Source organism: Triturus cristatus, chromosome 6 (assembly GCF_964204655.1).
Source record: "Triturus cristatus chromosome 6, aTriCri1.1, whole genome shotgun sequence".
NCBI classification, from domain to species: Eukaryota; Metazoa; Chordata; class Amphibia; order Caudata; family Salamandridae; genus Triturus; species Triturus cristatus.
In genome coordinates, this window is record NC_140589.1 from 794,647,222 (window position 1) to 794,719,310 (window position 72,089).

Here is a 72,089-nt window from a genome sequence, read left to right on the forward strand (position 1 = left end):
AAATATTCCTCTAAAATCAGCCGAACTACGAATTCCGATTTACTCACCTGTTATCAGAAGAGAACCCAGGGCTGCATCTTTTAGTCCAGCACTGACCCTGAAAAGTAAGTCTAAGCGTACTTACCAGTAACTTGTATTTCCTTACATAGGAATCCACTGTGTGGTTTTCACCAGAAAAGTTTCTAAGTGTCTATTTTCACAAACTAAAAATATTCCTAAAAAATCGTCTGTATGACTTAAACACATTCTTTCAACTGTTTACAGGAGATTGGCCAGTGCTGGATCCAGGATCCACTACTGAGTAAGAAAAAGTAACTATAATACTACTTACCTGCTAAGTGAATTTTCTGCCATAGGATAACATTGGTGATTCTATGTGAAAATTATTCCTTAGAAATAACTACTGTAACCAAAATGTTTTTACTCAACTGTTTACAGGAGATGTCCAAGGACTGAATCTAGGATCCAGACCTGTGGTTAGAAAAGTAATCCATAAAGTAACTAATTACATTTGACTAGAAATTCACATTGAGCTCAATGTTGCATTGTTTTGCCCATTGCAACAACTGTAACTATTGTACTTAAAAGTATATTGCCTATTTGCAAAGTATTTAACCCCTTGTGTGCCCCGCCCTTTCCACGCCCTGTGCCGGGCGTTGAATTAGCGGGCGGGGTTCATGACGAGATAGTCTCGTCATGGGCACAGCGCAACCGCGGCCCATGACGAGACCATCTCGTCATGGGCACTCAAGGGGTTAAACTAAAGCAATTCATTCTGAGAAAGTATATTTTGTATTGTAATGTGTAATGTAATTATAATGTAATAAAAAAAAATACATCTAAAAATAAGTGATGCCATTTGAGATGTCATCAGTGATGTCACTGACCATGTCATGAATGATGTAATATGTGACATCATCAGCAGTGGATTTCGGGTGCGCGAGATGTAGTTAGTACAGCTAACTATATCGGAGGAATTTCAATGGTTTTGTTCGAGTGAAATGTCCAGCTAACCATAGCACCCCTAAAACCTATGGTTTTTTCAGTGAATTTCTAAGTTTTTTTAAATGCTAATTCCTAACTATATCAGGCCTAAAACCTATGGTTTTTTCAGTGAATACATATATATATAAAACAGCAACGCCTCACACTTTCCAATTTGCCGCAGAAGAGAGGAGCTCAGACCACAACTTCGTGCTGTAAGTTTCTTTATTATCTGCTCAACAAACCACAGCCATGACGCGTTTTGGGTCCGTAGGCCCTTGATCACGTGACGCGATACACAGTTGGTGCTGAGCTTTTAAACCAATATATATATATATATATATATATATATATATATATATATATATATATATATATATATATATATATATATATATATATATATATATATATTATTTTTTTTACCTTGTAGATGCTGTCTCCTTTGAAGTCTCCTCACTTCATTTTATTTTTTCTCTCCTATTTTATTGTAGGATGGATGTTTATACAAGATTGATGGTTTTATTTTGTTTTTCCTATTTGTTTTTATCTGGTTACTTGCTGTACCATGTTTTATAGATCTTTGTATCCGAAATAAATATTTTTATATGATACAATTTATTCATATTACAAACAAACAAATGAATGATCAGCATATTTGCGTACAAAAAGAGCAGAGCAATGCATTAAAGTTCCACCACATAGATTGAATTAGGGCTTAAAGATGAATTGTCAAACAATATTATTCCAGTAAGTTTTCTGGAGAATGGACTACTTTTGTTGGTGCTAGAGACAATTAAGGTATTAGTCTAAAACAAAACAGCTAAAATCAAGTTGGAAAACGACAGATAATTGTGCTGCAATTGTCCTTTAGGTGTTGTTCGGCCAGTATTTGGGCTGTGTAAGTGACTAAAGGTGGCTATTGACTGTTTTAACCATTTTGTTGTTGCCTGGTCATATTGACAGTGTGGAACCTAATTTAGTACCCAGAAATGTAACAGCGGAAGAGATGTTTGCCGAAAAACACTTACCTTTAGTTCAACAATGAAAGAGTAGCCATGAGCATTTGGTTGTGAATTTAGCCTCAGGGAATTCTTTCACTTTCACATTCAAAGATTTGTCAAGCAAGAGCAAGAGCAGAGGTTGTGTGTCACCCACACATTGATGAATAGAAACATATTTCCACTAAAAGAGGGCACTCACTCTCTGAAATAAATGGTTGAAAGTTTGGGTACTAGGATTGAACTTGGCATGACTTGGCATAAAACCTTTCCCACAGATGTCATTTCCAATCTTAACCAGCTGATAACAGTTTGATGGAAATGATGGATTCTAGGTTACTACATGTTCTCATAAACCCAGTATTTAGTGGCCAGTTGTGTTGCACTCTACTGAGAGGTTAAGAAGGATGTGGCAGTAGCATATTCCGTCATACAAGTGTGAGAGCAAAACCATATCCCAAAAGGTAGACACCTTAATATTTACCTTATATGGTTGTCAAACAGAATAATGTTCACATCAAGGAACCATCCTTACCATAAAATTAGTAGAGTAGGCAGTTTGTTAAGAAATGGAAAAAAACTTAATAACTTAGATCTAGATAAATGAAAAGCTAAATTGGATTATTAAATCAATTCAGAATTAAGAAGTACAGAATTACTGTCACAAAGGCTTTCAAAATCCAGAGTTATTCAGAGTATGTAAAAACCAGAAGTCCATGTCTCAAATGCACAGCACAATTAGGAGAAATCGAACAACACCCCCTTCTGTCTATTTTCAAAATGTAGGGGTTTTATATAATTTTTTTGCATGATAAATTAGTTAAACAACAAATCCTCACGGTGTGAGCGAAAGTGACAATTCTTTGACAAATTATAACACAAGAACAATACACGTCATTACCTTAACACCTAAGCACCATCAGAATTCTTAAGAAATTATTCAACACCCTGTATGCTTATATCATCCAGAGATGTTTGAACAAATATGAAACATTAAACAATAAGACTTTCAGCGAATTAATAAAGCTAGTGTTCACAGCGGAAGGTCCTAGACAAATGTTACAAGTCATAGGGAACAGGGAAACGTTAATCAAAGCAAAATAACAGTGTAAATAAACTACTAGATGTCAGTTTGACTGTGCTCTTGGGAGCCTGTGGAGAGAGAATGTGCTCAGGGGAGACATGAGTGAGTGACAGAGATAGCATCCATCTTGTCTAAAAAGGTGGCTTGCATAGGGAATGTGGCATAACTAAACACATTATTAAGCACACTTCTGCACATCATAGTAAAATGTTTTCAATTGTAAATATGTTAATTCATTCTATGTATGTGCAATCATGTGCGAAGATGCATATTACATGCTATTATTGATGTGCAAAATATAAACTCAGAAAACTCTTCTACACAAAATGTAGTGTATGTTGTTAATTGATTCGTGGTGCATCTTTTATTTGATTTTCCAAACCATGGTAAGTTAGATACATGTCTGAATTTGGAGAGCAACTATTGGCAGATGTTTGTTTTGCTCAGAACAGGTTTTATTTGGCAAGTATTCAGCAAATTTGGCAAACGTCCTTTGGCAAGACATTGATTGCATCACGTTTCTTAAAAACGAAGGACCCAGGAGCTTTTTTAACCAAATCCTGCACATATACTCCCAACTACGAAATGAAAAAATGTCAATGGTCAGTTCCTATTTGTGAAGGAGTGTTCAGGTCTGTTACGGATTGCCCTCACGCACCCCGAAGGATGTCATGCTTCATCATTGGGCCTTGATCCTCGTCGGGCCGGTGCTGCAATGCCCGACGGGCACCCGCCAAGGGGCTCTTTAGCGGAGATCTTTTTTTTTGATGAAGCTGTAGGATGTGTGAGGGTATGTGGACAGGGTAGTGTGGTGAGTGCGCTGTGTAATTTAAAATAGGCCTAATACTGCCCTTGGCAATAATTTTATTATGGGGGTGCACTAACCTAGCTAAAAAATGTATGATCCCTGCCTGGAAGTAATGGTCCTGCAGGGTTTTATCTGGTGCAAGAGGTCGACATGTGTCTTGCCTAAAAAGCCCCTAGCCAGTCTGGTGGCAATTTATCAGGACCGTTATGTAAAAAAGAGAAAGTGATCTTGACTCTTACACTACTGCAATGCTGGTTCTGAACATCACGGTGTAACCAGTGTTGCTGTTTTTCACCAGGTCATTTGGCCTTGAGTTCTGTGACCCCTGTACTTTGAGGTCGATGAAGATGGGGGGTGTCAACAGAGCACTGCTTTGCTCGTGCCGTAGGGTGGCGTGGCAACTAGCAATCGTCCTACCCTTGCTCTGGTCCCCAGTTGACAACCCCCGTCTTCATCGACCTCAAAGTACAGGGGTCACAGAACTTGCGGTAGTGTGAGAGTCCCGGTAAGCTGGTTGGTTCCTTGCATTTTCAAGAAAGAATGCTTATAATCCACAGAGCTAAATGACCCTATTAGTTGGTAAGAGTGTTGTTGCTTCAAAGTCTTTTGACAAATGTAAACTTTAATAAAACACCTGCGAATCAATGTCTAAAACAATATTATTGCTATTAGTGTGCCTTCTAGAATATGAGTGTAATGCTCAGTTTTCAATTTTTTTATTTATTTTTGTTGGACACTAGTGACAGACTTCACTCACACAGGAAATATGTCCAGGATTGTGAATATGATAGAGTCCAGATGTAGGTGTGCTTTTTGCATTGGGTGCAGAAGGTCTCCACATCAATTAACAGCTGGGCCCTGGGGTCACAATTTACCACACTTAAAATGAGTTCTCAAAGTCCGCTGTCAATGAGTATAATAGAAGAGTATTAAAGAATGTTCTTGTTGCAGTACTATTTGTTGACAGCTGTAGATCCGGGGAAAGATATTTTCCTTCAAAGCATATCCTCTGAGTAAATCGACTTGGATTACCCGAGAGATTGTTGGTTGTTTTTGGATGGACTAAGTCAGAGTTAATATTGTATAGCATATTTTATTTGTAGACAACGGTATATAGAGACTTTTCAGATTCCACCCTATTCTGATCTGAGTAGGCAAACTGAGTAAAACATCCAATTGTATACCTGAAATTTCAATAATTGAGCTATATGCAAGTGTTTCAATTGACTACAGATAATTTCTTGCAGTATATTTGGCATATCTCGTTGTCACTCTGATGTAGTAAATCCCATCTGCCAAAGTTTAAATAAGACCTATAGTCTTTGATGTCCACAACCTCTTTGAAGGAGGATGAAAAGAAGAGCTTAACTATTTTCCTAAGGTGGCTGTTATTATCTCTTTAGTGCCTGTTGTTGCTACATACATGTCTGCCAAATGACACTATTGAAGGGTGAATCTGTATCAGTATCATTAAGGATTTGGCTGGCTGCAATTCCAGAATCAAGTTACTGCTATGCCTGATTAAAAAAACATATGTATATATATATATATATATATATATAGATATATATATTCACTGAAAAAACCATAGGTTTCACACACGTTATAGTTACGAATTAGCATTTAAAAAACCTTGCAAATTCACTTAAAAAACCATAGGTTTCACACATGTTATAGTTAGCTGGACATTTCACTCGTAAAATACCAATGAAATTCCCCCGTTATAGTTACTGCAGGCAACTATAACTCACGTGACCGCAATCCTCCGCTGATGACGTCAGATATTACATCACTGTATTTAGACACTTATTTACCCATGTCTTCTTCCATTAATCTTCAGCTATACATATATTACAAATATTTATTTTTCAGAAAGACATATGTCATCAGTGATGTAATATCTGACGTCATCAGCAGAGGATTGCGGTTGCGTGAGTTATAGTTGCCTGCAGTAACTATAACGGGGGAATTTCATTGTTTTTTTACGAGTGAAATGTCCAGCTAACTATAACATGTGTGAAACCTATGGTTTTTTAAGTGAATTTGCAAGGTTTTTTAAATGCTAATTCGTAACTATAACGTGTGTGAAACCTATGGTTTTTTCAGTGAATTTGTACGGTCTTTTAAATGCTAAGTTATGTTTTTATAATTTTTTTTTTTTCAGGTTTTTCACTGTGCGCACACCGTGCGCGCTCTGTAGGCGCGCGGTGCGCTTCGCGCACTGAGCTCCCACGGTCCGCAGTGCTCGCAGGGTGCGCGCACCTCGTGATTTTAAAAAAAAAACAAATTGTTTTTTTATCCCTTGGGGGTCCTTCTGTGACCCCCTGACCAAGGCTAGGGAGTCAGGAACTGTCCACTCTGCCCCCTTTTCACGTTCTCCACCTTTGTTTTTCACCCCCTCAGACTGCGAAAGACAAAATGGCGGCCGACACTTCCTGGTTTCGACCGATTCGAATGTTTACCGACATCTAACAACCAATCAGAATTGCGCTCGTGCACGGCAGGGTGCACGCACAGTGCGCGCACAGTGCGCGCGTATAGATATTGATATGCTTTTAAATGCTATTTTCTCAGGAAATACTGAACAGATTTACACCAGACCTGCAAAAGGCACTTCCTTGACCTTATGGCTACCTCTCTGCCAAATTTCAAGTAATTCTGTTCAGCCGTTCGGGCTGTAGCTGTGTCTGAAGGTCCTATGGAAAAATGCATGGGGAAAATGTGTTTTGGGACCCCCCTTTTTCTCGGCCCCCGCTTGACGAATCACCCCAAGACTTTCAGGGTAGGAGCTGAACAGAGAGCCCCATTAGTTTTGAAAATTTCGCGAGGATTCGTCAACCGGCGCCAAAGTTATTCAAAATAGAATTTTGAGATTTCCTATGGAAACTAGGTTGTAACTATAACTATCTACTGGCGACCACCAGTAGATAATATATATATATATATATATATATATATATATATATATATATATATATATATATAAAACTATCTACAGGCGGTCGCCAGTAGATAGTTATAGTTAGGACCTATTTTCCATAGGAAATCCGCAACATTCTATTTGGAATAACGTTGGCGCCGGTTGACGAATCCTCGCGAAATTTTCCAAACTTTTGGCCAGCTCCGCTCCGCTCCTACCCTGAAAGTTTTGCAGTAATCCGTCAAGCGGGGGCTGAGAAAAAAGGGGGGTCCCAAAACGCGTTTTCCCCATTCAATTTCCCATAGGATCTGTTGTCGCAGCTACAGCCTGAACCACTGAACGGAATGACACCAAATTTGGCAAAGAGGTAGTCCTCAGTTCGGAATCGTGCCTTTTGCATATATGGTGTGAATCTGTTCAGTAGTTCCTGAGAAAATTAAGGTAAAAAAGTTAGTGATATCTATGGCCGGGGAGGATCCACGGACCCTACCCGCACCGTAACCGCACTCTCCCGAACCGAGAGCGCACCCTCCCGATCGCGCGCTGAATGCTAATTGGCTGTCGAGTGTCTCTCTACATTCGAAACCAGGAACTGTTGGCGGACATTTTCTACCTCGGTAGAAGCCAGGCTGAAGATGGAAGGGGAATAAGTGTGTAAAACATATAAAGGGGGCAGAGTGGAAATACTCTGACCCTCTAGAGGTGCTTAGGGGGTCCCAGAAGGACCCCCTGGGGCCCCCTTTTTAAAAAAAAAAAACACGGGGAAATGCGCGCACGGTGCGTGCATCCTATCGTGTTGGATGCACGGATTCTCTCGCGGTGGGTGCGCGGATCCACGGAAACGTTTTTTGAAAAACGACAAGAAATCATTGGTTGTATGACAACTCTCTACACTGAAAGGTAGGGTGTATATTTCTGTTTTTTAAAGGTATGATTGTTATTGGTTAACAAAAACAGATTGTAAGGAACATTATATATGATAAGCTGATATGTTGAAAAGTCAAGCACACTTTCTGTCTTGTGTAGGAACATTGTGTGCTGAACTTGTGACCTGTGAGCTCAGTGCAGTGTTCCATGACCTGTTTCTATGGTAACAGGCAGAAGGCAGATTGGGGGAAGGGTTGAAATGTATTTCAGTTGGAAAGGGTTGAAATGTTTAACCAATAGAAATGAGTGTTTGCTTTTGAGTTTATGTGCGAAGGATTGTGATTTGATGTTTACATGTATATGTGTGGAAAATGAAAGGGAAACTTTTTCATTCTTTGCTTTTGCTGAGAGGTGCACAGTGCAGAGATTCTGTAAAAGAAAATATGGTGAGTGATTGATATACTTCTTAATCTACATAATAACTTGAAAGATTAGTTATTTAATTGTGAGGGGATGTATGTAGACTATTTTGATTTTAATCAGACTAATGTATTTTTCCTGCTAAAGTGTAGGGAGTACTTTTTTTCTCTACAATGTGTGTGCATGTAGAAACCATTCTGTGATAAGCATTTGTGTTTTTCATGTGTTTGTAAACAGATAACTGTGCAGTTTTTATATTTTGGTAGAATTAGAAACCAGTCATTGTTTATGAATTTGTGAAATGAGTTATGTTATGTTTCTATACTAAAATGTAGTACTACTTCTAGATGAAGAAATGTGTTTTGGTATAGTGCAAGGGATAGTGTTGTTTGTCTAGAATCACACAGTGAGTCTATGTGCATTTGGGAACCATTGTGAGAGAAGCATTTGGTAACATTGTGTATTTGCTGACAGATAACTGTTTTTATTTGTCATGTTGTGAAGTTTTAGTAGCATTAGAAGACAGTTATGGCTTATGATTTGATTAAATGAGTCAGGCTTTGACAGAAAAGTGCAGTCCTGAAATATGTAGATTGTGTGCAGTTCCTTTACCAGTTGCACTGTAGTGAATGAGTTTTGGTAAACTCCTAGGGATAGTGGTGCATGTCTAGAATCACAGTGTGAGTTAGTGTGTATTTGGGATCAGTGTGAGAGAAGCATTTGGTGATATCATGTATTTGCTTACAGATAACTTTTTTAAAACCTGTCATGTTGTGAAGTTTTAGTAGCATTAGAATCCAGACTTTGGTTATGCGTTGATTAAATGAGTCATGCTTTGACACTGATGTGCTATACTTAAATATGTAGATTGTGTTCAGTACCATTAACTCTTCTAGACTAGTGAATGAGTTTTGGTAAACTCCTAGGATAGTGTTGATTGTCTAAAATCACACTGTGAGTCTGTGTGCATTTGGGTAAGGATTGTGAGAGAAGCATTTGGTAATATCGTGTATTTGCTGACAGATAACTGTTTTAAAACCGGTCATGTTGTCAAGTTTTAGTAGCATTAGAAGCCAGTCTTTGTTTATGCTTTGATTAAATGAGTCAGGCTTTGACACAAAAGTGCAGTCCTGAAATATGTAGATTGTGTGCAGTTCCCTTACCACTTGTACTGTAGTGAATGAGTTTTGGTAAACTCATAGGGATAGTGGTGCTTGTCTAGAATCACACTGTGAGTTAGTGTGTATTTGGTATCAGTGTGAGAGAATCATTTGATAACATCATGTATTTGCTAACAGATAACTGTTTTAAAATCTGCCATGTTGTGAAGTTTTAGTAGCATTAGAATCCAGTCTTTGCTTATATGTTGATTAAATGAGTCATGCTTTGACACTGATGTGCTGTACTTAAATATGTAGATTGTGTGCAGTCCCCTTACCCCTTCCACAGTAGTGAATGAGTTTTGGTAAAGTCCTAGGATAGTGTTGATTGTCTAAAATCACACTGTGAGTCTGTGTGCATTTGGGTAAGGATTGTGAGAGAAGCATTTGGTAACATCGTGTATTTACTGACAGATAACTGTTTTAAAACCTGTCTTGTTGTCAAATTTTAGTAGCATTAGAAGCCATTCTTTGCTTATGCGTTGAATAAATTAATCAGGCATTGACATTAAAGTATAGTCGTGAAATATTTAGATTGTGTGCAGTTCCTTTACCACTTCCACTGTAGTGAATGAGTTTTGGTAAACTCCTAGGGATAGTGTTGTTTGTCTAGAATCACACTGTGAGTCTGTGTGCATTTGGGAACCACTGTGAGAGAAGTGTTTGGTAACATCGTGTATTTGCTGACAGATTAGTGTTGTAAAACATGTCATGTTGTCAAGTTTTAGTAGCATTAGAAGACAGTTATGGCTTATGATTTCATTATATGAGTCAGGGATTGACAATAAAATGCAGTTGTGAAATATGTAGATTGTGTGTAGTTCCCTTACCACTTGCACTGTAGTGGATGAGTTTTGGTAAACTCATAGGGATAGTGGTGCTTGTCTAGAATCACACTGTGAGTTAGTGTGTATTTGGGATCACTGTGAGAGAAGCATTTGGTAACATCATGTATTTGCTGACAGATAACTGTTTTAAAACCTGTCATGTTGTGAAGTTTTAGTAGGATTAGAATCCAGTCTTTGCTTATGCGTGGATTAAATGAGTCATGCTTTGACACTGATGTGGTGTACTTAAATATGTAGATTGTGTGCAGTACCATTAACTCTTCCAGAGTAGTGAATGAGTTTTGGTAAACTCCTAGGATAGTGTTGCTTGTCTAAAATCACACTGTGAGTCTGTGTGCATTTGGGTAAGGATTGTGAGAGAAGCATTTGGTAACATCGTGTATTTGCTGACATATACCTGTTTTAAAATCGGTCATGTTGTGAAGTTTTAGTAGCATTAGAAGCCAGTCTTTGCTTATGCTTTGATTATATGAGTCGGGCTTTGACATAAAAGTGCAGTCCTGAAATATGAAGATTGTGTGCAGTTCGCTTACCACTTCCACAGTAGTGAATGAGTTTTGGTAAACACCTAGGTATAGTGGTTGTTGGATAGAATTACACTGTGAGTCTGTGTGCATTTGAGAACCACTGTGAGAGAAGCATTTGGTAAGATCGTGTATTTGCTGACAGATAACTAATTTAAAACTTCTCATGTTGTCAAGTTTTAGTAGCATTAGAAGCTAGTCTTTGCTTATGCATTGATAAAATAAGTCAGGGTTTGACACTAAGGTGCAGTACCATTTACTATTCTGTTCACTGTGGCAGAACTGAAAATTTAAAAGTTTTACCTAAGCACTGTCCTAGAAGTAGTCTGATTATTTAGTAGTTTCTAAGTACCAAATAGACTGCTTCAAATGTCTATGCAGTATGCATGTAGTGTTCTAACATACTATACACTTGTCTTTTACACCTTCAATTCCCTAGTCAGTATCCATACACTTCCAGGAAACATCCTGTCACTTCCTTTGCAGTCCTCTAGAGACCCATTCAACAGCATGTACTAATCCATTCACTGTGCCAAAACCCAAACACTTATAAATTCACGAAGACACTCTCTTTCCAGTACTCATTGATTCAGTCACTGCCTAAGTATTCATGCACTGAGCCATGTCTTAGCACATGGACTTCTTCAAAACCCTATCCACTATGCATGCAGTCCTCTAAGCACCTACACACTTGTCTTTCACACCTTCAATTCCCCAGTCAGTATCCATACACTTCCAGCAAACACCCTGTCACTCCCCTTGCACTCCTCTAGTGACCTTATTAAGCATCATGTACTAATCCATTCACTGCGCCAAACCCTTATAAATTCACCCAGGCACTCTCCTTGCAGTACTCTAATCATTCAGTCAGTACCCAAGTACTCATCCAGTGACCCAGGCCTTAGTATATGGACTGCTTCAAACCCTTGTCCACTATGCATGCAGTCCTCTAAAAACCTATACAATTGTCTTTCTCACCTTCAATTCCCTAGTCAGTATCCATACACTTCCAGGAAATACCCTGTCACTCCCTTTGCAGTCCTCTAGTGACCCATTCAGCATCATGTACTAATCCATTCACTGTGCTAAAACCCAAACACTTATAAATTCACCAAGATACTATCTTTGCAGTACTCTAATCATTCAGTCAGTGCCTAAGTATTCATACACTGAGCCAGACCTTAGCACATGGACTGCTTCAAACCCCTATGCACTATGCATGCAGTCTTCTAACCACCTAGACACTTGTCTTTCACACTTTCAATTTCCTAGTCAGTTTCCATACAGTCCAGCACTTGTGACTGCCTTAGCACACCTCTAGTGACCCATTCAGTACCAAGTACTAATCCATTCCCTGTGCGAAAAGCCTAGCACTTATAAATTCACCTAGGCACTCTCCTTGCTGTACTCTAATCATTCAGTCAGTACCCAAGTAGTCATGCAGTGAGCCAGGCCTTAGCACATGGACTGTTTTAAATGCCTATGCAGTATGGATGCAGTTCTCTAATAACCTACACAGTTGTGTTTCACACCTTCAATTCCCTAGTTAGTATTCATACTCTTCTAGCAAACACCCTGTCACTCACTCAGTGTGTCTCCTTATAGTACTGTAATCATTTAGTCAGTTAGCATGTAGTCTTTTAGTGAGGTAGGCTTTAGGGCATGAACTGCTTCAAAGTAGTATGCACTATGCATGTAGTGTTTTAACGATCGTCACACTTGTGGTTCAGGCTATAGTTTTTTAGTCAGTTTTTATATAAAATGGGTTTGTACAGTAATGGAATAGTATAAATTTGAAAGTTATTAATATACATTTATTTGTGATTCTTTTTTACAGATACAGAACAGGAGTGTTTCTCATCTGTTTGCACTCTTCTCGTGCAAGATTGTTTGGATGAAGGGTCCTTAGGTGGTTCATCATACTTGCTGTGCCGCACGAGTATTTTTTGTTAGGATCCCCTCGTAACAGAACTCTTTGGCAAATCTTGCGAATGAAGAAGGTGGCATTGGTCTTTGTTTGCCCCTTGGAAAAAGTTAAAAATGTCTTCACCACTGAAGAAAAACGTTGTGAGCGTGGTGCCTTGTGCAAAAAAATTTCCTCAGATTCAGTAAATATTTTAAAGCGGCAACATTTACAGTTTTTGTAAGTTAAACTTATAAAATTTTGTTAGCTGTATACATTTCATATATCTGGGATTTGTTTCTTGTGGTATTTTGTTGAGCATACCATGTTGGTTTTTGTTAACAATCTTTCTGATTTTCCAGGTCTGTCGTCGACATCCGTGGTTCCCACAGGAGTGTTCCGCCTCGTTGTTTTGTATTATTGTTGTTACATTTTGTTTATTAGTTTATTGTTTATATTTATGTTAATAAAAAAAAAGTTTGAAAATAGTTTATCGTTTATATATTTATTATTATAAAAAAGAAAGTTTGAAAAAAAAATTAATAATGTTTTTGGTGGTTCTCCTAACTGCTGTGTGACTCTTTCTTGTTCTTATTACTGTTATTTGATGGAGTCCACCATGGTGTTAAATTTTGGGGCACTTATCGCTAGAATACTGGTGATATCTGCAGTTTGCACCAACTTCTGAATAGTGTGTTAGATTTATCTCAACTTTACTTCCGTTAAAGTGCTGATAATGAAATGGAGAGTAGCCGTTCCCGTGCAAAAAGACACAAGGTGCACCTTTGCGATTTATTATAAATACTAAAATCCTGTATTGTATTGCACTGAGGTATTGGCTGCACTTACAGTGTACACACAAAATCTATTAAGAAATCTCATTGTATTTATATTGATTGGAAATAGTGCGTCAGGTGCTGGATCTTGACGAGATACACTGCTCAGTTCGTATATTGTTGTGCACATGAAAAAAATCACATCACAACTTTCACACCAATTGCAATGTGAAACAAATTCTGGCGATAAGACACGTTAGCACCAGGGATTTTACACCTGCTTTCTGCTGGTGTTAAGCAGGACAACTACCTGCACCATGAAAGGGAACACAGCCAAGAGCCACACCAGAACACCCACAGGTGCCATAGAGTCAATGAGCATGATACAGGGATACCCATGAGGGCCAGAAGACTCATCTCAACAACTCCAGGACCGCCAATGCCCCCCAAACCCACATCTTAGTAAGTGTGTCCCTGTGGTCATTACTTAGCATGATAGGCACGAGCCCTGCAACATCACAGTGTGCTGTCACCTCAGCGTTGGCAGTGAGCCTGGATGTGTAGCTACGTACGCATCCTCCTGCATGCACAACTGGTGTGTGCTGGTCTGTCGTTCACAGGTCAGTGCAGGGGTGTGCCTATCCAGCAAGGGGAACGGGTTGTCTCGGACATGTCCGTGTACAGGAAGTGCGATAAGTGTGTCTCTGTGTTCTGGTGTGGCCTGTTGCAAGAGCCACAGCAGTCGATGTTGTAAAGTGACATGCACCACCTCCAAACGGCACTGTGATGTTGTAGTTGGAATGTAGCAGGACGTGCGCAAATAGGCATTACAATGGCGTGCCGTATGAGTGCACGAGATACAACAGCTCACCGTACAAAAGTGTGGGGGCTTGTGGGAGGGAGGAGCAGCCGTTTGGCAACATAACACACAGTGAACTCGACCATGTGCCACATGCTGGGCATCTCATCCATGATGACCACGGTCGCAGACATCCCACAACACCAACGACTGGCCTTTGTACACATTCTGTATGAATGCAGCGTGGTTTTCACTTCTATGCTCGTTCAGTGGTGTGATGTTGGCAGGTTGTGTGACTTGTGCTCCTTGTTGGTGTGTTTCATTTTGGTCATTGTTAGTCTATATGTGTGTTGTACTTAATTGTGCATATGTGCCATTCTGCCCATCTCCCCCCTCCCCCCACTCCCTGTTTCTTCCTTTTCCTAGTGCTGGTGTGTCTATAATTTTGTTGCTGCACACATAAATACATGTAAAGAATAAATTAGAATAGTTCCTTGATTCTTTTAGGTTTGAAAACTTCTCTATTGGTGTCTTTTTAATTTTCCATATGAACCGTTTTTTTAATATTCAACATCACATAGAAGTCAGAAGTGCAACGTATTCTATCAACACATTTTCTAGAACATTCTACAACATGTGCAGGTTAAAAGTTCATCAATTTTTTAAAACTTAACGATATTTTTTTGCAACATTTTGTTGAACATTTAACGACACGTGCAGGTTAAAAGTTGACAATTGTTTTAAGTTCGAACAGTGCCTTCCAAATGCAAGTAGCAGGTGTGGTTGAGCTGAGCAAATTTTATCCTATGATATGCACTCAACGTTGAAACTGCTTTTTCTTAACCAATCACAAAGATGCTTTTCCACAAAACTAATGTGCACCCTACTTTTAAAAAAGAATGCTTTTCATGATATCTTCAGAGATAAGTTATAGATAGGAATTAGCATTTAAAAAACCTTTGAAATTCACTGAAAAAACCATAGGTTTCATGCACGTTATAGTTAGGAATTGGCATTTAAAAAACCTTTGAAATTCACTGAAAAAACCATAGGTTTCAGGGGCGTTATAGTTAGGAATTGGCATTTAAAAAACCTTAGAAATTCACTGAAAAAAAACATAGGTTTCAGGGGTGTTATAGTTAGCTGGACATTTCCCTCGTACAGAACCCTAGAAATTCCCCTGTTATAGTTAGTTCAACTAACTATAACTCGCGCCCCCGCAATGCACTGCTGATGGCGTCACATATTACATCACTCATGACATGGTCAGTGACATCAATGATGACATCACTGATGACATCTCAAATGACATCACTGATGACATCACTGATGACGTCATCCATGTGAAAAATTAGTGCATCTTCTCACACCCTAATATAACCTTTGATACACCAACTCAAAATATCAGAGGGCCATTTTGACAACCATAGATACTCCAATACCAATAACTACTCACCCACTCATTGACTTTTAAGTCTACATACATCTCCACTCACTCACCTGTACAGTCACTCATACTTACAGTCACTCTGTGCATTTATTCACCTATATAGACACTCACACACCGCCAATCATCCATTGAGGTACTGACACATCTAGTCAGTCATGCAAATAATTAATCACAGTAAAATTGACTCACCTATACAGTTAAAAACACTCAAGTTCACTTACTCATAAAAATACTAACACATTCTGTGTCTTCCTGCAGAAAAACAAACAGCACATGACACAGATATCCTTGCACTATGGCGCATACAGCCACTCCCAAAATCACACACTCTCACATATAGATAGTTATATACTCTTACACACATATACACTGCGTTTCACATATGTAGTTACTGACACATGTACAACTGAGATATACATTCAATCACTAACACACCCATACATGCACTCACCCAACCATACAGTCCATCACAGATGCACTCTTAAAAACATGCACCCACTGAATCACCCACTCACACATCTAGTCACAGAGTTACACACACCCTACCCACACAAACACTCAGGCACCCATACAGATACTCAGACAACCAATCAATAACCCATATAGACACTCATATAGCTATTCACAAAACCATGCAGCCACTTATACACCAACACACAGACACATACAGACATTCACACAGTTTAGTCACTAGTCTGCAGTAAGATACATTTAATGACTCACTTATAGACTCAGTTACGCACCTAGAAAATCATCCATTCACACACTTGTACACCCACTTATTTTTCAACAAGCCTTTCCCTATATATATTAAACATAATAAAACTGTTCAGAAACACATACTAAATGGATGATGTCATTAGTGATGTCATCAGTGATGTCATTTGAGATGTCATCAGTGATGTCATCAGTGATGTCACTGACCATGTCATGAGTGATGTAATATGTTACGTCATCAGCAGTGCATTGCGGGGGCGCGAGTTATAGTTAGCTGAACTAACTATAACAGGGGAATTTCTAGGGTTTTGTACAAGGGAAATGTCCAGCTAACTATAACACCCCTGAAACCTATGGTTTTTTTCAGTGAATATATATATATATATATATATATATATATATATATATATATATATATATATATATATTACCTACTGGCGGTCGCCAGTAGGTAGTTATAGTTAGGACCCCTTTTCCATAGGAAATCCGCAACATTCTATTTTGAATAACTTTGGCGCCGGTCGATGAATCCTCGCGAATTTCTCAAAATAGGTGGGGCGCTACGCTCCGCTCCTACCCTGAAAGTCTCGGGGGGATTCGTCAAGCGGGGGCTGAGATAAAAGGGGGGTCCCAAAACGCGTTTTTCCCATGCATTTTTCCATAGGACCTTTAGACAGAGCTACAGCCCGAACGGCTGAACAGAATTACTAGAAATTTGGCAGAGAGGTAGTCCCTAGGTCAAGGAAGTGCCTTTTGTAGGTTTGGTGTAAATCTGTTCAGTAGATTCTGAGAAAATAGCCTTTAAATCAATATATATATCTGAGCCCGCTTACGGTACGCTTACCGTACGCTTACCGTACGCGTACGGTGGCGTGCGCGAGCGCGATTCTGATTGGCTCTTAGATCTTAGTAAACATTCGAATCGGCCGAAACCAGGAAGCGGCGTCCGCCATTTTGTCTCTCGCACTGAGTGTTATTTATCAAACATGATGCCCAAAAACATGTTACGGGGCTGTTTTGACAACCCCCTCCCACATAGTCATGTTGAGGGAGTCCCCAAACATCCCCCAAGAGCAAAAACGGTATTTTTTTTTTTTCGGCAATTTCGCCGAGTACGCTTACCGTACGCTTACCGTAAGCCTACGGTAAAAAAATAAAAAAATAAAAAACACTATCCACACTTACCCCACCCCCTGTGCTTTTGGTGGCCGTAGGTGACCTAGAACATATTGGGCAAATTAAGTTGCGTGAATTGTACCAGTAACGTCTGGGAACCCCCCTGAAGATTGATACGTCTGGGATTTTTGTCAGACCAAGCAGGATGTGTATAATTATACTGCCCTAAGTTATTGAATTCTTAAGCAAATGGAAGCTGAATTTTAAGAGCTCACATTTCTTATCTATATAACTCTAGAATTCAACCGATACACTAGCACGGATATAAACTGTACCCTAGATTGTATCAAGGATTTAATTACTTGGTGAGATGCTCAGCTTTCTAATTGTCCTGATGATGACCATGTACTTGTGACAAAGGTCGAAACGCCGTCGACGCATTTGTGGCCACAATTCATAGAGGACACATTGTTCTGTGTGTTGAAGTTCCAGTGTTGTTTTGGAACTCCGACTTTTATGTAAATCTCTGTTTGTGTACGCCATTTTTGTCTGGTTTTATATGTTTATTGAATTGATTATTTGTACCAGCTTGTATGTCTGAGCAGTATATTTTATTTAAGAATATTTTATGCTGATAATTAAAGTTGTTTTTTGTATAAGGGCCTTATTTTCCATTTTTCTATCCATTTTTATAATTTGTTTGGTTTTTCATTACTTTTAGGAATACGGTATAATTTGTATGGTTATGTGTTGATCATATATATTTTTATATGTTGATTATTTTGTAAACACTGTGAACCATTGTTAGGATACATTACCAAATGTACATGGCTTATTAAAGCTGAAAAAAAACAAAATTTTGGCAACATGAAATTATAAAATCGATATAAAAAAAATACTATCCACATTGACCCCACCCCCTGTGCTTTTGGTGGCCGAAGGCCACCAAATGTACAGGGCTTATTAAAGTTGATAAAAACCGTGCACGGAACGAACTGCGTTAAGTGGGCGCGCACGCCTCGAATGGCGTAAAGTAACTTAGCATTTAAAAAACCGTACAAATTCACTGAAAAAACCATAGGTTTCACACACGTTATAGTTAGGAATTAGCATTTAAAAAACCTTGCAAATTCACTGAAAAAACCATAGGTTTCACACATGTTATAGTTAGCGGAAATTTTACTGATAAAAAACCAATGAAATTGCCCCGTTATAGTTAGTGCTGGCAACTATAACTCACGCGACCGCAATCTTCTGCTGATGACATATGTGTCTTTATAAAAAAAAATATTTGTAATATATGTATAGCTAAAAATGTATGGAAGAAGACATGGGCAAATAAGTGTCTAAATACAGTATTAGCATCAGCAGAGGATTGCGGTCGCGTGAGTTATAGTTGCCAGCACTAACTATAACGGGGCAATTTCATTGGTTTTTTATCAGTAAAATTTCCGCTAACTATAACATGTGTGAAACCTATGGTTTTTTCAGTGAATTTGCAAGGTTTTTTAAATGCTAATTCCTAACTATAACGTGTGTGAAACCTATGGTTTTTCAGTGAATATATATATATATATATATATATATATATATTCTAGATCTGCTCACCTCAAATGTCTGTTTTTCTATCAAAATCTTTAAGCATAGGATTAGCACAGTGCCATCCACGCCGAGATAGAAAAGGACAAAGTCTTTTGCCATTTGTACAGCAAAGTCTTTAAGCATAGGACTAGCACAGTGCTGCCCTTGCCGAGCTGTAAAATGACAAAAGCCAATTACCACTCCAGGCACAGTATTACAGCTTTGAATTGGTAAAATACCAATCAAGCCAACCTGAAATGAGTAAAAGCAACCCCTGACACAGTGTTTCGCTCTAATTAGAGCTCTTCAGAGACACTGTGCCTGGAGTGGTAATTGGCTTTTGTCATTTTACAGCTCGGCAAGGGCAGTCCTATGCTTAAAGACTTTGCTGTACAAATGGCCAAAGACTTTGTCCTTTTCTATCTCGGCGTGGATGGCACTGTGCTAATCCTATGCTTAAAGATTTTGATAGAAAAACAGACATTTGAGGTGAGCAGATCTAGAGTGTCGCTGGTGTTGAGAGTGCTCCATACAGGAGCTGCTTTCCACCTAAACTTGAGAACTACCCAGAGTTCTCTGCTTCTTTTTTGCATAATTTATTCGTCACTCTATGCCTGAAAGGGTATTTCTTTGACTTATACTGGGTGCTCCCTTGTGTCTGGACAAAGCTATACCTCTCTGAAGAGCTCTAATTAGAGCGAAACACTGTGTCAGGGGTTGCTTTTACTCATTTCAGGTTAGCTTGATTGGTATTTTACCAATTCAAAGCTGTAATACTGTGCCTGGAGTGGTAATTGGCTTTTGTCATTTTACAGCTAGGCAAGGGCAGCACTGTGCTAGTCCTATGCTTAAAGACTTTGCTGTACAAATGGCAAAAGACTTTGTTCTTTTCTATCTCGGCGTGGATGGCACTGTGCTAATCCTATGCTTAAAGATTTTGATAGAAAAACAGACATTTGAGGTGAGCAGATCTAGAGTGTCGCTGGTGTTGAGAGTGCTCTATACAGGAACTGCTTTCCACCTAAACTTGAGAACTACCCAGAGTTCTCTGCTTCTTTTTTGCATAATTTATTCGTCACTCTATGCCTGAAAGGGTATTTCTTTGACTTATACTGGGTGCTCCCTTGTGTCTGGACAAAGCTATACCTCTCTGAAGAGCTTTAATTAGAGCGAAACACTGTGTCAGGGGTTGCTTTTACTCATTTCAGGTTGGCTTGATTGGTATTTTACCAATTCAAAGCTGTAATACTGTGCCTGGAGTGGTAATTGGCTTTTGTCACTTTACAGCTCGGCAAGGGCAGCACTGTGCTAGTCCTATGCTTAAAGACTTTGCTGCACAAATGGCAATAGACTTTGTCCTTTTCTATCTCGGCGTGGATGGCACTGTGCTAATCCTATGCTTAAAGATTTTGATAGAAAAACAGACATTTGAGGTGAGCAGATCTAGAGTGTCGCTGGTGTTGAGAGTGCTCCATACAGGAGCTGCTTTCCACCTAAACTTGAGAACTACCCAGAGTTCTCTGCTTCTTTTTTGCATTTTATATATATATATATATATTAATATATATATATCTATATATATATATATATATATATACACACAATCCAACACTGGTAAAATAAAGAAAACAGCATGCTGTGGACCATAGATACTTTGCAAAAGGTGATTTATTCACAGAGGTGGCTCTGACACACTCTACGCGTTTCGGGGAAGAACCCTTTGTTCACAAGTGGTTATGTCAGCGTTTACTTCAGTTTAAGTAAACAAGTCAGGTGATTGATGAACATATCAAATGGACTTCCGAGTTAGAGTCACTCAGAACATTACAACTTTTATGTCCAATCTGAGAAATTGCTACTTTGTTACATTTCAAGTGAAAGTATCAAAATAAACTGACTGCAGTGCGGAAAGAATAAAAGAAGTCAAATAAATTAAAAAGATGATAATCTTGCTAAAGCATGTTCAAATGTCAGCCACATGTTCAATATTTCGAAACTTTATAGATCACATACCAAGGGGCATATTATCAAGAAACAGCGTTAAAATTATCGCCGCTTTAGCTGCAGAAAACTGCCGCTAAAGCGCCGATAATGGGCTTGACAATATGCCTTTGAGAATTTCAATAGAAGCCCATGTTCTGGTGTCAACATGGGCTTCTATTAGAATTCTCACGGGCATATAATCAAGCCCATTATCGCCGCTTTAGCGGCAGTTTTCTGCTTCTAAAGCGGCGCTAATTTTATCGCCATGCTTGATAATATACCCCATAGTCTGTTAATTACCATTCCAGTTCATATTCTGTCTGTGGCGCGATGCACATGTTTAGACCCATTCCATCCCCTAACATTGTGCCTTAACTTTTCACTTTAATACAACGATTGGTGTCTTGAATTTATCTAACACGTATTGCCTCAGTGGGCAGAAATCAACTACTGCTAAATTATTCTAATCAAAAGTCATAGCCCCAGTGGGCACAATAATCAAAATTAATTATGCTAATACCAAAAGCATATTCGCAATAAGATCCTAGAAACTAGCAGTTGTCACCAGACAGGGATGAACACAGAAAAGAAAAGAAGAACTCAAAAGAATAGCATGAGAAGGCAGATATAAGCTCGATTGTCTCCTTCTTCCATATTGCAATTTACAGATTCTCTAAAAAAAAAGAACAGAAAATAGATTTATCAGTGAAGTCTCATGTTCATCTCACATATTAAAATTCCATACACAAACACAGACAATAAAAACAAATGTTAAGTAGCAGCGGGGCAGCAGTTTCGTTACTGTATAGTCAAATCGACTCTAAATTAAACTTAACCTTATTTGATAAAAATCTTTTTGATTATTTTTGTTCTACAGAGTGTGGTCTATTCGCTTTTTTCCTCCAGCCTCTAGTACAGAAATTACCCTCGTATTTAAAAGATACTGGGGATTTCCTGAGACGAATACAGACCATTGAGTGGAAGAACGATTATGGTCTTCTCTGTATGGATGTGACAATCCTGTACACATGTATTCCCCATGATTTGGGTATACAGGTTTGTCGGCACTTCCTCAGAGAAAGATCAATTTCATATCTGCAACACACAGAGATGCTTATCTCTATGATGTCTTGTTGCCTGACTCAGAATTATTTCACTTTTGATGCCAAAATCGTCAGACAAACCCTCGGTACATCGATGGGGTTCTGTTTTGTTCCTTGCTTTGCAGGTCTCTATCTAGGGTATTGGGAAGAATTGGTGGTCAGAAAGTTTGACACTGTGAATGAGAAAGTAAGAGTTTGGGCCAGATACATAGACAATATTTTTGTTGTCTGGAAAGGCAATGAGGAGGAAGCCAACAACTTTATTGAGTGTTTGAACATTAACAACTTTAATCTAAAATTTACTCACCAATTCTCTAAAAAAAATATCGACTTTCTTGACCTTAGATTGTCTGTAATGGGTGAGAGACTAGACAGTAGTCTCTTTCGAAAAGAGACAGCAGAAAACAGCTTGCTTCATGCTCGCAGCTGTCACCCAAACACTCTAATTCAAAGTATCCCTCTAGGTGAATTTTTGCGTGCCAAGAGAAACTGCAGTACTGAGGCAAGTTTTGAGTTAGAAAAAGAAATCATGACACAGAGATTCCTTCAACGAGGGTATAGAAGGTCTACCATCAAGAAAGCCAATCAAGAGGTTGAAAAGAGATTTAGGTTGAGCTTACTAAGTAAAAAAGATGAAACCCCAAAGGGGATCACCATAAGTTGATATTCAGCACTACTTTTAATAGGCAGGCTTACAGAATGAGAAAAGGTCTGGGTAAATGATGGCAGGTATTAAGCACAGATAAAGACATTGCAAGTGAAGTTGAACAGTTTCCACAGGTAACCTTTAGGAAGGCTAAATCCATGAAGGATTCACTGTGTAAAACTCTCAAGATACCCTTTTCTAGAAAAACAGAAATCAGAGAATTCTTTACTTGTCAGAAATGCAAGGCATGCAGAAATAGTAAAAATTGCAAGGAATATAAATTTTCCCCAGCAACCAAACCATACGTGATCAGGAAACATCTATCATGTAATACCGAAAATGCTGTCTATCATCTGAAATGCCTGTGTGACAAGACATACATTGGCAGCAAGCTGCATAAAGCAAAGAAACGTGTCTTAGAACATCTACGAGCCATTAAAAATGGAGACAAACATTATCCAGTCACAAGACACTTTCAAGAGCATCACAACCAAAATGAGAATCTTCTAAGCTTTTGTGTCTTAGACACAATCAATGCCAGAATTAGAGGAGGGAATCGAATTCAGGATCTGAGAAGCCTCGAATCGAGGCTCATTATGCAATATCAAACAATGGCCCGCGGGGGACATAACTGTGATGAAGAGCTGTCAGTCCATCTAGGATAACTGTTGGTTCAAAGCGACTAGACCATACTCTGTAGAACAAAAATAATCAAAAAGATTTTTATCAAATAAGGTTAGGTTTAATTTAGCGTCGATTTGACTATAAAGTAACAAAACTGCTGCCCTGCTGCTACTTAACATTTGTTTTTATTGCCTGTGTTTGTGTATGGAATTTTAATTTGTGAGATGAACATGAGACTTCACTGATAAATCTATTTTCTGTTCTTTTTTTTTAGAGAATCTGTAAACTGCAATGCGGAAGAAGGAGATAATCAAGCTATTATATCTGCCTTCTCATGATATTCTTTTGAGTTCTTCTTTTCTTTTCTGTGTTCAACCCTGTCTGGTGACAACTGCTAGTTTCAAGGAACTTATTGCGAATATGCTTTGGGAATTATTGTGCCCACTGGGGCTATGACTTTTGATTAGAATAATTTAGCAGTAGTTGATTTCTGCCCACTGAGGCAATACGTGTTAGATAAATTCAAGACACCAATCGGTGTATTAAAGTGAAACGTTAAGGCACAATGTTATGGGATGGAATGGGTCTAAACATGTGCATCGCGCCACAGACAGTATATAAACTGCAATGGTAATTAACAGACTATGTCTGTGATCGCTAAAGTTTCGAAACATTGAAAATGTGGCTGACATTCGAACATGCTTTAGCAGGATTATCATCTTTTTCATTTATTTTCCTTGTTTCATTCTTCCCGGACTGCCGTCAGTTTATTTTGATACTTTCACTTGAAATGTAACAAAGTAGCAATTTCTCAGATTGGACATAAAAGTTGTAATGTTCAGAGTGACTCTAACTCGGAAGTCTGTTTGCTATGTTCATCAATCACCTGACTTGTTTATTTAAACTGAAGTAAACGCTGACATAACCACTCGTGAACAAGGGGTTCTTCCCCGAAACGAGTAGAGTGTGTCAGAGCCACCTCTGTGAATAAATCACCTTTTGCAAATTATCTATGGTCCACAGCATGCCGTTATAATTAATTCTAAGCATCACAGTAGATAACTCATTATCTGAATAACTCTATAAAAACATTTATCAGAAACAATGCGTATTAATGATTCATTGATATATTTTTTCATATTTCCACCAATATTCGCGATGAAGTCGCAATATTCGAGACAACCCCATGATGGTAGGTGGGGGGTGCATACTGGCAGTCGCGGCATCATCGCAAATAACCCAAGTTAACAGAAAAATCAATTTTAGACACATAACTTGTGTCACTAACACACCCATTTCTCAAACATGGGGTCAGAGTATCACCATCCTTACGTTAGCATTTACCCATATTTTCAGCCCAGAGATGATTTCCCACATGATAAAATGGTGGCCGCAACTTTCTGTTCAGGTTGCGTCCAGCGAAGCAGAGCATTCCCGTTGGCGCACACATTTTCGATTCATTGCAAAACCAGCGTAAAATATCCATGGCCAGAGATAGATCCCACATTTTTGTTTAAATTTCTCAAAAACAACTGGACGGATTTGCACCAAATAGCAAAAATCACAATCTGCATAGTAACATCCATCCTTCTGCCAAATGTGGTGTAATTCTGTCCAGCGGTTCAGGCTATAGGTTTGACAATGTGTTCCTGTGGGAATAAACATTACAAATGCATCCTTTTCACACACGCCTGTTTCTCAGTCCTCACTGCACGGATCACCTCCAAACTTTCCATGACAACCAGGACCTACTTTGGCACTAGTTTGGGACGGTTTCATGAAGATTGGTCAAATGACGCCAAAGCTATAGCCAAGTAAAAAAAAGCTTTTCCTATGGAAACTAGGTCCTAACTATAAGTACCTACTGGAGGTCACCAGTAGGTAATTAATATATCTATTTATATATTTATATATATGTGTGTGACTGTATATATGTGTGTATTGAACAAAAGATAACCCGCAATATCCAATTCGTAGTATACATCATTAAATGTATATGCGGCTTAAAATATGTAGGAAGCATAATTTGCCTACTAAAGAATAGAATATTGGAACATATGCGGGCTGTTCAACATAAAGATATGAGCTAAGCAATCGCCAAACACCATGCCCAAGACCATGACAACAATTGGAAAACTTTGAGATACTATGGAGTGGCACATGTTACCAAAAATGAGAGAGGTGGAGCCAGGACACTACAGCTTCAAAGATTGGAAGGTAAATACATCATAAGATAATGCACGAAGGAGCCTTTTGATCTCAATGCAGATGAGTTGTTGTATGTACACTTCTAGAATATATAGTGCCACAAGTGTGTCACTTTTATTGACACAACATTGACGCAGTGTGCCTGCTCATATTTACAAGACCACGAAAAGCCGCCCTGTGTGACTTTTCATGGCCTTGCAAATATGGCCCCCTTTCACACATTACTCTGTGTGAAAAGGGTGTTCCAATGGTGTTGCTGTGGGTGTTTCCTCGTAACATCCATGGAACCTGGTGCATTCCCACATTAACAAGGTTTTGTAAACCTGGGAATATAACAGATGCCTACGTCTCTCCAGGGGACGTGTAAAGGAAATGCTATGGGGTAAAATACCTTTATTTGTCCTTGCTTTTCCATTCTGTATGTGTGCTGTATTCTGCAGCTCAAATTGAAAGAGGACAGCACCTCTCATGATTATTTTTGTGCAGGAAGGTGTCCCTTCCAGCACAAAAGCAATCACCCCACCAAGGCAGGCACCCTTGCACCATGGTACTAGGGTGCCTGCGGTGACGAATGGCAGAACATTGAGCACCAGTGAGGGTGAAAAGGACAGGAATGCACCATATATTGTAAATACTGTGCATTCCGGCCCTTATTTTTTGACACACAGCAGTGCAGGAGGAGGCATGCTGCGCTGCCATGCGCCAAAATATTGTAAATGAGGCCTCAAGGGGAACATTTACAATGAAATCACCCAGTACGGCACTGCTAGCAATTTATTTGCGCTGAGCTGCATCATTTAAAAAACACAGGGATGTGACGTATTAACTAGAATACGATGCACCCTTGTGCTCTCCCTTGTACTAAAAAAGCTGCCTCGCACCAGCACAGGCACCCATGCACCATGGTGGAAGGGTGCTTGTGTTGCAAGGATCATTGTGTTTGTTGAGGAAGGGACACCTTCCTGCACAAAAACAATCACTTATGGCATTTTGCTCCATTCATGTGTGCTGTAAAATGCAGCACACATTGAAAGAGCAGAAAATGACAAGAAATAAAAGTATTTCTCCTGGTTGCACCACATTAACACCTCCTTTTCAAAGATGTTAGTTTTTGGTGCAGCATCAGATTAACAGATCCTTGTAAATCTGGTGCAATGTAAAAAGCAATGGGTGTTGTGTGGGAATGCCCACAGCAACACCCATTGCACGCCTCTTTGCTGGAGAAACTGCGTTGAGGAGGGCCAAATTCACAAGGCGGCGTTAAGCCACGCAAAGTGGCTTAGTACTGCCTTGTTAATATGGAGCAGGGCACAGTGCCACCAACACATCGGAAAAAGTAACTCTATGCCCTTGTAAATATACCCATAGTTTTCACTAATGAAATGTACATTTGTATTTTTATAAATACAGATTGTCCTTCATGACTGAGATAGGTGGATTTTCGGTTGTTCTGTTACATTGGAATCTCTTGAACTCTGTAAAGCTATGTCACACCCAGAGACAGGCCCTTGTTCAGATAGGGCCCTGAGCAGAAATAAATTTGCTGGTAAACAAAACAAAATGAGGCAGCAGGGGGGCCTTTTCACCAGTCAGTCCCTGGCTAGCTATCTCACTGATTAGCCTCTCAACACAAACTTCTCCTCCCTCCCCAACTTTAGCCGAAACACACCCAGCTTAGGTGCATCAGGCAGGTGCCAAGTTGTTTGTTGAGGTGGGAAGGTGGTGTTGGTGTGTGGTGGCAGCAGGTCAGAAGTTGATGGGAGGGGCAAGTTTGCGCTATACAAAACCCTGCAATAAAAAAAGTAAAGGGGCTGATAGGGTGTTAACTGCAGCAAATGAAATAATTTGAAGCGATTTAAACAGAATCACTAGAGCCAAGGTAGAGGGACTCTTGTCTGCAGGACAGGAGTGGCAGTCCATTGGGGCTGATGGGCCACGCCTCACCACCTTTTGCCCCTTATAAACAGTGTCTGTCTGACAGACACTGTTCACTTTCAGTTCAAGCAGTCAGGAGCCAGACATGCACATTTAGCTCAGGCTCCTGGCTGCCTGAGCTGAACTTTGATGGGCTAAGGAAGTCACAGCTCCTGTGGGCGTGATGTCCTCAGCTTAGGTAAGGTCCCTGAGGACCTCCCCTTAGTGATGAGGGGTAGCTTCACTGATTGCCTCGCACCTGGGCACTTCAGTTTTAAGCCCTGTAGCGCCCAGGGTCTAGTGTCAATCAGTGACACTTCATCACAGAGTGGGGTAGGGTCAGCAGTCTCACTGACCCCATCGCACTCTATGATGACGTTGGGAATGTTGCCTTTCCTAAGGTCAGCCAATGAGGGAAGGCAGCAGCCCCCAGCCTCCTTCCGAAGTATTTGGTTTTCTTTTAAACTGTTTGGTGAGTGCGTGCGTGTATGTAAAAATGTTTGGTGAAGAGTGTTTTGAATGGATGTGTATGTATGCGTGCATGTGTGCGTGTGTGAATACATTGCTTTGAATGTTATGTGTATGTGTGCCTGTGCGTGAGAGTGTGTGCCGTCTGCCACCCCCCCCTCCAAAACTTACCGACCACCACTTCTGCAGGACCTTAATGCAGAGAGCTCTGTGAGCTCCTCTAACGTTTGGCGCCCTGGGCCTGGGCTCAGCTTGCTCATGCCAAAAGCCAGCCCTGCTGACATCCTTGTGGTATGTGCCACGAGATAAAACCACTAATAAATAAGATAAATAAACAGAGCTTTTCTCCATTTTGCCTACATCTCACTCAGCCTGACTTGCATCTCCTCAATTGTAATTAATGAGGAGAAGGGACATTCCGTATATTAAAAAGCTTATGTGCTATATGGCAAAAGTTGAGGATACACTGTAGGGCGTCCCTGGGTTAGTGCTGATTTCACTCTGCGTTTGAGTTTAGTGCAGGCCTTCTGTTAGAAAGGAGATGTACGATGGTGGGGTTACCTTCACGCATTAATGATGGCGCGGACTTTAATCACTAATGTTTTAGTTTCTACAGCCTTCCGACTTTATTTCTCTTTATTACATTTTAACCCCTTCAGTGCCCGCCCCTTTCCCCGCCCAGTGCCGGCCGTTGCATTAGCGGGCGGGGTCTATGACGAGCTGGACTCGTCATGGGCACAGCGCCACCGCGGCCCATGACGAGTCCAGCTCGTCATGGGCACTGAAGGGGTTAAATTATTTAGAATAAAAGCCAAATCGGGCCCTTTCAACTTTCGTTTGCATTCACGCGGCATTCTTCGCACATTACGGCCCCATTGTATCACTATCTGACGCAATCAATGCCCAGGCTCCTGGGAGAGTAGTGTTCAATTACACAGAAGAAAGGCTGCTGGGCTGGCAAACGCCTGCTCTCCTGGGAACAGGGCAGCTGTAATTGCTCAAGTGTACAATGATCTGCCCGATTATAGTGCTCAATTCAATTTACCTTAGCCTATGTCCTGTTTCATTCACTGTTAAATAAACTGCATTGCAGCCTGCGAATCTGATTGCTAGCAGTAGGCATATTGAAAACACCATGGCAGATTATGTGCTGGTATCACTAAAAAGAATGTAATAAGTTATTACATTTAGTTAGAGACATGGTTCGAGGCAAAATTGACCTCAAATAAGCGTTTTGACTAAGGGGGGGAGGGAATTTACCAATGTATCCAATGTATCCATTTCCATATAATTTTGATATGAGAATAGAACTACATTTTAGCGGGGGAGCAATTCTGTACAAGGAATTGGTAACAAGGTCTGGGGTAAGAGAAGAAGGACACAGGGCACTTGCGTTGTGTTGTCTAAACTTGGGTTCTAGTCAGTTTGTTTGATGGTGGAGAAGGTGAACATTGAAAATATGGGTGTTCAGCTCCTTTGTGCAGCAGAGGAGTGGCTGAGGGCCGTTTCTAGGTGTTTTGCCGCCCTAGGCGAGAATTGATAAAAAAAAAATTACGCACCTTCTCCTTTTCCTACCATCACTCTCTCCCCCTGTCATCCGGGCTAGAAGAATTAATGCATTAGATATTCTCAAACTCATGCTTTTTGCCGCCCTCCCCCTTTTGCCACCCTAGGCGGCCGCCTACTCTTGCCTAATGGTAGAAAGGGCCCTGCGGCTGAGTGAACCAGCTCGGTGACATGTTGCTGTTAATGTTGTTCCAGTCCCTGGGGTATGCAGACTAAGGATTGTTTTCTTGCTTACTCCTATGCGCTTGTATAGTTTTCCTATATGGTGGTGGCAAGGCATTGTTGGCAATCAGCGACTGTGTTATATTTGAATGCAATAATTTATACATTAGCTCGAATTGGCTGTTTCTATCAAACTAGTGACTAAAAAGTGTTTAAAGAAATCTGTAAGCACACCATAAATTGACATATGTTCCGATGAGAAGATAGAAAGTAAATGGTTGCCCCGATCTCAGTTTTGGGCACTAAAATCTACAACAGGATAGGCACTTCCACAGAACTACAAAAATAAGGTAAGTCTATAGGGAGAGATCAACTACCTGAAGATTGCGCTTGAAGCTGACATCAAAAAAACAAAACATTTCAAAAACCGGACATGAACTAATAACAATCAACATTTTCATAGTTAACAAGCATTGGCATAGCCAATAGGTCTCGCCTTTGGGACCTTATAAGTGTTTAGCCATGTAACAGTTGCATAACTAAATACTTATAAGGTCCCAAAAGCGGGACCTATTGGCTATGCAAAGCGGCCATGCGGCCGCGAAAGTGAAAGTAATTGCGGTGAAGTGTGGCGCGCGCGCCCGCGCACATGCACTGTAGCTCTAGGCTGGCCTGGTAGCACTTTTTGGAGCCTCTCAATAAGTCTCGCCAGACCAGCGCATGCGCTGGGCCAGGCAAGACCTAAAAAGGCTTAGTGCAAAAACAGGCACAAACAGATGTCTTACACATAAACCTTAGGGTCTAGGTAAAACATGGCATGGGATGATCAAGATGAACCAGTGGCATAGCTAGGCCTTATGCCGCCTGTCGCGGCCCCAGCGTTTACCGCCCGCGGCGGCCAGATCGAAGAGTGGTGGGTGATTCATGCAGCCGCGACGGCCACAGGTAGGAGCGGGAGTTGGGAGGGGTTGAGGGGATGCTGCCGATTATTGCCGGTACTGCGACCGCGGGTAAGAGCGGGAGAAGTGGGGGGCAGCCTCTGCCCCCAAAATTCTTGCCGCTCGTGGCAGTCCGTCCCCACCGCCCCACCAGCTGCGCTACTGAGATGAACCTGCCACTGTAAAATGCAAGTAGGTAGCCAAGTGCTGACAGGTGTGGATTGTCAGTTCCCCTCAAAATGAGACAGAGAGGAAGAACAGCCTTTCACAACAAGGCAGGGCCAGCAACAAAATTGCAAAAACACAATGGGGCATATTTACAAGCCCCTATTGCCACTGGAGTGTCACTTTTTTGACGCTTTGGTGGCGAAGCGCCATTTTCAATATTTACAAGGCGGCACTAAGCTACTTAGTTACAACACCCATTGCTTATGACGCTGCCCCAGATTTACAAGGAGGTGTAAATCTGTGGCAACACCCCAAAAAACACCATGCAAGAGCAGGCACTAGAATGCCGCACGAGCAGAAATGCTTTTATTTCTCATAATTTCTGCTTTTTTTATGTGTGCTGCATTCTGCAGCACACAGAAAGAACAAAAAGCTGATAATGATTGCTTATGGGCAGGAAGATGTCCCTTCCTGCACATAACCAATCATTAAATAATGGTGATTTGCTATTTCTATGTGTGCTGCAGAATGTAGCACACATAGAAGTAACAAATCGCCATTATGGATTATTTATGTGCAGGAAGGGACACCTTCCTGCGCATAAACAATCATTCCCTGCAATGCAGGCACCCTTGCACTATGGTGCAAGGATGCCTGTGTTGGCACTAGGCAGCTATATTTAGTGCCAGAGCTAGGGAAAACACAGGTGCGCGCCATACTGTAGTAAATACAGTGCGTTCCTGCGTTTTTAAAATGTCAGAACGCGGTGATGCCAGATTTGGCGTAGCTCCGTGCGCTGACATTTTCTAGTACATATGCCCCAATGTTTTTCCGCCCTTGTTCTGTATCTTCGATATAATTTCTTCGCAGAAACATTTAAAGTAATGAATCATGAACTGCGGACCTCAGAGGATGAAGATTTGCCCCTCCTGTGGCCAGGAACCAGAGACCGTCGAACATATCATGTTTGTCTGTCCGGGATATCGTGACTTATGCCACAGATGCCTTCGAACAGTTTGCCTGAACTTGAGAGTAACTCGCTGTATAGAGGCACAGCATATATTAAAAATAAACGCATCTGGCCCTGTGCTATTTTTGGTGAGCCGTTATCTTTTCAATATCAGGCTTAAATGGGACAAGATTTTAAAACAAGTTTCAGGGCCGTGAGATCAGTTGTTAGCGTGAACAGCTTGAAGCTCTCTTAGGGGTTTAATTTTTTAGGTTAAATGGAAAAGTGCTAGTGACAAACCTATAAACCTACGCAGTTACTGCACAAGCTGCTAATTGTATCTGTGCTATCTTTGTACAAGTACTAGTTGTCTATGGCTAGTCTGTGATGCCGGAAGTTGTTTTTTTTTTTTAACTTTTATTCTTGTATTGTACTTTTTATAAGCAGGGATGTTTCCCAAATGTTTTGTATGTTTTTATCTCAATGTTTTAACTTTGACACAGTGATGATGATTAATGGTCTTTTATGATTACAAATTGCAACTTTGATGGTCAAGAAACAGAATAAAGTATAATTGATTGAAGAGCAACATAAAGTGTAGGGAACCTTCTAAAAATTAGCAAACAAGAACCCTCTCCAAAAAAGTATGTGCTGGGTTTCAGTTGGCCAAACGCTGTGAAGACGAACGAAATAGTAAATGAAATTTATGAGAAAAGATAAAGTAGTATGAAATAATTAGGCTCTGATGCTCAGTTATATTATGGTTATAGAGTTTTGTCAAGTTGTATTTTTGAATATTTGTTATTTGCATACACACTGCATGTTGAACTTTTCAGCATGGTCCTCAGATTTCGCTAGTATAAGCTTATTGCTTTACTCTACTGCACTCTCCCAGAAAAGTATTAGTCATCTTGCGATCTTCCAGTTCAAATATGTGGTGCAAGCTCTCATCACATCTAGGCTTGAATATGCAAATGTTCTTAATCAAGGTGCTCCAAAAAGTCTGTTCAGGAGATTTCAGTTGATAGAAAATGCAGTAGCTTCTTTGATATTGAACATCCCATGATACTGTGATAGATCGTGAAAGCCGAAACATGTTTATCCAGTCATAATGTAGCTGTCTTGAATCCTGACAGTCTCATTATTCAGCTTATTGCTTTTAATCCTGTCACAGGGCAGCTGAAAAAAGGTGACTGATATCTAGCTCCGTAGGCAGTTTTAATTCACATTCACTCTAGCACTGCACATCACTTCTCACACACCACGCTCACATAGGGTTTTTAGGACAACCCATGTGCTCAATTTGAAAACATCCCTGAGCTCCTCCCTCGTAGAGAGGGGGTTGTAGCCCGCGCCGAGACTAGGTTCTTGACGCAAGGAGGCACCCCTATGATGAAGCATGACACCTTTTGGTGTGTGAGGGGAACCGTCCTTTAAAAAGGTATATCCCCCCTTTATTCGTAGTAGGGTGAGTGTAGTTCACATACCAATCAGACTTGTGTCCCTGACCCATGGGTTCTTTGTGTGATAATCATTAAGAGTGGGGAGTGCACCCATGGAGGTCCTTAAACCTCCTTTTGGCCCCTTCTCTGTGTGTGACAATCATTACGATTGCCTGGCGGACCCACCCTGCATCAACAATATGGTGGCGGTGCCTAGCAGGCACCGTCCACCATAATGCTGCTTCCCCACCAGCCGGTGTAATAGCTGAAAGATAATTCCAAAGGTGAATCTGGGTAAAATGAGTGATCAACTCCTGTTCACTTGATTCTTAAAAGGTGATATCTTCGTCTTAAAACTATTTGCAATGGTTGTCCTTGTTGTAGGTCAGGCATAGAATTATGTTGATGTGGTCAGGCACTGTTATCCCGTGGTTCTTGTTGCAATCTTTGTGTCAAATTGTGTCTTTTTGGTGAAGATTGTAATCCTGCAAGGAGCACCGTGTAGTAACGAAGACACGATTAAAAGAAAACCTTTTTCAAAAACCTTCAGTGTCGTTTCGTGAGGATTGGAGCACTACACACACAGATGACTGATACATGTTCTCATAACATTCAAATTTTAGGGTAGAAGACAATTCAAAGACAAATCACATATTATGTACATGTGTCACTGGTTCTGAGTGACTTTCTAGTTTAGCAGTGCGAAAAACAGAAATCTTGTGATGTTGTGTCTCATGATTAATATTTTTGTATAATACCTGTTCAGTCAGATGTATTTTCCTGACATTCATCTGTATATGCTTAGTAAAAGATGTGTGTTGCTACTGGGTACCTACACAATAGCCTGATTCAGAAAGGTAAACCTACAGTTTTGTGTAAATTTACTCCTGTTTTGATATTCACAAACTATGAGTTAATAATATGTTTACAACTGCGTAGACTCTGCAGTAAGGGCGTAGAAGTGCGCCCATAAAAAGATAGGACCGTCCAGTTTGTGAATAGCAAACATGAGTAAATTTACACAAAAGTGGAAGTTTACCTTTGTTAATCAGGACCAACATGTGCATATGACTACGGTGGTATTTCTTGCTTACATTTGTATATGGAGATCAAGCACATGATGAATTTAGACAGAAAAGGACACATTTTATGAGTCATGACCTGGGAGAATAAGGATCCCTGAGAAGTTTTGTCAGTAATTTTCTGAGTAGGCTAGTAGAAGTTTTCTATTTCAACATGTAGACTACAAATTAATAAAATGTCTGCACATAGTGCTAACATGTCAGGTATTTCAAGACAAAATACCATATTATACAGTATGATAGGAAGTAGACAGATACTCTCAGATGTAAACATGTAATAAAATGGGACAGGGATTAAACAAAAAGCCCACTGAGAACGTGGCAAGATGTAAACATGGTAATCCATAAAACAGACGTGTCTGGGATTTGTTATGTACCAATATCACTCTGCGATATCCCATATTAGGCACTTTCTCTGGCTTTATGTTTGCCCCAGTTTGAACGTGTTTATGTAGAATGTATTTTATTGATTTACTCACTGTGTAGTCTAGTGTATCAATGAAGTTCAGGGGATTGGGATCCATAGACGACCCATCCTCATTCACTGCTCGTTTTTCTTGTCCACTGACCTACCCTGTGTTTTGGTTTTTAAATGACTAGCCCTTGCATGATTCATGACCTAAACATTGCCAGTGTCCATTTCTGTTCATCTGCAAATGTATTACTAATGGCTCTATTCCTCATTGGAATTGTAAATAAAGGCGCCTTCCCCTCTAATGCTTCTCAACTGATTGGGCTACTTGCATCCATCAGAGAACAGCTCTGGGGACAGCTGCCCATTGGTATACCTATATGAACATTCCCTAGATATCCACTGGGGCCAAATCACAGAACCGTCTCACTGGTGTAAAAACATGGCAAATATGTTTTTACTACTTTGCTGATTGTGTAATAGGGAATTGAGCAAGCAGGTTTTTTCCACTAGGGCAAACATAGCACAGAGTGATTTCACACGTCATAATGTCTCACACGTGTGTTTCACTACTTTTGGATTGTCAAATATAGCACTGTGGTTGAGGCAACAACTTTAGAAAAGTAGGAGTAATGGTGCAAATGGAGATTGCTATATTTATGCCTGAACAGAAGCTGTTTGATAAAACCTCTAACACCCATTCAGAAAGATGTATGAGGTGATGTGGACAGATGGGGATTGGAGGAGATGTGATTCAGGTCTCTGCTCCTTACTCATTGCACCTGCCAGCATCAGGTCCTCATGTTTGCCCCTATGGGAAATGATAAGTGAAATTTGAGGTAAACATCGCCAGAGACAGCTAATTGAGCCAGAGCAGCAGTATCAAGCCCAAAATGGGAATTTCTGGCAGCAAAGGGGAATGACCGGAGAGCCCTTGTAATCAACAAAGGGGGTAACATCCCCCACGACTGAACATTCAGGACTACTTCTGTAGTGGCCAACTGAGAGCCGAATCGGGCAGTTGTAATTTTGCCCACGGTCAGGAAGGTGTGTGATCGCTCTCTCACAGATTTTTTCTGACCGCAGTAGAGACAAAGAGAGCCGTGGCCAGCCTGTCGATACAAGACCCAAGGGATGAAAATGGGTCCGGGACAATTGGGCCATACAAGAGCCTAAATAGCTAATAGGATTGGATGCCTCACGTCAGGCCCTACTTTGAGGCCAGCATCATATTAAACATCCAATAGGTGAGTAGAGACTTGAATAGCCCCACAAAGCATTCCCAGCATGTAAAGTGATGCTTAGGCTAGGCCCCCTGGGGGCTGTGGCACAGCCCATCACTCCTTTGTCTGGGAGAGGAATGATGGATGAGGGCAGGGCCTCACAATGTGGAAGAGAACTCATTCTCCAACTCCTGCTCACATAGTCCTAGGAGTAAAGCCTAGGGATGGACTTGACTTCTAAGCACACCTGCAAAGTGCTTTAACAGTGCCCCAATTTAGGGTCAGTGCAGTGGCAAAAGTGCTCCCCCTCAATAAGGCATAACTCATCGTATCATCATGTCAGCAATTTCCATAGATACACAAGCACAGCAAGAAGGTGTTCATCCTATATCAGATAATCTAATAAAATGGAGATAAAGCATCACCGCAGGATCGAGGATGTTGTCCGCAAGAACAGATGAGGAAATGTGCCCCAAAGACATTCAAAACAACATTTCAAAAAACAATCAATTAATATGCCTTGAGACTCAAAAAGGCTCGAAATCAATAAATTAGAAATCATGAAGGTTTATTAAAAATATTACAGTGTAAAACAGAAGGCACAATATAGTTATATCAGTCAAAATGCATAATAATAAGTCGTAGGGAATGAGCATAAGGCTCATGTTTGAAAATGGAACTCTCTGCAGGGTCATTCCCAAACTTTTTGCCTTTCTCCTCCACTTTTCTGAACTCGTTTTTGTTGGCTTTAGGACCCTGAGCACTTTCCTACTGCTAACCAGTGCTCAAGTGCAGGTGCTCTCTCCTCTAATCATGGTAATATTGACTCATACCCAGTTGGCATATTTAATTTACTTATACGTCCCTAGTAAGGTGCACTACATGTGCCCAGTACCTGTAAATTAAATGCTACTAGTGGGCCTGCACCACTGCTTGTGCCGCCTACTTAAGTAGCCCCCTAACCATGTCTCAGGCCTACCACTTGCAGAGCCTGTGTGTGTAGTTTCCATTGCTACATTGACCTGGCAAAATAAACCTTTTGCCAGGCCCAGACCTTCGCTTTTTAGGTTGGTCCGAGATAGCTCTTCTCCTGTCAGGATGATCTGTTGTATTTCCTCTGTGTGCTTGAAGCACACCCACCGATTTTCCATTGTTCTTTTATGTGGCATTTAGAAATGGTGCCTTCTTATTGTTGCATTGGTGATAATTCTCCGGCCTTTAGGTGCTTGGTTCCCTCCCATGGCGAATTCACTTATTGTTTCTCCTGGTCGTACCACCATTACTTCTTTGCCAGTTACCTCACATCACAGAGCATACTCACTCTCCCATTCGGCATCCTCCACATCACATTACATTGTCAAAACCTATCAGCGCTGGTGATTGTTAATGTTTATTTCCCCCCACAGCACTGTTGTTTATCTTGCATCGAATTCTGTTATGGTATGTTGTTTCTTACCCAGTTGACTTTTTCTTTCCATTAAAATAAAGAATTAGACTCAGTCTGCTTTTTTAACTGGCTCAGAATTTTAAAGTTGGCATTCAGAATGCTGCCTTTTTACGGGTGCATTGGTGATAATTCTCCCGCCTTTGTGTGCTTAGTTCCCTCCCATGGCGTATTCACTCATTGTTTCTCCTGGTCGTCCCTCTATTACTTCTGTGCGAGTCACCTCACTTAACAGAACATTCTCAATCTTTCATTGGGTGTCCTCGCGTCACTTGACATTGTCAAAACCTATCAGCGCTGGCGTTCCTCGATGTGTTTTTTTTTTCCCCTACAGCACTGTCTCCACAGAAGCTCCCAAACAGCATCTGTTTCATACGAATGCCTTCTGGACGGGCTAACCGGGGAGATGGTGGTGGAGACGGGCTATGGGCTGTACCAGACTGCCCGCATACCCCGCGTTGTCGGGTGCATTGTCAGCTGGCACTCGATAGGAATGTGGGAAGCTTGCACAGGAGGCAGCTGTCTGTAGAAACAGTCCCTGATAGACACACCCACCAAGAAGCCCTCTTCTTTCTCTTTGTATCTAGGTTGGGAGTCGGTTAGGGCAATCCTCTGCAGTAGGCAGTACCAGTTTCGAGGGATGTTGGACACCCTTTAGAAAACACAAGAGATACGTCCACTGTTGAGGTCAGCACGACTGAGGGAAGGTCAGCCCCAAGCCAGGCGCTTTCCACCGCCCTATTGGTGTTCAGCCTTCTGTAGACTGCCCGTTCTCTGCAGGATCACATCGTCAGTGTGTGACACCTATTTGAAATATTATTATCACCTAATTGAAATCTCAATAGCACTTCTAAAAGCTGTTATGCTGCTCTACAGATACTTCACTGCCTTATCTCACTCAAGTGGTACACCGCGAGAGACCTCTTAAACCAGAGGCGTGATGTTTCAGTGGGAAGGTGTCAAGCCCCCTCAGACTGAAACACACGCACAGCATTGCAACTCTATGACACCATTTCACTATACATCCATGTCATTTCACTGCTGCCTTTATCTGTGTTATTTTCACCCCTTCACTCCAACTGTTTCCCTCTGTCTAGCTCTCACTAACTCACATTCTCCATACTTGGGATCCCCAGTCTCCTTTTTACTCAATCCACTCCTTTCTGCTCATTTCATCCACCTTGATTTTTTGTAATTCGCACTGCTTTCATTTATTTTCCTCTTCTATTTCTATTTGTTTGTCTCTATTTCCTGCTTTCTTTAATCAATTCATCTTTGGACATTTTTCTTTCTTTACTTCTCTTTTTGATTATTCTATCTTTAATGTGCTGTTTCCATTTTCCCCTACATTTTCTTTTCACCCAGTTGTCCCTTTTCATCAGATTCGTTCCATCTCCATTTAATTTTCTTCCTTTTTCTAGCATCATTTCTGTTTCCATTTTCTTTCCTCTTTCACTCCTTACGTAGGTAAAAGACATTGTCATTTACAATGCCAATACCTCTAACTCTCACAAATGCGGGACCAATTTGAATTGCAAATGCTTGTTATACATATTAGTCACCCGTAAGGTAGGCCCTGGACAAATTAGAGGGCAGGATGCAACGTATTTAGAAGACAGGACATGTACTTTTTAGGCTGGGTGGAAAACTCTGCTCCACACGCTAACTTTTCGGAATTCGGGCATTTAGCACTATGCGGAATAATGCAGAGCTTACTAATTCCACCATCCAGCATGAAGCGTAGTTTTTGTTCCCATTCACATGCGTGAGGTCTGTTTTTGGTGCTCGCATGCAAGGGTCACAATATTCTCAGGCCGCTAGTGACTGCGCGTGAGATTTCAGGCCCGGTTGCATGGCTTCTGGCTGCGACAGCGCCAATATAGTGCGGCTCGTGAGCACAAAAGCACGTAAAGTAGATTTTGTACTTGAGAAGCAGCTAAATCTACTCCAAAACAGTTTTTTGTTTGGATTTTCTTCTCCAACGGACCAGACCGTTCAAGTTGTTTTTTAGTGTGAGAAACCTTTTTTGTGCTTTCTTTTCCAACAGGAAGAAGATGCCCCAGAAAATCTATCTTCCTGATCCTGTCTACCAGGCTCCTCTCACTGCTTTGTCTGACTTTTGGTCACTTTTCAATTGGATTTCGAGGTGGAAGGATAACTCTTTTTGTCTGCTGGACATGTACCTTTGGATTTAAGGACTTTGTATTTGTGATATCACACAATTAAGTTAAAAAACTATTGTATAAGGGTGTTGTTTGTTTGATTGGACATGCACCAGTATTTCTTTCTACTTTTATTCAATTTTTAAATGTCATTGTGGTTGGTGGCCTGGAGTTTAGGTAGGGCTCTTGATATTTTCTGGCATTTAATTTTTTATCTTTTGTAAAGAAAAAATGTTGGACAGTTCAAAACTTTTGCTCAATGTGTGTTACATTTACAATATTGATGTATTCACTATGTGGCCAAGTCTGCCATCCAGTCAGTAGGTCCAGGCCAGTACTAGTCATGGGTGCATGAAACAACTGTTTCTGTGGTAGAAGTAGTTTTAAAACATCATTTAGGGCAGGGATGGCATTGAATTAACCCCTCCGCTGCTAGGCCTTCCCCCCCTTTGCTAAGCCTTTTTTTGGCTATTTGGGGTAGTTTGCGCTTAGGCCCCTTGTATCATTTTGACCACATAAGGTATCCACGCCAAATTTGAGTCCTTCCAACATCATGAGGATTCTAAAGGTACCCAGGGTTTTTGGATTCCCCTGGAGGGGACCCAAAAATTAGCCAAAATACAGTTACATTTTGTTTTTTTGGGAAAAATGGGAAAAAAGTGCTGCAAATGAAAGTGTCTGTTTTTTTTCCTGCAAATGGTATCAACAAACGGTTTGTGGGGCCGAAATCACCATTTACCCAGCTTTTAGGGAATGACAGAATTTTGTCAGAAAACCAACATTTTTTACACAGTTTTTAACATTTTACTGCGATATAGCCTGTTTTTGCTATTTTTTGTGCTTTCAACATTCGTCCAGTTAATGGTAGAAATGGGTATGAAAGCAATAATGGATCCTGGAATGCTATACACTTTAGAAAAGTAGACAACATTTTGAATTCAGTAAGGAGTCATTTGTGTAGATCCTTCAAGGTTTCTTTATAGAAACTAACAGTTAAATTTAGATGAAAAAAACAGCCATTTGTGCCAACGTTTTCACGAGTAACTTCTTGTGTGACAGCTGTTTGAAAGCAATATACTGTTACAGTCGCTGGACCTTTCTGGTTGTGGGGATATATAGGACTTGTAGGTTCACCAAGAACCCGACGAACCCAGAGCCAATAACTGAGCAGCATCTTGCAATGGTTGTTCATTATGTACTGTATATATAGCAATTAATTTGGGAAAATATAGACATGGAAAAATATGAAAGACCCCTGTGTATTTCTGAAATAGGAACAAAATATAGATTTTAGAAACAGTAGATATTTGCACATTTCCGAAATTGTGAGTGCCCATACTAGCATGCAAATCATAGGTCATTTTTCAAAATGACTTCTTTTTTACACATTGGGGTATATTCACAAGAACGTGTGATAACTACTGCAAGAGTAGCCTAACGCAACTCTCAACATCGCAGCTCATCGTGGGAAAATTACGCTGTGCCAACCAAGTTTTCACAACGCGGCGGTAGCATGCGATAGTCACCAGATAATGTGTCAAATGGCCATGCGAAATCCAACTCAATGCCGCAAAAATGCAAAACGCAAACGCAAGAAAACATGCTTTGAGGCCAATCGTGGTTCAAAAAGTCACGAAAACCAGCCACAGGCCTGCAAATACCACACGTCTGGTGGGAAAATGCACCATAAAAACCACAGAAACAACACACCAGAAACAAGCCAAAGCAAGTAGCAACATGGATGCATCCTGAACCAGCGCAGAGGCCAACGCGAACCCCAGAACCCCCAGAGACCACCAGCAAGGAACAACGGGGTCAGGGAAGGCCAAGGAGAAGAGGGAGAGGAAGATGGGGTGCAGACTGCAGGAAAACAAGACCAGCATCACGGAGGTGACAGAGCACTACCAGCAACTGACCCACAAGTAGACCACCTGGAATGCAGTCAGATTGCCGAGGAGGCCAATCCAGGAGGCCAAGAGGCGCCGGCATGACGTGACAACCTAAACCAGGCACAAGCCCGCTGCCAACAGGAAGGCAGCAACGGCGACAGGAGGTGGCAGTCCTGCGCCACAGGAGGAGCTGGAGGAAACCGAGGCCACAGTCATCAGTGTGGACACGGTGCAAGGAGTAGGGAGTACGGACACAGTTTGAGTGGACCTGACACAACATCAACAGGGACTGGGGGGATGGGGGATGTGCACAGTGGCACACATGCACAACGAGGCGTAGCACACTGGTCACCCACAATTACCCAGGATCATGTCCATGATCCCCTTGGCACACTGCAGCACACCCACATTGACAACAGCTTGGTACAATGCGCATAGCCGACACTGCATAACAAAGGACACAACTGGCTCCGCACATGCACAGATACATGCCTACTACATCTGACAGAGCAGGAAACTGTGAAATGGAAATGTATGCGTACGACCTCACATCTGTCATGTAGTCCAAATGTACATTGTCCCGCAGCAGAATTCAGCACCTCACAGTCACAATGTACATTGTCATACAGTCTGCATGAAGACCAGAACAATGCGCAAACATACATGTCAAGACAATGTCAACATGCATCTCCCCTTCACATTGCAGAGGGGCACACAACACCTCCAGCAGAGCACAGAAGATAACACATCTGTGATGCCGGAGAGGACCACCACACCTTCGACAACGACGCCCTACAACAGACCATGGACATCCCACGCAACCCACCACCAGGACCCGGGCAGCCAAGCTACTCAGAGTAGGACACATAGCCTACAACAGACCACACAGCAGGAAGCACCCACAAGCACAGCTGGCTCACGACACTTCACCCACCCACACATGGCACCCCATTGCCATGTGTCAGCATGCCAGAAGGAGGTGGCCGAAAAGGTGTGGGTGGGGTCCGAACCCATGGAAGGCAAACTAGATCACTTACGTTGGTGTCCATTACACTTCAGGGGCCACCCACACACCAAAAGCCATAGAGACACATGCAGATGCACATTCACAGTACAGAACCACGCCCAGGGGCACGCAAATAGCAGTCACACACCCATGTTGGCTCTGCCTACGACGGCCAGCCCACTACCCTTAAGAATTGAGTGGGTGACGACAAAACTACATGTCCGAGCTCCAACCCTCTGCCTGCCGTGACATGTCTGCATCCGCTGTACACAGCACAATGTAATGTCGTAGGGCCCAGGGCCCTCATGCATACAACAAGACCACAGGGACACATGCAGATATCATGTTGAACTGGCTACGGGCACATGCGCCCGGCCCCTTTATTGGCAGGGCCAATGTACAGTGATGCCTGTGCTGGGTGTGTGTGGGGTGAGTGTAAGCCAGAATGCACGGAGTGCTTGGCTGACAACCACTTTAACAGTGGACACCAGTGCAACGGGAACTGAAGACACCTGCATAACAGAGTCAACTGCTGAGCAACATGGAGGGAGCCGGAGAAAGTCCAGAGGACACACAACATGCAAACAGAAGTGTCTGTGAGTTGCAGTGCATTGTGGTTGGGGCACTAGAGATGAGCGCGCTCATGTGAAGAAAAAGTCTTGGATTGTGTCCCTTCGAGATACTTCTGATGCAGATGCAGTGGGGTGTGTTAGACCTTCATCAGCTTCCTCAACAATGTCCCAGATCTCCTACACTGCTTGAGATGACATTGCTGCGCTGCCTCTCCACAGAACAAAACACAATCAGTAACGGACGCTGGCTTGCGGTGCACTGAGTAAGTGGCACATGGAGTGCTGAGCAGGTTATCAGTCTGATGATGGCATCCATGACAGGTGTTTTGCAACTCCGTAGGTCTGTCAGGACCACCGTTTCGACTATGGCAGATGGCGGTTGGAGGTTGTCCTGGCGGAGGTGGCGTGTGCCTCCTGTGGTGATGCGACGTCCGAGCCGGTTAGGAGTCAATTTCATGTGTGAGCCCTGGTGGTCAGCACTTGAGGCCGGAGGCAGCGGACAGTGCAGAGGCCACAGACACATGGCATTGATGACACTAAGGCCATCGCCTCAGAGGCCATCCAATACCCCAGAAGAAGGGGTCCTGGACATGACCAGCACAGAGTTAGTGGCCCCGGATGCACAGCGGCCGGCACAGGCACCCTCCCACGGGACGGTGACTTGCGGTGCAGTCAGATGGGCCATGCGACCTGAGCGGGTCCTCATCAATGTCCGAGGTGTATGTTGTGGAGTGTTGTGGAGTATAGTGGAAGGTGTTCTCCAGGGCATGAAGCAAAAGGTTTGATGTTATCCGGAAGCAGCAAATGGTGGAGTGGAATGCCACGGCCTCGTTTTCACCACAAAGTCAGTATCACCGCCATGATGGCGACGACAACCCCAAGTCCATGGACTCAGTCGCTCCCAAAGTCCAACCAGATAGTGACCATAGGTCTCGGGAAATAGACATATTGGCACCGGGGCTGAAAGGGGATGTAGTCTGCGATGAGGCCTGTACAAAGACATAAAGTCTTCCATAAATAAATTGAGGCTGAATTCGAAGGTGTGTGTGACCTATTCGACCACAGTGTGGGCCAGTGGCAGCGGTCAGCAAGGGCCCACAGCCACCTGTCCTTGAGATGCTATCAAAAGGTCCCATGCGTTGGCTGAAAACAGACAACGTCCCTCTGGGCGCGCCGTGTATGCTTCGCTGAAAGCGAATGAAACGTTTGTACTGAAGTGTTGAAACAGAACAGAAGATAATGCTTGGTTCCAAACTTTAATTTCAACTCAAAGGTTAATCCGTATAATCATATACTGGAAATTATTTCACATGAATGACATCGCTGTGTCACACTTCATCTCAAATGATAGACTTGATCCCAATGCATTTCGGGCCCCTCTGGCCCTTCGTCAGGGGAATCTATATAACAAAAAATATATATACATATCACTAAATGATGCAAAGAGGGGTTTGCCATTAAACAAAAGACTAAAGGACATTGCCTAAAAGAAGCGAGATTACGCTAAAAAAATCACAGTGTGACGATGCTAACAGAAAGAACATCTAGTCATAATGGACACGGCTTTTTACCAGGCTCAAGTCAATCAACACGTGAACGACAGAGACACTTATATGATTCTGCCACAGGATCCAACTGTCGCTTTTCAAACCCTACTACAAGGGATAGTAAACAAGGCTGTGGAAAATGGCACCATTGATGAGAAGACGAAAAAGTTCTTGATTTCTCTGCACCCCAGAACGCCTACACTACACATGCTACCCAAGATTCATAAGGACCTGAAGAACCCGCCCATGCGCCCAATAATTTCTACGAAAGGCAGTATACATGAGACCATCGGCAAATTTCTAGACATCCATCTTCAGGCATTCGTCCTACAAATGAACACATATGTCAGAGACACCACTGACTTTTTGATTAAAATTAACCAGATCACACTACCCAAGGATGAAGAAGTTTGGCTATGCACGATTGACGTCAAGTCGCTTTACACCTCGATTCCCCACGATTTGGGGATTGAAGTCATCGAAGAAACATTACTCCATTCTGATTTGGATCATGATTTTCAAATTTTTTTGATGGAGCTTCTTTCTTTCACACTTTATCAGAGCTACTTCAAATGGAATGACAATTATTATTTACAGCTAACTGGCACATCGATGGGCAATTGTGCCGCACCGACCTACGCAAACCTCTTCATGCACGCACTTGAAAGTAAATTCATTTTAAGTTTGGACACTTGGCAAAAACATGCACGCCTTTTTTTGCGTTATATTGATGACATTTTTGTATTATGGTTTGGCACATTGAATTCCCTTCAGTCAGCTTTGGACAATTTAAACCAGATCAACGATCGCATTCAGTTCACTTTTAACATTCACGACACATCTATCACATACTTGAATGTTCTGCTGAAAATATGCGACAAACAACTCACCACTACCGTGTTTAGGAAACCCACCGACCGCAACAATCTTTTACACTACACGAGCTTTCACCAACCATCACTGAAAACCACTTACCATTCTCGCAACTGCTCAGGGTGAAGAGAATAGTGTCTGATCATTTAGAGTTACAAGCTCAAACACAGGCAATGGTACAACGATTTGTCAACCGTGGCTATCCTCAAACGATTTTACAGAATGCAGTCACCAAAGTGGCCAGTACATCACGTGAGACTTTATTACAATCAACCACACGAAGAGAACAACATCGCATGGTGGTAGTCTCCCGTTTCTCAACCATGAGCCACAAATTTAAACAGTCTATTAAAAGACACTGGCCAGTTCTAGCCCTCGAAACCGATTTCAATGGCATTTTCAGCGACCCACCAATGTTCGCACACACCAGGAGTAAAAACATACAGGAACTGATTCGACCCAATACGGAGACATCTATCATGGAATTTCGGGGGACAATCCCCTGTTTAAGCTGCAGCAATTGTAACAACATTATCAAAGGCAACAAAATTGCACACCCCATGAGGGGCACCCCGATTAAATTACAAGTGAATGCCACCTGTGACACCACCAACGGAATTTACGCACTGAAATGCCCGTGTGGCCTCGTATATGTGGGTAAAACTGAAAGGAAGATAAAGACACGCATACACGAACACAAGAGCAACATACGTACTAGCAATCCCAAATCAACCGTTGCTATGCATTTTCTGGACAATCAGCACAACATTGCACAATTGAAGTTCATGATACTAGAGACTGTGGTGAAAAAGGAAGGCAGAGAAAATAACACTTTCTTGTTACAGCGTGAAAACCATTGGATTTACAAATTGGAATCTTTGAAACCAAAGGGTCTCAATGACCGCTTGGAATTTGCTTGCTATCTTTGAACTATGACATCATCAAAATACGCAGTTGTTACGAACGTTCTCAGCATCATAGTGTGTTCACTACACTGTATTTCTCACTCTTTCACGCTTGTTCGCCTTTATTTTCCTATCTGTCCTGATTAATCTGGGTTTCTTTCATTCATGATGTCTCACTTTCACTACTTACAAGATGGCGCTCATTTTCGGTTATTACATTCAATACACACTCGCGGTGTAACATCCGTTTATGTCACTTCCGTTTTTTACGGATTTCCTTTTTAAGAGCACGCCCCAAGGTATACAAACGAACCCAAGACAGGAACGATTGACACCATTGCACACAACAGGTATGGAGCCCCGCTTCACTAATGAGTTTTTCCCACCCATGCGTTCTCTTTTGAATTGGTGCACTTTTTGTTTTTCGTCTCACAATACGCTTTTTTCAAACCCTCACCGACTTTCTGGGAACGTCTGAGCACAGGGACACTTCACATGATACACAGGAGTCTTTTATAGAATTTTGGTACGGTTGGAACTTTTCCCCTTCTTTTTCTTATTTATAAGTCACGGTGCACGTCTTAGGGTGAACTTTTTCTTTACGTTCCATTGATCAGTTATCAATACTTGCTTGTTTTTCTTTAAGAACTGTGAACATTTCGGCACATCTTTTTGACTGTGTTTCACGTTGTTTAATGACATGATGATTTCATAATGTTTCCCTGCAAACCAATTCATGGTGATGTTCTTTCTGTTAGCATCGTCACACTGTGATTTTTTTAGCGTAATCTCGCTTCTTTTAGGCAATGTCCTTTAGTCTTTTGTTTAATGGCAAACCCCTCTTTGCATCATTCAGTGATATGTATATATATTTTCTGTTATATAGATTCCCCTGACGAAGGGCCAGAGGGGCCCGAAATGCATTGGGATCAAGTCTATCACTTGAGATGAAGTGTGACACAGCGATGTCATTCATGTGAAATAATTTCCAGTATATGATTATACGGATTAACCTTTGAGTTGAAATTAAAGTTTGGAACCAAGCATTATCTTCTGTTCTGTTTCAACACTTCAGTACAAACGTTTCATTCGCTTTCAGCGAAGCATACACGGCGCGCCCAGAGCGACGTTGTCTGTTGTCAGCCAACGCATGGGACCTTTTGATTGAACACACTCCTTGGGTTATGAGAATGATACCTCTGTGGCACCTGACAACATATTCAATGTTTTCAACCTACGGTTTGTGCACGATCCAGAATCGCTTTGAACTTGAGATGCTATGCACATGGGTGCTGCCACCTGACCAAAGGGACTACAGTCAAGTGAAATCTTCCTTTTCATGCGTACACAGACAATGTATGATTAAGACTCCAAATGTGTGACCTACTTGTCCATAGTGTAGGCCGAAGGCAGTAGTCAGCAGGGGACCACACACACCTGTCGTTGGCTTGCGATGCACAGAGTTAGTGGCAACAGGGCAGTTGTCTGTAGTGTTCGATCACCTCCGTAGCGATGATCCTATTCCCTCCAGACTGCAACGCGTCATCCTCTCATGCCTCTCCTTGCGTGAGAAGATATGTAATCTGCCTTTGAAAAATCGATGTTCAGCTCCAATTCTGTGACCTACTTGTGCGCAGCGTAGGCCAAGGGCAATAGTCCGCGTAGGCCCACAGACACGTGTGGTTGTGATGCTATGCACAGAGTTGGTGGCACCACGTCGAAGGGAGTACACTGATGTAAACTCTGCAATGAACATATGTACTCTACCATCGTGTAATCAAGACTCAGTACCAAATGTGTGACCTGCATGACCGTGGTGTAGGCCGGAGGCGGCAGTTGAGTGCATCAACGTGAAAGGACTACAGCGGGCCTGTGTTGTGGAGGCCGTGATGGTCTGAGAGGCTGCCAAGGACGTGGCGCTCCGGCTTGGAGCTTGTGCAGGCACGTGGTGGGCCATCTTTGACACACACCGGTGTCGGAAGGTGATCAGTGTGGCCTGGCTGGCTTGCCGGCTTCGGGGTCCAGCAAGCCGGGGTACGGCAGGCCCACATGATCGCAACAACTCTGCTCACGAGGACGGCGTCAGCCTCATGGCGTGGTGAGAGGCGCCGCCCTGGCAGAGACATTGGGCTTTCTGGAAGAGGACCACCCTCAGGGCTACGTGCTTTTTATTCACACCCCTACGCTGGCCTGGTATACGCCGGGCCATTCCACTCCGCTCACGCTTACGGGGGGGACGTAACAGGCAACATTTCTGCAAACTCACCCACTGGCTGGGGTGACATGGTTTTGTCCACTGTCCAGTACACTCCATACACCAGCGGTGTATGTCGCCATGGATATGGGTGTGTTCTCCATGCTGCAGTCTGTCCAGCACATCTCCGCTACTCTTGGCATTGTGTACTTTTGCAATCATGGTTCTCCTGCCTCCTTCACACATGCCTGGTTGCCACCTCTCCCCACATTCGGTTTTTGTGTGGCTGAGGTGCCATGCCGTTGATGGCTCATGTTCACGGCTTGCCCAGGTTACCGTTGTGAGTTGTTCTGTCGTGTCTGGTGGGTGGGCATGTTATTCTGCATGTTGGTTGTGATTTTGTGTTGTGTGCATTGCCAGTATTGTGAGTTGCATGGTTGTGGAGTTGAGGTGAGTGGGGGGTTCATTTTGTACTTGCCAAGGGATTGTGCATTTCCCTTGCTGCCATCCTGGGAACGCTGGGTGCTGATGGACTGTCGGAGGATGAAAGTATCATGCACACTGGCGGGAAATTTGGAGGCGACATTGGTGGAGGTTTCACGATGTTCGGTTGTTGCCTGCACATTGATGTGAGACGTGTGCTTTCTGTTGTGGTGATTATGTGCTGTGTCACCAGGGGGCACAGGTGGGACATGTGTGCTGTGGATTGCCCCCAACACGTGTGTGCATCCAACTATGGCGTATGGTCCTTGCTTGGTCTCCAGCGGATCCTGCACATTAGTTGGATGTATGGGGACTGGGGTACCAGGCTGATGGTGATGTCCAGGACAGGTGTGAGGGACTAGGATGTGGATGACTGTGTGTCTCCTCCGACTCTGGCGGCAGTTGGTTGGGGGTGCCAGGGGCCAACAGGTGCAGCACACCAGCAGCTTTGTCTGCGGAGGGATGTTGGTTGTCTGCTGTGTTGGTGCCGTCAGCCTGTTGGGCGATGATGGTCAGGATGTGTAGGATGGTTGTTCTTTTGGGCCTGTAGTGGGCAATGACATTGTCAGGTGTTGGGTCTGTGAGGCTGGTGCGTTTCCTGGGGGTCCACTGTGTTTGTCTGCGCTGACTCTGTGGTGGTCCGGGGGTGGGGGCTTTTGGGGGTTGGGCTCCTGGGGGTGGTGGCGATGGGTGTTGTGGCCCTCTTGGGTGACCGGCGCGCATGTTCAGTGGCTCCATGGCATCTGTTGTTCTTCAGGTGTGGTTCTGGGCTGGGCTCACTTTTGTGGTGCAGGTTGTGGTCCGACTTAGCACCAGGTCAGAGCAGGTGTTATTTTCCTGCTGCTAACGCACCTTATCACCTGTTTTGTGTTCTTATCGCAGTTCTGGCTGTTTGTTGTTAATGTTGTGGAGTGGTGTTGTTGCGGCTTTTGGCACGGGACCGTCTACTCTGCATCTCATTAGCGATAGTTGCGGGGGTCATTCGCGGCGATGTTTTTTGCAGCTGCTATCACAGGTAAACTGGTGCTGTGGGCTGTTAACACCAGCTTGTGATTGGGGTGATAAGTTTATCTCAACTTTGGCTGCGATAAAGTGCCGTTAAGTCGGCGATAGATCCTTGTGAATATGGCCCATTGTCTTTCAGTTGGAAGGCAGAAATGCATTCAAAATCAATAGGTAATAACAGTTGCTTTACAATTCTGTGTAACCCGCAGTATCCCAATAAAAATGGTACCTCACTTGTGTGGGTAGGCTTGGTGCTCGCGACAGGAAAAGGCCCAAAACGCAACGTGGACACACCACATTTTCACTGTGAAAAAGGTCCCTTTTTTTACAAAGTGCCAAGCTGTAGATTTTGAACCCTAGCTCTGCTGGCACCTAGGGAAACCTAGAAAACCTATACATTTTTTAAAACTAGACACCCAGGGGAAACCAGGATGGGGTGACTTGAGTGGCTGTCACCAGGTTCTGTTACCCAGAATCCCTTGCAAACCTAACAATTTGTCAAAAACAACATATTTTCCTCACATTTCTGTGGTGGAAAGTTCTGGAATCTGCGTGGATCCACAAGATTCCACCCACCCCGCGTTCCCTAAAGTCTTCCAAGAAAAATGGTAACTCACTTGTGTGGGTAGGCCTAGTGCCCGTGACAGGAAACGGCCCAAAATGCAACGTGGACACACCACATTCGCACTGTGAAAACTGACCCTTTTCTTGCAAAGTTTCTAGCTTTAGATTTTGAACCCTAGCTCTGCTGGCACCTAGGGAAACCTAGCGAACCGATACATTTTTGAAAACTAGACACCCAGAGCAAACCAGGATGGGGTGACTTGAGGGGCTGTCACCAGGTTCTGTTACAAAGAATCCCTTGCAAACCTAACAATTTGTAAAAAAAAAAAAAACATTTTCCTCACATTTCTGCGGTGGAAAGTTCTGGAATCTGAGTGGATCCACAAAATTCCACGCACCTCGCGTTCCCCAAAGTCTTCCTGGAAAAATGGTACCTCACTTGTGTGGGTAGGCCTAGTGCCCGCGACAGGAAATGGCCCAAAACACAATGTGGACACACCACATTTTCACAGTGAAAAAGGACCCTTTTTTTGCGAAGTGCCAAGCTGTAGATTTTGAACCCTAGCTCTGCCGGCACCCAGGGAAACACAGCAAATCTACACATTTTTCAATACTAGACACCCAGGGGAATCCAGTATGGGGTGACTTGACTGGCTCTTTCCAGGTTCTGTTACCCAGAATCTCTTGCAAACATAAAAATGTGTCCAAAAAACACATTTTCCTCACATTTCTGTGGTGGAAAGTTCTGGAATCTCCGTGGATCCTCAAAATTCCCCCCACCCCGCGTTCCCCAAAGGCTTCCTAGAAAAATGGTACCTCACTTGTGTGGGTAGGCCTAGTGCCCGCGACAGGAAATGGCCCAAAACGCAACCTGGACACACCACATTTTCACAGTGAAAATCGACCCTTTTTTTGCAAAGTGCCTAGCTGTAGATTTTGAACCCTAGCTCTGCTGTCACCTGGGGAAACCTAGCAAACCTATACATTTTTTAAAACTAGACTCCCAGGGAAATCCAGGATGGGGTGACTTGACTGGCTCTCACCAGGTTCTGGTACCCAGAATTCCTTGCAAACCTAACAATTTGCCCAAAAAACACATTTTCCTCACATTTCTGTGGTGGAAAGTTCTGGAATCTGCATGAATCCACAAAATGTTATGCACCCCGCATTCCCCAAAGTCTTTTGAGAAAAATGGTACCTCACATGTGTGGGTGGGTCAAGTACCTCCGACAGGCAAGGGCCTAAAACCTATTGAGCCGACATCAAAATTACCTATCACAAAACAACCTGGTTTTGCAAGGGGGGTCCCATAAGTTTTTGGCCCCGGACTTGGCGGCCATCTAGAGAATCCTACCAAACCCACACATTTCTGAAAACTAAACACCCAGGGAGTCCAGCGAGGTGTGGCTTGTGTGGGTCGCCCAACATTTTCCTACCCAGAATCCCCTGCAAACCTCAAATTTAGCTGAAAAATTCTCTTTTTTCTCAAGTGTTTGTGTGGGAAAGTTCTGGAATCTGCGCGGATCCACAAATTTCCTCCCACCCAGCGCTCCCCCAGGTCTACCGATAAAAATGGTACCTCACTCTTGTGGGTGAGTCAAGTACCCACGACAGGCAAGGGCCCAAAATCTATTGAGGAGACATCAAAATTACCTATCGCAAAACAACCTGGTTTTGCAAGGGGGGTTCCACAACACAAAGGCTGCCTATCACAGAGTCCTGAAACTGAACAAAAGTCATCTCTGATGCACAAGAACACTCCTTGAACACAACAAAAGCATTGAGAGTTGTTAAATTGAAGAGATGGATGGCCAACCTTTTATATCAAATGTAAGCCTTACGAACAGCTGTGTAAGGTTCCAACCTTTGATCTACTCTATTGACACCACCCATGTGCTAATTGTAGTCTACAAAGCACACAGGTGTGTGCACTTCAGGAACCTGACCCCAAACAGTCACAGGTGAAGTACTCTCATCATGAATGGTAGTCAGCATGTACACATTACTCCTGTCCCAAATTTCACAGCTAGCAGTTCTTCACTACGCAAGGCACTGCACTGTCTCCTATGAAGCTTTTTGCAAACAAGCTCTTTTGGGTAACCTTTACGGTTAGAGCGTATTGTGCCACATGCAAAAGTGTCCACTTTGAACAATTCCTTAAACAATTGCACAGCAGTGTAGAAGTTATCAAGGTAGAAATGGTGGCCTCTGTTAAACAGTCCTCTAGCAAGATCCCACACAATTTTCTGAAACTCCAAAAGTAGACGGATAACCAGGCGGGTCAATAGTGGAATCCCTACCAGTGTACACCCGGAAATTATAGACATATCAAGTCCTACTCTCAGACAACATATACATCTTAATTTCATAACGTGCCCTCTTGCTAGGAATGTACTGCCTAAAAACCAAACGGCCCTTGAACAGGACCAAAGTCTCATGAACAGCTATTTCTTTCTCTGGAGTATAGATTTCTGAAAATCAAAAAAAGCATACCAACCACCTGCTGAGCAGTAATTCTACAGCTAGCCATAATGCTTACTAATAACGGTAACTTGTCAAAAAAAGTCAACAGCAAAAAATCCTTTGTAAAATAAGTAATAAACAAATTGTGGCTTTAAAACAAAGTCCTATATACTCCTACACTATACCACTCACTTGCCAGAAGCAGCTAGACTCACCCCCACCTACTCTGCACAGACACAGTAAGGACCAACAGTATCCCACTAAAAAAAGAAAAAGAAAAGAAAATGACACATAAGACAACGCAAAACACATCGCAAAGAATGTCACGCTCAAAACACTAAGTAAATATGCTGCTATTATGACACCCCTTACAAAAAATTCATTCATGCATGACATTAATACTCATTTGGAGTAAACACAAAAAAAATGTTTTTCTTCCCAAAAAAATGCAACTATGCAAAACTGCAGATCAACCACTGTTTAAACCGCAAATAAGAATCAAAAGCTTTGCACTAGAATAAAAAGGAGAAATAAAACATTACAATCACATATGCAAATAATGCACTAGTCCACACACTATCCACCAGCCAAGCAAAGGTGGGCCTAAAAAGCATAAGGCCGATCTGCCTCCATGGGGAGCAGAAACAGCCAAAATATTCACCCTCATAAAGGGGGAGCTACCCTTGCCCAAGGGGTCACCCTCCTACACCAACAATTTAAAAAGCCCAGGTGTCTAGTGGCTTCTGCCCCCCTAGGGGACAGATGGGCCTGAAAACATATGGTCGATCTGCCACCAAAGTGGGCAGAAATGGCCATAAAATCACCGTATAAAAGGGAGCGTCCCTTGCCCAAGGGGCCGCTTGCTATAACACTAAAACAATCTGGTGGCCTAGTGGGCATACAATACAAATAATTGTTTATTTGGGCCAATCTGCCCTCCGGGGGGGGGCAGAAATAGCCCAAACAAATGCTCCACAAAGGGGCACAACCATTGCCTAAGGGGCCGCTCCCCAATAACATATTGCTCCCCCAAGGGGAGGGACCCTTGCCCAAGGGGCTGCTCCCCAACAACATTAAAACCCACCCCTGGTGTCAAATGGCTAATGGCTTCTGCCATCTTGGGGGCAGATGGGCCTTGAATAACTAGGCCAATCTGCCCCCAAGAGGGGCAGAAATGGCCAAAATAAATAATTCCCAAAGGGGAGCGGCCCTTGCCTGAGGGGCCACTCCCCAAAAACATATTGCTCCCCCAAGGAAAGCGACCCTTGCCCAAGGGGCTGCTCCCCGACACAAAGGCCCTTTAAAAAAAATCCCTGGAGGCCTAGTGGCCTTACATTTATTATTTTTTTATTTGCTTTTTAGCGATCTGCCCCATCTTCAAAAATTGCACCCCCAAGGGGAGCGACCCTTGCCCAAGGGGCGGCTCCCAAAATTACAGGCCATTTAAAAAAACAAAAACGGGCATTCCTGGTGCACGATCACGCCCCATGCGAGATTGTGCACCAGGAATGCTTAAAAAGACATTGGAGGAAAGAAAAACCCTTTCCTTTCCTCTGATGCCTTTTTAAACCCCCCCCCTCCACCCTCCCCAAGGAGAAACTTACCTCCTCTTCTCCGGATGCACTGGAAGCAAATGGCTTCCAGTGCGTTCGGTATCCTCTGATGACGACAGCGCGCCTCGCACGCTGACATCACTAGATGACGTGGAGGGGGGCAGCTGAAAGGGTTACCCACGGGAGGAGCGTCAGCACTTCTCCTGTGGGTGGGTGCTAGGACGGCCAGGAGCTGTCCCATGCACACACCCACTGTGACGTTGGACCGCTCCTGGCTGGCCGACGCATGGAACTGGTAATATTAAAAATGTGGGGTTTTTTATATTTCACTTTTTTTGTGTGTATAAAAGTGTACCTGTGGAGGAATATTTGATGTCATGGGAGGATGTGTGGTGACTTATTGTACATTTTTATAGCTCTGTTATTTTTCGTTTTTGGCATTGCTGAATTAATGGTAGTGTTTTCTTCAGTTTTACCATGCTTCCTTTGTCTGGTCAGTTAATGTGTTTGCAATAGGCCACCATTTGTCTATGTTCTCAATGCCATGTTGCCAGGGGGCATTTTGTGTAGTCTGTGTCCGTAGGCCTGAATCTGTTACTTGTTCTCCATGTCTCCTTACTTGCTGTTGTTGCCATGTGGCTGGCAGCCATTTTGTGCAGCCAGCTACTGTGCTTTTGCCATAGGCTTACATGTGCTCTTTGTTTCCCATGCCTCTTTGCTCATTGTTATTGTTTGACCATGTGGCAGGTGGCCATTTTGTGCATCCAGCGAGCGTGCCTCAGCCATAGGCTTGTATGTGTTCTTTGTTCCAGATGCCTCCTTGCTCACTGTTGTTGTTTGCCCATATGGCTGGTGGCCATTTTGTGCATCTAGCTAGTGTTTTTGTTATAAATAAAGGTAATCATACATAAGGCAATCCGACAATATCAGCATATAGCAATCAGGCTTTAGCCGACATTTGTTAAAAGAACCGCAGTTCCAAATGAACCATAATGTATCTATAATAAACTATTCTAATACAATAATTTGCCACGAAGAAGAAAGAGAGGAGACTCCACAAGAGAGAAAGTAGAAAAGGTAAGGAAAAAAGGGAAGGGGGGAAAACTGCCGCATGTTGAAGAAGTGTCATATGGATTTTACCCAGGGAACCTTTAGAAGCCTAGCAGCATGGAGCTAACCATAATCTAGAATCTGCTTCTCTAGATCAGCCCTTTTAAGGACGTTACTCAACCATGTAAGGGGGAGACACCATGCAATCACTCCTAATCTGCGGGGGCACCGTCCTCAGCCGACTGCCACAGTCAAAGATAAGTCTGAAAGGACCCCCAGATATCCTTGGGTCGGGAACGAATTGCAATTAACTCCCAGTATGCAGCCAGCTGGTTCTGGCAGTATGTCGCATCTTTAAGCCAGTCCTCGATTTGAGGAATGCAGCGGAGGCCCCAGCACATTGTCACATGCCGTTTGCCCAGCAAAACAGAATTGAAGTTAAACTTCTTGTCTCTGGGGGAACATTCCGGACTAGTCCCAATAATTAAACAAGGGGCATCTGCTCCAGCTTCAGCCCTGTAATTTCATCAACAGCATCAAAGACCAAGCACCATTGTCATTCTATTCCAGGGCATGCCCAAGCCAGATGGATGAAATCTGCACTGGGGCTTCAACACTGCACACATCGCGTCTCATCTATTAATCCTGGCCACTCCCGGGTCCTATACAACCTATGAAGGAATTAGCACTAGGCATAGCAGGCCGTATGTTGTTCCCCAATCCACCCTGCCTGCAAGCGCAGTGCCATTTGCCTGTAACGGAAGGTTCCAAGTTGGACCTATTTTGCCAGAGATGCTGTTCCAGCACTGTATCACGATGTGCTGCAATTGGTTGGACAAGCTCTGCAGCAAAGTGTTGTTCACATTATCCTCCTAACAAGTGATGCCAGACATGTAGACCAAATGTCAGGTGACTGATTCCATGTGCATCACTACACCCTGGATCTCTTTTGCAGGGGCAAAGCAAAAGCTATTTACAGGTCTTCGCCCTGAAGAAAGATTTAAGAGCATTCAGCAGCGTGCAGCAGTAGTCATGTTCACAATGGAGAAATCACATACAGCTGCAAATGTCTTGGACAAATTTAACAGCAAGGTGTCTGAATTGCTGCGATGTCTCAGAATTGGATTTGTTTCCACGGACAATGGCAGTAATATAGTCAAGGCCATGGCAGACAGTGGCTATTTCAGTGTCCTGTGTTTGGCCCATTGCATCAACCTGGTAGTGCAAGACTTTCTCAGAAAAGAAGACATAATCAGCAACATACTGACCACCTGCAGAAGAATCTTCACTCATTTCACCCATTTATTTAAAGCACGGAAGCAGTTGAGGATTATTCAGCTTAATAAAAAGCCCTGATACAGGAGGTGCCAACAGGTTGGAACTTGATCTATTACATGTTGCAATGTTTGTTTGAGCAGTACAAACAGATCATTGACAATGTCATTCAAAGAGGAGGGGATGCAGTTGGGAAAGCTATGACCATGGATGCAGACACATGGGTCCTAGTCACATGCCTGACACAGATGCTACTCCCTTTTGAGGTTTTTCTATAGAAAATTAGCAAGGAGGATAGTACGATGGGCCAAGCTATCCTGTTGTTGCATCTCCCACAGGGCCAGGTAAAGAAGGTGTCTGAAACATTCACCCCGCAGGTGTGAATGAAACCAAAGAAGCACATGCCTTGGTTGAGAGCTTAATACTTACCTTGTATTACAAGGCTACAGCATGACATCATTGCATCCAGAGAGTATATCTGTGCCACACTACAAAAGTGTACAAAAAGCTTCTTGCCACTATCGCTCCTTTTTCTGAAAGGGATGTTTCAAAATATAGAGGTGGATTGTACAGCAAGTCAGAGACCTGGAAGAAGAATGTCTGGAACTCAGAGTCCCACCCAGCAGTTCTGGGGTCTTGTATCACAGCAACCAACAACACCATCAACCAGAACAGCGGCAACAACAGCAACCGAAGGACCGGACCCAACCTCTGCATTGTATGGGTCGCAATCGGCAGTGCTTAAGTACAGTGCAGAGGTTCTGGAAAAACAGGTTGTGCAAGTGGCAGCACCAATGACCATCCATAGGATTATCCAAGAGTATCTGGATAATCCAAAAGAGGCCTATGTGGATCAAAATCCATTGATGTATTGGTATGGAAAGATGTGCAATGGCCAGAGCTCAGCATGCTGTCAATAAAGTATCTGGCTTGCCCTGCAGTGAGTGTGTCTGCTGAGTGTGTGTTCTGTGCAGCTGGTGTGGTTGTTACAGTGAGAAGGACCAGTCTTGTGCCTCAAAAAATTGAGAGATTGACATGATCATAATGAACCAACATTTTCTAACACACAAGTACACCATTCCTGCAACAGTACAGGAGGAAGAGGAGATAATTGGCCAAAATCACGTGTGTTGCCTGATCAACTTCTGGGTGAACCACCTGAGTTTGAGGATAAACTCTTCTTCTCAGACAAAGTATGCCAGTGCTCCTAGAAATTCTTTTAATTATTTGTCGTTGAACTTCTAACTTTGCCACGAAAAAAGTAGCTAGTGGAACATTAATATTTTTTGTGTCAGATTTATGCTGTCCCACCATTTTTCAGTCACATATATTGCCAGATTACAGTTGGAGCAGTGTGCATTGAAGAAGCCTCCAAAGTTATTTTATGACATTGGAGACATCACTTAGCACTAGCAGGTCCCCCCCAGCATATTGTTGATTTATAAGAGTGCCAAAAACAAATTCCAATGTGTTGCCTGCATCAAAGATGAATACCTAATACCTAAAATATCCGTGCTTGGATTGGAAGAGGTAACCACAACTATTGCAACGGTGAGTAAGTGATTGTGTGAGTGATGATGGTTGATGATTCACCATGTGATGGCTGAAAGTGAGGGAGGGTGTGTTGAACTGCAATGCGGACACTTTCCTGAGATGATTGATTTGCAATGTTTGGAGCCTGGCTGATGGCCGATCATTTTTTTCCTGGAGGTGATTGGCCCTTTCACATTCAGCCAGATTTACTTTCCAGTTCTTCAGAGACCACAACAATCACTTTAGTTAACAAACAAAAACCTAAGCAAAATTCTGCAATTCTTCTCCTCTACTTGTTCTTCAACAGCAGTGCACTACAGGAAAAGGAACAGGCTATATAGATCGTATTTGGCATGTTCATCACAGTGTATCCCATATGCCAAACTTGACATTAAATCATGTGCTTACTCCCGCTTTACTCAGTGGCCTCACCCACCACCATATATTATTCCCAACAAATTAATTCCATGGTCAGTAAGCAAGAAAGGAAACTTGACTTCCCCTACTAACTTGACTTACTCTACTGCAGGGTAGGGTAGAGGGATTTGGCAGGTAGTGTAGAGCTTTTTGATATAGAATAGAGGGCCACTACAATGATCATCGATTCATCATCTTTGGCTTATTCAGTCACTGTACTAGTCAACGGAAGTCGAAAGGGAAAAATCTGAACAAGGTGTAAAATAAATCTGTTACGCAAAACCATGAAATATATTCTGGAATCACTTCACTTCACATGGTTATAAAATCAAATGTGGCGCACGCCAAGAATGGATTTTCAAATTTTTGGGCAGACTGGGATGGAAGAACGTAGGGAAAAAAAGGAGTGAAGTACTAAGAGGTGACTGAGTGGGCGTAGGGAAACAACACACCTTCTGTGTTCGGTTTGCAATGTATTGAAAACATTGTAAATGCCACATTAACTGAAGCAGACACACATTGCGCAGTCAACACTGAAGTCACAAATTGAACCATACTGCACTTTTGTCATAGGTGGCAAAAACAAAATGCCATGGGCGAGGAGGGGGAGTGATGAATGATAGGTGGGATACATATGGTTCACTTAACAAATACAGCGAGTCAAGGGAATAGAACAAATAATAAAAAATACCTCCCACTTTGAACCATAGCTTTGATAACCCTACATAAATAAAGTAAACAAAGTAGGTGAGCAGCATGCTCCTCAGTCCTCATGAGAAGAGCTGCCTTGCTTATGCTTCAAAACAATCCAAATATTCATTCATCCTTTCATTCAAATTCACCCATAGCCACCATGATTAAGCTTTACTTTCTCTCATCCAGTCTTTCACAACAATTTCCAATCCATTATCCATCCATTTAATATCCACCGTTTCTTCCAAACATCCTTTTACCCATCCATCCCTTTACCCACCCATGCACCCTTTAAATTTTCACTCATATTTAATTTTCCTTTTGTTAACCTTCCGTCCTTTCATGTTTCCCTCAAGCCATCAATGCCCGTTATGTGAGTAACAAATAGAAGAGGCTATTATATGTCAACTACTGCTGCAGCTGGTAAAGTGGGGGGATTCACGGTCATGTGTTGATGACACCCTCGTACTAGCTAGTGACTATAATAGTAATTGCAAGCAATTATGTGACATACCAGTACCCGTCCCTGCTGCCGCTTCTCCCCCTCCAACTGACTCTCCCCCTGCAGCAGAACTGGAGCCGGCATCACTGGTGGTCTGTGTGGCTCGAATAAAACATTATACGTATTTTAGATGCCAGATACATCACCTCTTAATCATCTTAAATACAACTGCAATACATCACTACATCTCAATTAGCACTGCAGAATCTTCTAACAAAAATATCACTCTGGGCATTTGATTGGTTCAGAAAGTTAGACAAGCCAGGGGTGGAGTAATGGGAAATGAAAGACATATGGTGTTGGTTGGCAAATGCACAGGGAGTGGGACCTCATACTTTATTTCCAGCCATGCTGCACTGTCATGGAAAACTGATGGTATGTGGGATCTTTAGCACGGAGCAGGTGGCAGCACTCGTTTATTTTGTGCAGTGCCACCTCCCTCTCCATGTTGGTAGCAGGCGTCAGGTTTGGTAGTGAATACTCCCTGCAGGATCATCGGCTGCACTGGAAGAGGGTGCGCCGGTGCTTGCGGCGCACCAGCCAGCTTCAGCACACCGTCCAGCAGCTGACGCACTGCTGGGCAGATGTATTGGACCGTGAACAGGACCTGCTAGATGTTGAGATTCCGGGGCTTGGTGAGTATAAATTATTTTTTGTGTTTGTGTTCTAGAATACTAGAAAGCAAGATGAAGTTGAGGACTAATTGAGACCTAGTCAGGCCTTTCCAAGAAACCACAGTTCTGTAAATTGCAGCATCATTGATTCAAATGCAAAATGTTCATGTTACTAAGCAAATATGATTTTAACAAAAAATATGACAATGTCCTCCAATGAAGGTCGCCAAGATCACACCCTAAAAGAATTTACTAGCAGTGAAAGGAAGTAAAAATGACAAAGGAGACAGAGCCCAGCAAGTCACACGCTTCTCACTGGAAAAGGGGAAAAAATAGATCCCATTAACAGCTAACTCACAAGAGGTCCTCCAACAATTCCTCCAGGAAATCAAGGAGTAGATTGGTGTGATCGGGGGGGACTTAATTGGTGTGAGAGATCCAGCAATATGTCGGTGAGTTTGGCATGAGAGACAACTATATTGAGCATACACTAGATGAAAGAACCGAGAAAATGCACCAAATTGGGAACAGATTATTAGAACTGGAAGGCCATTATTGACAATCATTCAGCAAATGCATTAGAGGCCTCCCTCGAGGAACAGAATGCTTGTATATTCAGACATACGTCCGAATATTGCGTCACATTTTTTGAGACAGACTGGATGGCCTACCTATTTGCCTGGACTGAACTCATTGCATGGCAGCAATGGAGCCTTGCAGGGAGGCCCAAGAAATTCACTTCTTAATAAAAAAATAAGAACTCAATGGAAAATTGGAAATCATAAGTTTGGTTCTTTCCAGTGACTGCATGGAGCATGAAGGATATAGGCTTTAGTTATATCTTAATTTAGCTGCCACAATGCTAAAAAGGAGTTGAGATTTCCGACAGGTTATGAACTAACTGCATAAACACGATACACAGTACCAGTGAGGGCACCTCTTAAGCCTCATTTTCTTCTGCGATAATTCTAAGCACTTTGTTAAAATGCTGGCAGAGGCTAAATACATCCAGAGCATTACAAGAGACAGGGACCAAGACAGAGATTGTGACAGAGAATGGGACCCTAGCCTGGTGCAAAATTCCTCTCAGTGACTAGCAATCTGCATAACGTGGCAAATGTGGAACCACCCTCACAGCAAAAGAGATCGAGAAGGCCAATCATGACACCCTTAGAGCCTTACATTCTCCTATTTTTCTGATTGACTAAGTTGTGTCATTTGACTGCATAGCTTAGGGAACTCTTTTTCTTACTTTTCAAGGTGCCTTTCATGGAAGGGCATGTTTCTTCTTTCTTTCTCTGTTTTCTCTTTCCCTCTCTGCTCCTGAACATGCTTTCTTTTGCTCTGCTGCACCCTGATGCCCTGCTCCCCCATTTCACCTCCTGTGTTATTTATTGTTTACTATGCATTTTCTCACTCTGTTCTTTCCATGAACACTAGCTTATCACTTCCACCATCTACTCCCTAATTTTTCCCACCCCATTTCCCTTGTTATTTTTATATTTTTGCTTGCTTATAAATGTATTTAGCTATTTGTTTTGAGGGCCCCCAACTGCAAAGTGCTGCTGGGGCAGTTGCTCTGTTTTTTGTGCTTTGCATCTTCTTTTTCAAAATTTTATTTTAAAATGTTAATTTATTTTTCTAACATGGCTAGCCACTGGTAAATTAAAATAATTGGCATGTATCATGATGTAAGCCCACATTGCAAAGAACACATGCATCATGATGCATGTGTACACAACAATGTCCATCTTGGAATGGGTTTCTTTAATAGCAAACCAGTTCCAACAATTCCAACCAAGTGTGTGCCAGTGTTTTGACACATGCATTCGCCTGGCAATGCTACAAGCATTTGCACAGTTAACAGTCAAAACACGCAAAAGGTGATTTGAGCAATACCAAAAAATAGTCTAAACCACCGGTAATCACTCTGGGGAGCATTCTAAACCATTGTTTTTCACCCACTGTGCCACTCTAGATTGAGGCTCACCATATGCAATTCTAATGCAAATCAGTAGTAATCCTGCTCCTGCACACTGAACTGCCAGGCGAGGCAACCTCCAGAAGGGCCCACAAGCAACTCGAAACTGGTTTTAACCTTTTTAGGCATTATATTAAGCAATATACCTTGGATCCTGTGGCACAGTGAGTAAGTAACCCATGTCTGGGCATACCCTTGGTCACCTAGGCTGTTAAATCAAATACACAGAAAGTGATTGGGGAATGTTTGCAGAGTCTACTCTAAACCCCTGGTAATTGCTCTGGGTAGCATTCCAACCCATGGTTTTTCACACATTGTTCCACGCCAAGAAATGGCCTGCTTTAGAAAATCAGTAATGATCCTGCTCCTCTTGGGAACAGTTCATCCAAACTGCCAGACAAGGCCCCATTTGGAAGGGACCACAAGCAATCGCAGATCGGTTTTAGCCTTGGCAGGCCTCGTCAGTGATGTATAGCTTGCATTCTCTGCCACAGCGAGCAAGGGACCCACCACTGGGCCTACTTTTGACTATTCAAAGCAGAGATTCAGAGGGTGCCCCAATGTATGTTTTTTGTCTTTTTTTTCAGTGCCAGAGCTCCGAACTCTTGCACATCTCCCCAGGAGCGGCTCCTCTGCTAAGGACAGAGCATCGTCCCATTGGTTTTCAGCACTGAAAAAAGGAAAAATAAAATGATAATAACACGTTATCATTTTATTTTTCCGTGCTGAGGCAGGTCGGTAGGGCAGGGTGCGAATGGGTTGCTCACAGAGCAGAGCGAGGAGTGGTTGGGGAACTTTCTATGTGTGCATGACAGTTTGACCGGATGTCTTGGGCCTGCAAATCAGTAATGCACACTTAGCATGTTCTCCAATGGGCTATAATGCACAGCCTAGGTAGAGAACATGCACAGGCTCTCAGCCCGCCTGAGCGCCGAACCACGGCACTCAGACCAATCACAATGCTGCTACTGCTGCTAACAGAGTCTGTGAGCCTGTGTGCTTTTGGTCCACACAGAAGCAGAGGACAGAGAGGACGGAGGAGAGGCGATGGCCGAACAGCCAGCTGGCCGGCCTGCAGGTAAACCATCTTTTCTTTTTTTTAACCCTCCCTCCCCGTCCCACTACTACTGGCTGGGAGCAGCCACCACCACATCTCTTTGTATACTTCTCCCCCTTCTGCATTCCTCTTTCATAACATTTTTTTTCATTTTGAAAAGCTGTCACTGCTTTGACATTTTGCGTCACGCCAGTGCTCCATGCAGGGTGTATAAAAGAGGCTGGTAGGATGCGGCTGCGAGTGGCCCAAAGGTCTGTCCCTGGGACACCGAAATATTAAGAAATATTTTATGCACTGCTGCCAGCACACACAGATAGTATTAGGTTGCTGCGCTCCCATTTTGCTCACGGTGAAAGTGGTCTTTGTGAAGGATGGGTGCATGGTGATGTTAGTCACTTGTCATACGTTATTAAAACTCACTAAGTGCATTGTTTTTTTTATTACAGGGGCATTTTAACATCAGAATGTACCTGTGTTAAGAGAATAAAAGCCAGACTTTACAGACTCCCACATGCTACATTGTTATAATGTGTATCACTATAAGTCAATCAACATAGTTTCACATAGGACATCTAATGTACTTTGTCCCCGTCCTTGTGGAATCTGTTTTTAACCTATCACCCATCATGCACTCTCTAATACACAATTTTACCTTTTACCCATTCCTGTCCCTTCCACACAACATGTAGCTATGTGTCCTGATATACTCTTTTGAAGTTGTCTAGTCTTTACTCTCTTCTCATTCAATGTATTCTAAATCAAATCATCATAATCATTTAATGCCCTCCCACTTTGGCTGGTTATATCACTTTATGGTCTTTCACATATTGTGTGCTCTCCTATTCAAAGTTCATATGTATACAAAAGGGGAGACCATATATCCCTTTGGACCAAGTGAGCATAAGGAAAAGAAAAAATTGCCAGTAGAAAAAGCCTCTCATTCATTTTATGGAAGGAGGGTAGGCTTTAAATTGTCCATATAATGGATTTGATCCACAGTCAATTCATCGATAACATATTTTCCACTTCATTCACAAAGTAGCATGTGTTCCAGAAAATTCAAAGGCAGACCACTATCATCCATTAGAGTACCTTTGTCACTTTATTTCTAAAAGAATTCTTAATTTATAAACAAATGCTTAATTTATAAAAATGTAGTTCCATCCTCAAGAAATAAAAACACCCAATTGTGTAAAACGTGACTGATGTTAAAAAAGGTTGTTAAGAGTTTTTCCAATGGCCAAAATTCAAGAGAGTGACAAAGCAATATTTCACAAAGGGCTGTATTATATAATACCTGTATCTTCTTAAAGCATTATTCCATTTAGAAGTCAAGATTCAAAAGCATATTGTTACATTAAGTTGCCCTTTTTATTGTTTCTAAGTTATAGCCATGCCTGCCTTTGTGGGCAGAGTTGATGTTGTGGGAGAAAAACTGGCCAAACTAATTTTATCTCATGAGGAATGGCAGGTCATTAAGGGCTAAATGGTAAAAGGGTGTTCCTGCACTCCTGACTTTAAAAGAAATTAATTAAAGAAATGTCATACACAGTTAACTGGTCTTTGTGGGTGATGGCGTGCTCTCTCACTGAAGGGCTACAACCCTAGCCCCTTCGTGCACTAATTATATGTTTGAAGGCCTGGATTCCCAGGTCTGTGAGACGCACAGCCTAGTCCTATATAGGCTTCTACAGTGATACACAGGTTATAAGTATAGTCAAAAAAGTTTGAAAAATTGTACATTTAATCCAAATGAATGTTTTTCAACGAACAGTGATATCTAATGAATCTTTAATTCAGTTAATCATCAAATTCAATAATTATGATAACATCAAAAGCATAATTTTTAAATGATAACATTGATATTGTGTTGATTTGAGAAATTAAATAGTACTAGATCCCAATGCATTTCGGGTTCAAAAACCCTTCTTCAGGGAAATGTCCATATCCTTGGTTTGCGTCAATGTCGTTCATCCGTATGAAACTACAACAAAGAATGACAAGCAAAAAGGCATGTATAGTATACACATTCGAAAAAGTGTACAATCAACAAGTTCATAGGATTTGCATATGTCGCCAATACTTTCGAAAAAAAACAAGTGCATAAAAGAATATAATATAAGCAAGTTGCCCCTAAATTGAAGGAAAGAACCATGTGATTGGGCGTGAAAGAAAACGTTGTGTCCAATAGTTGAGTAAACATGCATTTGTGAGATAAGCAAACAAGGTGTGTAGAAGAGTGAGCCCCAAACGTCCAGAGAAAAGGTGAAGAAATAATCATTAATAATCAAAAGTGTAGAATTGAAACCGGCAGATTGAATAAATCAAAACACACCTATTTAAATAAAGTGACAGGAGAAAAAAGAAGTTTCCATTTCTATCACGGCACTCCGTGTGAAAACGTTCGTTGAAGACGGAGGCCATAGAGTGAGAGAAATTCAAATCCGTGAGTATCCCATGAACCGGAGCTCACAGTTAAAATGACAAGAACGGAAATATGTCTTACCACTTAAATAAGGGACAAGACTCGGAGCTAAAAGTAGAAAAAAGAATAACGGGAGATACCTAATAAGCGTACCAGACGCACTAAATATCAAATTAACAACATATGTGGAATGCAAGTTCTTACCACGTATGACACGACTTTAACTTCTTAACATATACGCGTCAGCATATTGCGCGGATTTCCAATCCAAAAGTGGAAAGGGACACGTTTAACCCGGGTGGGGCTTCTGTGATGTTGAGTATATCAAAAGAAGATCAGGCGTGGTGTGAAACTACAAAGTAAAACCAGTAGGAATTACAAGAAGTGTAAATTGTATTCAATAAGGGAAATAGTATAAAATGTAAGTTCAAGGCCTTCTGGACCGGTATAGGAGATCTTACCATGTACGGCCCCAACAGCGCGACAAGGATGTCGTGTAGTTCCGCAACCGAACGAGTAAAGCAATAACGTGCCCTCAAGTGGTTATGAAGTTTTTAGAATTTAAAGGATATGGACATACCCCTGAAGAAGGGTTTTTGAACCCGAAATGCATTGGGATCTAGTACTATTTAATTTCTCAAATCAACACAATATCAATGTTATCATTGGAAAATGATGCTTTTGATGTTATCATAATTATTGAATTTGATGATTAACTGAATTTAAGATTCATTAGATATCACTGTTCGTTGAAAAACGTTCATTTGGATTAAATGTACACTTTTTCAAACTTTTTTGACTATACTTATAACCTTTGTATCACTGTGGAAGCCTATATAGGACTAGGCTGTGCGTCTCACAGACCTGGGAATCCAGGCCTTCAAACATATAATTAGGTCATTAAGGGCCTCATGTATGAGGAATTGGCATAGGGAAGTGCTGCAAGTCTTCATACTACGCTGCCCTACCCCAATGTAAAAGGGCAAGAATGCACCATATTTTTGTAAAATGGTGCATTCCTGTCCTTTCCCCCTGGGCTGGAGCACAATTTGCTGCTAGCGCAAAAGTAGGCACCCTTGAGCCATATTGCAAGGGAGTCTCAGTTGCAGGCAAGATTGTTTTCGTGCAGGATGGGGCACCTTCCAGCACAATAATTATCCAGCACAAAAACAATCCTGAGAAGCGTTTTCCTCTTTCCATGTTGGCTGCAGAATGCAGCACACATGCAAAGAGGAAAAAACAAGGAGAAATAATAAATAATATTTCTCCTCATTACTCCTCCTCTGGGGAGGCATAACATTTTGACACTGCTCCAGGTTTACGTGATTAAATAAATCTCAGGCAGCATCAAAGTCCATGTGTGTTGCATGGGAAAACCCACTGCAACGCCAATGGAACACCTCTTGAATGTAGGGTAAGGCAAGGCAGAGACCTGCATTGCTTTATCTTACTACATATCTAAGAGGAGGTTTTGTATGGGAAAACCTACCGCAACACCCATGGAACGCCTCTTGAATGTAGGGTAAGGCAAGGCAGAGACCTGCATTGCTTATCTTACTACATATCTAAGAGGAGGTTTTGCATGGGAAAACCCACCGCAACACCCATGGAACGCCTCTTGAATGCAAAGTAAGGCAAGGCAGAGACTTGTACTGCTTTGTCTTACTCCATATCTCTGAGGCCATGCAAAGCCACACAGAGTGGCTTTGTGCCGCCTCATAGATATGATTGAGAGGCTTGTGCTGCTGGAGCGGCAAAAAAAGTGACGCTCCGGCGGTGCAAACCTTTCATAAATAAGCACCTGAGTCTTTAGCAGGGGTGTTTGAAAATTCCTTTTGTGTACTTATGCAAAAAGTTTGAAAAATTACAGAAACGTATGCAAAAGTATGTGAGAAGCAAATTTTGAGAGCTATATTTTACCAAGAAATTTCGGCGTGCCCATTTTGAACGCATGTATAGATTTTGTGCTACAGAATGCAAAAACACAAGTGCTGTAGACAACAGCTGCTCACTATCTATTTATTTGTGTTATTCTTGTGCCCTTGCACTAGTGGCCAGATGTAGGATGCATTTTACTGGTCGCAAACGGCCCATCGAATAGAAGGCAATATGAGACTCGATAACTTGTTACTGAATCGAATTTGCTTTTGCGATTCGGTTTCAGGAAGGGGCATGTTTAGGGCGTCCCTTCCTAATACTAAATAACACTGATATGTATGAATGTTTTGTGACCGGGAATGCGATTGCTAAATATTCACAGTTTCCTCTAATAAAGAAGGCCAAATAACTCCTCTGAAGCAACCAGATATTACCTATTTACAGTGGTGGCTGGTGATCTTTGAAGGTAGTGAAGTGAAACATCTGCTCCGAAATTAAATGAACTAACGAGAGAACCGAGCAGAGCGAACAAGTTCAGCTGCCTCAAGGAGATTTAGGGAAGTTTGCTCCCTACCAAAATTGGGGAAAATACAATCAAATATTTCATGTTACAAATCATTTCTCTAATATATTTGCTACAAAGCATAGGCTCTAAAAGGGCATTCATGCAAAATTCCACTGCGTTCATGGCCTATCAATTAAGCCTGAACCTTGCCAGTAGAAATGGCCACAAAGAAGTGCATGTTTTAGCATATTATCTGTAGAATGCACAAAAATCTATAAGTTTAATGAATGGTTTTGGAAATGCATTTTCAGTGGCTTTTATAGCACCATTCTGTTACTTCAGATTCCATTTCCTTTCGTTTTTGCATCATGCTTCTTCCAAGTAGGTTCTCCATTGTATATTATACCTGAGAGTCTGATCTGCAAGCTAGACATATTCTACAGATTCATGCAAACATGCTCAGACAGTGGTACTGATTACCGATCAACTGTCTGCTATAAAACTATGGGCCCAATTTAATTCTTGGGGGCGGCCCAATCCTCCTTCAGGATGACGAAGTAAATTATTGCATCGCCCTGATGGAGGTGCCACCTACCAAGTTTAAAAATGTCTCCTGGCCCAGCAGACAAATCCAGCATTGGCAGGAACAGCCGTCGTAATGGTTCCTATCACTATATTGTACGTTTGACGGATGGCTCAGTCAACATGATGTACAGCACACTTACAATGATTTTTTTTTTCAAAAAGTTAATCCCAAAGCGGGGTTTTGAAATAAAAAAAAAGCAATGGCCCTCTCATTATGGTAGCATCCTCCCATGGAGAGGAGGGCATTGAGCACTTTTCACTGATCCTTGACGGCTGTTTTTCCTGGCAGTGATGGGCAATGTAAATCGCCTGTATATATGCCCATCTAAATTAGGTGGACAGACATACACGCAAACTTCTTACTCCCTCAGGCCGTTGAAGGGGTGGGATTACAGTAGAGACGGAGTAGTTTCTTTTGTCATCAAACTAATGGTCTGCCTAATTCTAAATCGGGCATGTCACACATAATGTTGGCAGGGAGAGAACTACATCGCAATTGCAATGGAGGTCTACCTTCGCTAACATTTAAATCACACCCATGTTTTGAAGTGCGATAATTGTGTCCCCATTAATTTATCAGGTTATGGAAATAAAAACCTTTTATGTCACATGTAGAATATTTTTTTTGCACACTCCACTTGATTCCTCCAAACAAAAGCATACCATTTTCATACAAAAATAATTTAATCTTGGAATTCCTTGGATAAACTCTGACTTGCATACACATTTGTCACCAAATCATGCTCTAGGCACACAACTCGTTCTTGGTCAAGTTCCACACACAGAGTGGGTACTGTGCTGTCAATTACAACTTGAAAAAAGCTTAGAGTCAAGCTCCTGAGGCGGAAGCCGGGAGCGAGGAACCACATTTCCCAAAACTCTTCATCACAGATGTACTTGTGTTTTTAAACTTGTCACAGATTAACTTGTGTTTTTAAAAGCCACTTACTTTGGGGAAACTAGTTGCCAGTCGCAGCAGAGCCTGCGCTGAGGCTACACGCCCATTGTAATCTCTCCTTCGCGCCATGAGCAGAGGCCACGCCCCTTTTTTAGGCCACGCCCCTGGGCCACAAGCCCGGAGTGGTATAAACAATGTGCATATTTCGGTCGCGCAGCGGGCGCGACGTTTGCGCGCCGAAGGCGCGCCTAAGGCAAGCCCGTCTGCGCCCGTCCGCGACCGACCGGGGCCAGGGGCCACCCTCCCTGCTCAATCATTATGCCATACCATTACCTACCACCCGCAGCTCCTTCGCCAACTAAACCAGACAGTTGGGCCATCCTGTTTACACACTTGGGATCCCTCTACCCAACATTCCGCTTGTAATCAGTGTGTCTTCCACCTCTCTCTTGGCGTAAAGAAAGCGACATCATTCTCTATGCTGTTGCTTAACTGCCGTTCGCTTCCTAAACATTCTACGGAAATCTCTCTACTGTTGGAGGAGATAAACCTAGACGTCTTTTTCGCCACAGAGACATGGTTACAGGAACACTCTGAACCTGATCTAGTGCAAGCACTTCCTCCTGGCTATCAAATACTCCGCCTTGACCGAAAAAAAGGCATTGGCGGTAGTCTAGCTATAATCTATAAATCAGATTACGTTGTCACCAGTACCCCTGTAAAATTCCCTGACTGTGAATGTCTTCCTTTTTTTATAAAATTCAGTGCAACACATACCTTCTTGGGTATGCTTATATACCGCCCGCCTGGACCACAAAGGCAGTTTCTTTCAGACCTTGCCTCGATAGCAGCAAGTCTTGCAGTTAGCGCTGCCAATTTCACTATTCTCGGTGACCTTAACATCCACCTGGATGACCCAAATGATTCTATAGCAAGAGAACTATCCTCAAGCTTAAGCACCCTCGAACTGCACCAACGTGTCACTGGTCCCACTCACTTAAAAGGACACCTCTTAGATCCCGTCTTTAGTAACTGTAAAAACCTTCACATTGGAAAACCTTCTCCCCTTCCCTGGTCTGATCACTTCCTTATCCCGCTCACTTGGACCCTGCCTCCTCATCTCCCCCCCAAACCCCCGATGACTCAACGATCACGCAATTGGTCTAAACTCCACCTACCTGAATGGGAGGATCTCCTACAAGGTACCAAACCCACTCACTCATCTACCCCCACTCAAGATAATGATAACTATAACACGTGGATCACCAGCTCCCTAGATACAGTATTACCACTAAAAAACTCCCATCCTAAGCGGGGCAATCCTACATCCCCGTGGTACACGAATGAACTACGAGAGGCCAAACGTGTATGTAAACGACTGGAGAGGAAATGGCGCCTCAGCTACCTCCCATCAGATAAATTGAGCTATAGAACAGCAATTAAAAACTACAAAGCGGACATTCACCTAGCTCAGGCTAAATATTTTGAACTCAAGATTGAGAATGCCGCGTCCAAACCCAAGGAGATCTATCGAATAGCCAAGACCCTTTTGCAACTACCGGAGGCACCAAAGCATCATAACAATACTCAGACCCATTGTGAGGAAATAGCTGAGTTTTTGTTACCAGAAAATAGAAACCATCAACTCTTCTTTCCCCCACCCTGTCACTTTGCCCACAGATTCTGTCAACTCAGGCTGCACGACAGTTCCTCCTCACGCTCTCAATAACTTTCCTCCCTTAGAACTTACTGAACTGGAAAAACTTATGGGACAGGTTAAATCTGGATCACCCACCGACCCAGCTCCTCCCAGTACTCTCACCCAGATCACCCATCAGATCTCGCCCACTGTTCTAGACCTGCTCAACTCCTCACTCCATACTGGTACTGTCCCTCCTCTATGGAAAAGAGCAATGGTCAAAGCTCTATTAAAAAAACCTAGTCTCGACCAATCTAACCCCGCCAACTACCGACCCATCTCCCTTCTACCATGGCTCAGTAAGCTTCTCGAGAAGCATGTCAACTCCGTTCTCACTGACTTCCTGGAAGCCAATAACACACTAGATCTCTCCCAGACCGGCTTCAGGCCCCGTCACGGAACGAAGACGGCATTGATTGCAGTGACGGAGGAGGCAAGAAGGATCTTGGACGATGGCGGGTCCACGGCCAT